The sequence below is a fragment of the Medicago sativa genome, chromosome 4, assembly GCF_051527215.1.
Source record: "Medicago sativa cultivar Bolivia chromosome 4, Bolivia_mono, whole genome shotgun sequence".
Classification (NCBI taxonomy): domain Eukaryota; kingdom Viridiplantae; phylum Streptophyta; class Magnoliopsida; order Fabales; family Fabaceae; genus Medicago; species Medicago sativa.
In genome coordinates, this window is record NC_140752.1 from 29,663,549 (window position 1) to 29,735,637 (window position 72,089).

The following is a 72,089-nucleotide window of genomic DNA, read 5'->3' on the forward strand; positions in this document are numbered from 1 at the left end:
ATGATTGCTTCCAATATTGCAAACAAGGTGTTAGAACTAGTTGGAAATAAAACTAATGAACTGAATAGAGACTACAATTCCCTGATACCTTTCAAATCATTTAGGATGGTTTCCCTGTCAGTCGTCATTTGTTTTACTTCTTCTGTTCTTCAACCAAATAAGGGATGGTTTTTACCTTAAGAAGTTTGAGGGTATCTCTAAGATGAAAAGCCTTAAAGGGAGCTTTTAGGAGTAGTAATATAATTTGTATTGAACCAGAATTCAGTCCAACTTAACCATTTGATCCACTGTTTTGATTTAGAACTAGTCGAACACCTTAAACAAGCTCCCGCATCAATTCAACACCTCTCTTTGACTATCAAAGTGTGGATGGTAAGCATTATTTAAGTTTCGTTCATTCTGAGCAGAATAATTCAGTCCGTTAGCAACTAAGAATTTTTTTATCCCTATCTGATATAGTGCTAGATGGAAAACCGTGCAATTCTACCATTTATTTCAAGAAAACTTTGGCTACATCTCGTGCTGTAAAAGGCTAGCCAAGGGAAATGAAATGAGCCTAGTTAATAAGTCAATCCCCTCCCTCTAGTACGGTATCATCCCAAACCTGAGCTGGATTCCGAGACCTAGCTACTAGAGACAGTTTGATCCTTGTCATGTTGACAGACTGTACAAGTTGTTACCAGTTGTTGAATATTTTTCCATATCCGTTGGATATACTAGGGATGCTATCAAGAATGGTCTCCTATTGTCGAAACGTGAAACGATCTGTGCATCATCTTCCCACTCGTCTAAATTTGAAAAATGCACTACTGAAATGGTTGTGAAAGTCATCCTTCTAGCTAGTGCATCATCATCAGGTTTACTGTCACACTGAGGTTTGTATTTGATTTCGAAATCCGTTCTCGTCAATTTAAAAGCCCATCTGAACTGCCTTCCCATCAAATAATGCCTTTTGCTATCAATTACTCATATTCTAATTTCCTACAATAGTTACAAAGGAGTTACTGCACATACGACAATTACTAATAGGAAAATGCTATGTTTCGCAAAAACTTTTCTCACGACAACATCACGATGGGTGTAAGTGTAACTGCAGCTTTGAGTTTTTCATTACCATCTACCCCGTTTATTCTAACAATTCAATGATCTAACGCTTATCTTTCACTCTTGCTAATAATTATATAAACTGCCTACAAAAACTTTAGCTTCTGCCCCCAAGCCTGATTGTATTTGTAAGCTTCTTTTCCTCAGATTTAGTTATGAGAAAATAATTAGATCAAAGAAATTAAATAGTCTAGGGGGTATTGATTTATGGTATACTCGTATTCCACCACACAATGCATGTAAAAAGAAGGGACAGGTAATAGTGAAGGCAAAGCGTGTTTCTGATTCAGAAAGCCACATAAAATAAACAAGGTGAAAGCTTGCACCTTTTCGTGATACATCTCAGTGAAATTGAAGTTGGCACATGGCAGATCCTCTTGGCAGATTAGAAATGAATTCCACCCACTCCTCCGGTTGCTGCAGCAGATAAATTCCACTAATAACCATCGTCTTCAAAAGAAGTCCATTTTGCAAAACATAGCGAATAAATTCCAGCTCGTGTCTCTTTCATTGAAAATCTTTATAGTGAATAAAGGTCAAGTGCGATGCAAGACACTTAGGCACACTATCAGGCTTAACCAGCCATTCAGAGAAAGGTGATTCGAGACACTTAGCAACAGTTTCAGGCTTCCACACCCATCCATATTTAGATGAATTATACAAGGCTGGTTCATCCTGTTGGAAAAAAGGGACAGCTCGCATTAGAACCAAACATAAAGGACAGCATGCACCAAAGCTTTAGTTGAACTGGACAAACCATGCATTGGAGAATTATGAAAGTTTGTAGCATGGGACATTTCTGAAGCATGTCGAACAGGAAAATCATGTTGAAACAGGGAAGACCAACATCTAGATGAAGCAGATAGCAAAATTCTGGAAACTCTAAATATGGGTCATCTAATAGCCTCTGCTTGTACACACAAAACAGCAAGTGATTATGTAATATTAGTAAACAGTACATATATAATTAAAACATAAAAATATAGAAAACTTTTCGGTCACCTCTATTAAGTATTGATCCAGCGTTAGATGTTTAATGCCAGAGAGAGTTCGGAAGAGATTGAATAAAGGGTAAACAGGTTGACTTTCAAGAGTGGGAAATTCAGCAAGATATGCTTCTTTCACATTGCACAGGTTCCCAAAAGCACTGGCATTGCTAAATTCGATTTTGGTCAGGCTTAGGTATTTGAGACCCGGCGTGTCTATCTCGACGCAACCTCCAGCCTCATTCTCAAAAGTGATTTCCAACCTCTTCAATAAGGAAGATTGCACCCGAAGCCTGGTGAAAGAACCGTGACAAAAGGAAAGTTCCAGATTTTCGAGAATGGGGCAGCCAGAGAGAAGGATATTCACAGAATTTGCATCCGATCCATTGGCAACAAATAGTTGCAGCACCTTCAATGACGGTAAGCTAACCTCCGAAGAGTCTTTCAATTGCAACAAAATGGAACCGCAAAGACTGAGGTACATTACATTATATGAATGTTATGTCATCATTATTGCAACAAAATGGAACCACAAAAACTAAAGGCATGTTACATGAATGTTATGTTATCATCATTGCAACCCATAGATTAAGGCATTGCATTACATTACATGAATGTTAGGTCATCATCATTGCATTACAAAAGATGTTTTTGATTTGGAAAAAAACGGACCGAACTTGACAACTTTTTTGGTACCCTGTTTTATGTCATGAGACCAGACTGGATAAACATAGGAATTCTTGTCTCTCACTAAACCTGAGACAACTTTTTGTCACAATATAGACTATCAAAAATACAAAAATACCATTTTCTTTTTTCAACATAAAAATTATGTCTCTCCGGCGTAATTCTATTTAGTACTGCACTGTTTTGTCGTGTATTGTTCCATCTAATACTTTCATGTATTTGGTCTATATTATAACGTAGATATGTTGCATACTAAATGAATATGAAAAATGAAGAGGTAATAGTCATTTTAGTCGAATGTGTAACAAGTACCCCCAGTAATCCCTAAACGTATCAGTATAGTCCCTAACTGTGACAATAAGATTGAAATGACAATAAGTATTTATAGGATTAATATGACTGTGTAAGTAAGTGTATTGAAGGACTGATACAACATTATTAACAGAACATTTTAACTCGTCTGAGACTCTTTTGACTAGCAGAGTGCATATCGACTATTTTTGAATTTCGATACAGCAAATATTATGAATACTGATTACACATTTAATTACACATTCGAGGTCCAAAACGACTATTACTCTAAAAAAAATGAATATTTTTTTACATAACCCTAAACAACAATAAGGGAAGGAAGTTTTACCGGAGAAAGACCAGGTTAGAGCAAGTGAGGAGTGCGAGTGGGAGGTTGAAGAGATCATCGAAATTTCGTAAATTCCGTAAAGTGAGATGCAATTCTTCAAGGTCTGGTCCAATGGCGGTACGTACCCATGTATCAATCGAAGACGTATAGAACACGTCTTTACGGACATGGCAACAAGAAAGTCGGAACTTACGAATGCATCGAGACTCACGTAGAGCGAGGACGGTGTTGACGAAGATGGAGAAGAACATGAAACGTTCGGTGTGCTTGTCTTCGGATTGGCCGTCGAAATCGAAGGTTTGGAGAGTCTTCCAGAGGTTGCGATAATGGCGGGAGATGAGGGGGTTTGTTTGGATGATGGTTTTTGTTGGGATGAAGGAAATGGCGTCGTCGTTGTTTTCTTCTTCAGCCATGATTGTTTCGTTTCTTGATCCTTCTTCTGGAAATCAAAGAGAAAACAAATAGAGAGTGTTTGAAAGGTTTAAGAGAAGCCTCTTTTAATGGTTTATGCACCAAAGGTGTAAAATATACATGTTTTTTTTTCCTTCTTAAAAGCACATGAAAAACAGATTTTTATGGTTAATTACCGTTCTATCTTTACTACCGTTCACACATATAAAACTTAAAAAAAAAAAAAAAAAACTCTAACGATAATTAACTACCTTAAAATAAATGAAATTGATTTTTTTCATGGACCACCTTGATGCACTATGTTCCAGTGTAGAGTTTCTCACTATGTTACTCTTTCTATACAGGTTTGAGTAAATGCTCGTGCCAGTTAACCAGTGAGGCTAAATGGTTTACAGTGTTTTATGTTTATAAAAAGAATCTAATTAAAGAATCTTATCAAAATCAAAGCACAATAAAAAGTTGGAGTGTAATTTACTGTTTTGATTTTTTATTTAATTTTATATTTTTCACGTGGAGGCGCCGATTATTATCTTCGGCGGAGAAGAAGGTGCAGAAGTGTAGTGATTTTTTAACTAATATTGTTTTACAACCTCATATTTCTTACAGGTGGATTTGGCACTTACATGTGACTAACAAATATAATGTCACAAGTGCTTATAATCATTTGATGTCAATAGTCAACAATAATGTTGTCGTTGTTCATGTAACCGAGTTTTGGAATAAAGAGGTGCCCCTCAAAGTCAGCCTCTTTGCTTGACGTCTGTTTCGAAACCAGTTACCAACAATTATTTTATTAAAAGATAGGTCCTTCAACCAAATGCTCAGCTTTACACAGGTGGTTGCAGCATGATGGAGGACGCAGAGCATCTATTCCTCTCTTGTGATTTTTTTGGGAAACTTTGGTACGGTACCTCTAACTGGCTTAGTTTCCACGTAGTGTTTCCAAAACATGTGTTGGACCAGACCATTTACATCAATTTGACACCTTAGACGGGTTTTCCAAAAGTATTCACTCAACTTTTAACCTCATATGACTTTGTTGTGTGTGAGTGATTTGGATCGAAAGAAACTCTCAGGTCTTTAACCAAAAGAAGGCCACTAAACAAAATTATACTTCAATCTTACTGGTGGCTAAAAGCGAATCGTCCTAACTTTGTTTTCTCTTATAATTTGTGGTGGTTGAATCCATTACCTTGTTTAGGCATTTATATGTAATGGGGTCTTGGCACTTGACCACTTTTTGTTTTATAACCTTTGATTATTCTGATGTACCTTGATACTTTTTTAGCTGGTTTTTTTGACATTTCTTGTGCTGATTTTTCAGGCTTTCAGTAATATATTCCATTTTAGCTTCTTCAATTTTTTATTTATTAAAATGACATAAATGAAAATGAAAAAAATTTGCATAAATTTAAAGAGACATGATACAAATTGTCAAGAATTGAACACGTTTTATTATTTAATCAATAATCCATAAATACATTTATATTAGACAAAATTACACAATTCGTCCCTTAACTCAATTTCTAGCAACACTTTCGTCCGTTATCTTTTTTTTTTCCCAATTTAATCCTTCATGTTACAATCAGATAACACTTTAGCACTTTATCTTTTTCTTTTCCCGGTTTAATCTTATATGTTATAAAATGTAAACATTGATATGATTTTTTACGAGATTTCTTCAATGAAATTTGTGTTTCTGTGTTTGTATGATGAAGATTTGAGTTAGTTTATGAGTTTGATGTAGTTTTTTTATTTTGTCTAGATAAAAAATGATAACAATGTTTACATTTTATAACATAAATAACTAAATCGGAAAATGAAAAGATAAAGACGAAAGTAGTACTAAATTATAGGCAAAATTATACTAATAGTCCCATAATTTAATTTCAAGTAACGCTTTGGTCCTTTATCTTATTTTTTTCCCATTTAAATCCTTTATCTTTTTAAATGTCAACACTATTATCCTTTTTTTACAAAAACCCAGCAAATTCATAACAAAAATCAATTTTTCAATAAGAAACTCATATCTTCTTAATAAAACCCAGAAACACATATCTTCATAAAATCCCCTTCACCATTTCTGTTTTTCTATATCAGATTTGTGCTGCAGAAAATGAATCACAATCCCAACCTCTTATACAACCTACACCAATTCAGTTCTTCCACACGTACCTCACCACCATCTATCAACCCACTTCTCTCAATTAAACAAACTCAAATTCTTATCGTCACTTTGTCTTACTGCCACTTTGCCTTTGTGGGAGAGAGAGATATCTGGATTACAAATTTGGAGCTTATTGTTGCTTTTGGGTTTTGAATGCCTAATGGTCTTGGAGTGTTGGAGTGTAATTTTGCCTAAATTATAACATAAAAAATAAAAGACGAAAGTGTTAAATGAAATTAAGTTAAAGGACAAATTTTGTAATTTAGCGTTTATATTAACATAATAATAATGCTTATTATAACAAAATGTTAGACACAACATAAAAACTAATTTAAAAAAAATACAAATTGAATGTACTCAATTTTATGCTAACGAATGGAAAAAATTGCTTACATAATATTTTCTTGATTGGTTTCTCATAGATTCTTCAAAAAAAAAAATCCTATTTAAAGCGTGTCGGATCATAGATATCTCTCCGATCTAGGGTTAGAACCTTTCTTACATAGCATTTTCTATCGTGACTTAAGTGAGAATAAAAAAAAATCATATTTAAAGCGTGCGGACCATAGATATCTCTCCGATCTAGGGTTAGAACCTTTCTTACATAGCATTTTCTATCGTGACTTAAGTGAGAATATACTCCTAATAAATAATGAAAAATAATTAGTTTTCAAATATTTATAAATTTGACTTTAATAAATATGATGTAAGGAGGTTTTTTTCTGGGTAGACAGTCAGCAACTTGTAACACAGATTGTTCATGTAAATAAAGTTTGGCCATTTTAACCGTTTGACTAATATTGTTGTGCATCAATTGTTTTGTTTTCCCATACACTTTACAAAATGAAATATTTTCTACAACAAAAAAAAAAATATTGAACTTCAAACTCTTCTAAACCCAATCAATCAACAACAATGTTTCAACCAGTAGCCAAGTATTTTGAGTCTTTCTACCTTTATAATCTCTTCTATGCTTCTAAAGTATCCTCTTTATCAGTCTGGCTCCCCATGTGTCTTCTTTTCTGCTGTTAAATTTTTAGCATGATTAATTAGAGACAATTTCAAAATCAAATTACTCATACATAGAAGGAAAAGCAACATTAGACAAAACATACTCATTCATATTAACAATGTATAGATTTAAAATTTGTCATATTGACTAATTTGAAATTGAACTTGCTTAGAGGTACTAGAATACAGCAAACTTGATTCTCAAAGAAAAAGATTGTATCCAGTCTTTGGTATGTCTTATGATCTTTTTAAGCATGCTATATAAAATTACCACATAACTCAGATATGTCTATTTCAGATGCATCAAGCTCATCAATATATTAGAAATGCATATATTAGAAATGCATATACAAATTTCTCAATTGCTGGCATAGTCACATAAATACTCGTCTTTATTTCTCAATTATTGAAGCTGATATTGCTTCGTGACAATACCAAGTTCTAGTACCTCTTACTGCAGTGACTACCAAAAAAAAACATACTGGCTGCCACTGCACTGCCACAGACTTGTTAACTTGCTGAGATGAAAATTATATATTGTGAACATGCATTTTTCTCCCACTATGTAAATCATTCAGAAATTGCTATTAATAGCCAATTACCAACAACAGAAGTTATAGATCAACAGTAACAGTGATTGATAACATGCAACAATTGAAAAAAAAAAAAAAAACAAATCATATGTGCTAGGCAATTAGCTGCTACTCATTATTCATATGGTAATCTTTTATAGGAATGTTAGGAAAATTATTGGAAGGCTAATCTTCAAATATGCATGGCCGCCTCCAATATTGCCAACATGGTGTTAGAACTAGATGGAAATAAAACTAATGTAAAGCCTTAAGAAGGGATGGTTGTTACCTTAAGAAGTTGAGGGTATCTCTAAGATGTAAAGCCTTAAAGGGGGCTTTGAATGCTGGTATAATTTGTATTGAACCAGAATTCAGTCCAACATAACCATTCGATCCACTGTTCCGATTTAGAACTAGTTAGAACTAGTTGAACACCCTTAAATAAGTTTCCGCATCGATTCACCACCTCTGTTTGACTAACAAAGTGAAGATCGTATGCAGAGCTAAATTAAGTTTCGTTCGGTTAAAAATAATTTAGTCCAGTAGTGTCTTAGAATTTTTTATCCCTATCTGATACAGTAACCACTTCTTTCAAGAAAGCTTTTGCTACATCTTGTGATGTAAAAGGCTAGCCAAGGAGAATGTACCGAGCATACTTAATAAGTCTATCCACTACCACTGTTATGGTACCATCCCAAACCTGAGTTGAAATCGGTAGTAGCTGGTGGAGGAGACCCACTAGAGACAAAGTTTGATCCTAATATACCAGGGATGCTATCCTTTTGTAAGTCTTAAAAAATCAAGAATAGCTTCCTATTGTCAAAATGTGAAACAAACTTTCTATTTTAAAAGAAAAATCCTCGATGTGAAATTGAGTCCTAGATCAGGTCATGAATAATCACTCGTAATTTACTATCACCCTGACCATCATCTTCTCACTCGTCTAAATTGGAAAAATGTACTGCTGAAATAGGTGTCTAAGTCATCCTTCTAGCTAGTGCATCATCATCAGCTTTACTATCACACCTTGGTTTGTATTTGATTTCAAAATCCATTCTCATAATATTTTTTTTAGGGTAAGAGTCTCATAAATTTAAAGCCCATTTGAACTTCTTTCCCATCAAATAATGCCTTCATTTTTGCGGTCAATTACTCATATTCTAACTTCCTACAACAGTTACATAGTTACTAAACATAAAACAATTGCTAATAGGGAAATGCTACGTGTCACGGAAACTTTTCTCATGATAGATGTAACTGCACCGTGATTATTTTTTTTTATTTCCAACTACCCAACGTACTCTAACAATTTCAAGATCCAACGCTTCTCTTTCATTCGCTATTCCTTGGTGAGGTGTTTTTTCAGGATAAATAGCATCACTACTGATAATTAAATAAACTGCCTACAAAAACTATATAGCTTCTACCCCCAAGGGGTAATATAGTTGAAAATGTGGTGGAATGCATGTAAAAAGAAGGGACATGTAATAGTGCATGCTAAGCATGTTTCTGATTCAGAAAGCTACATAGAATAAACAAGGTGAAAGCTCGCACCTTTTCGTGATACATCTCAGTGAAATTGAAGTTGACACGTGACAGATCCTCTTGGCAGATTAGAAATGAATTCCACCCACTCCTCCGGTCGGTCCAGCAGATAAATTCCATTAATAACCATCGTCTTCAAAAGAAGTCCATTTTGCAAAACATAGCGAATAAATTCCAGCTCGTGTCTATTTCCTTGAAAACCTTTATAGTGAATAAAGGTCAAGTGTGATGCAAGACACTTAGGAACACTATTAGGCTTAACCAGCCATTCATATAAAGGTGATTTGAGACACTTATAAACAGTTTTAAGCTTCGCCACCCATCCATATGAAATTGAATCATCAATGACTGGTTCTGGTTCCTGTTGGAAACAAGGGACAGCTCACATTAGAACCAAAGTTAAAGACAACATGAACCAAAGCTTTAGTTGAACTGGACAAACCTTGCATTGGAGAATTATGAAAGTTTGTAGCATGGGACATTTTCGAAGCATGTCGAACAGAAAAATCATGTTGAAACAGGGAAGACCAACATCTAGATGAAGCAGATAGCAAAATTCTGGAAACTCTAAATATGGGTCATCTAATAGCCTCTGCTTGTACACACAAAACAGCAAGTGATTATGTAATATTAGTAAACAGTACATATATAATTAAAACATAAAAATATAGAAAACTTTTCGGTCACCTCTATTAAGTATTGATCCAGCGTTAGATATTTAATTCCAGAGAGAGCTCGGAAGAGATTGAATAAAGGGTAAACAGATTGACTTTCAAGAATGGGAAATTCAGCAAGATATGCTTCTTTCACGTTGCACAGGTTTCCAAAAGCACTGGCATTGCTAAATTTGATTTTGGTCAGGCTTAGGTATTTGAGACCCGGCGTGTCTATCTCAACGCAACCTCCAGCCTCATTCTCAAAAGTGATTTCCAACCTCTTCAATAAGGAAGATTGCACCCGAAGCCTGGTGAAAGAATCATGACAAAAGGAAAGTTCCAGATTTTCGAGAATGGGGCAGCCAGAGAGAAGGAAATTCACAGAATTTGCATCCGATCCATTGGCCACAAATAGTTGCAGCACCTTCAATGACGGTAAGCTAACCTCCGAAGAGTCTTTCAATTGCAACAAAATGGAACCGCAAAGACTGGAATACATTACATTATATGAGTGTTCTGTCATCATCATTGCAACAAAATGGAACCACAAAAACTAAAGGCACGTTACATGAATGTTATGTTATCATCATTGCAACCCATAGATTAAGGCATTGCATTACATTACATGAATGTTAGGTCATCATCATTGCAACACAAAAGATGTTTTTGATTTGGAAAAAAACGGACCGAACTTGACAACTTTTTTGGTACCCTGTTTTATGTCATGAGACCAGACAGGATAAAAACATGAATTCTTGTCTCGCTAAACCTGAGACAACTTTTTGTCACAATATAGACTATAAAAAATACCAAAATACCATTTTCATTTTTCAACATTAAAAATTATGTCTCTCCAACGTAATTCTAATTGTTCTGTGGTGTATTGTTCCATCTAATACTTCCATGTATTTGGTCTATATTATAACTTAGATATGTTGGATACTAAATGAATATGAAAAATTAACAAGTAATAGTCATTTTAGTCGAATGTGTAACGAGTAGCCACGGTAATCCCTGAACATATCACTGTAGTCCCTAATTGTGACAATAAGATTGAAATGACAATAAGTATTTATAGGATTAATATGACTGTGTAAGTAAGTGTATTGAAGGACTGATACAACATTATTAACAGAACATTTTAACTCGTCTGAGACTCTTTTGACTAGCAGAGTGCATATCGACTATTTTTGAATTTCGATACAGCAAATATTATGAATACTGATTACACATTTAATTACACATTCGAGGTCCAAAACGACTATTACTCTAAAAAAAAAATGAATATTTTTTTACATAACCCTAAACAACAATAAGGGAAGGAAGTTTTACCGGAGAAAGACCAGGTTAGAGCAAGTGAGGAGTGCGAGTGGGAGGTTGAAGAGATCATCGAAATTTCGTAAATTCCGTAAAGTGAGATGCAATTCTTCAAGGTCTGGTCCAATGGCGGTATGTACCCATGTATCAATCGAAGATGTATAGAACACGTCTTTACGGACATGGCAACAAGAAAGTCGGAACTTACGAATGCATCGAGACTCACGTAGAGCGAGGACGGTGTTGACGAAGATGGAGAAGAACATGAAACGTTCGGTGTGCTTGTCTTCGGATTGGCCGTCGAAATCGAAGGTTTGGAGAGTCTTCCAGAGGTTGCGATAATGGCGGGAGATGAGGGAGGTTGTTTGGATGGTGGTTTTGGTAGGGAGGAAGGAGAGGATGTGGCGGAGTAAGGGGTTTGGTAGATTGCTTAGTCTGTCAATGGCGTCGTCGTTGTTTTCTTCTTCAGCCATGATTGTTTCGTTTCTTGATCCTCCTTCTTGAAATCGAAGAGAAAACAAATAGTGTGTTTGAACTTTAAAGGGAAGGTTTAAGAGAAGCCTCTTCTAATGGTTTATGCACTAAGGTGTAAAATGCAGCAAGGTGTAAAATATATGTGTTTTGTTTCTTCTTAAAAGCACGTGAAAAACACATTTTTATGGTTAATTACCTTTCTATCTTTACTACCGTTCACACGTATAAAACTTTAAAACAAAACTCTAACGATAATTTCTTATAATATGAATAAGTAGGGTGTCCGGGGTTCGAATCCCAGCCCCCTGCATATAATAATGTATTGTCCTAGCTAATGCTCATGGGACAAACTCTAATGATAATTAACTACCATAAAAATAAAAAATAAAAATTGATTTTTTTCATGGGCCACCATGATGCACTATGTTCCTGTGTAGAGTTTCTCGCTATTTGTTAATGGAGATGGAGAAAGTCTTGGATGGTTTACAGTGTTTTACCATCTTTTTTTTTTTTTTTTTGCTTTCTCTGTTGACGAAATTGTTTTGGGCTATTAAGAAGTTAGCATATTTGTTACTCTTTCTATACAGGTTTGAGTAAATGCTCGTGCCAGTTAGCATATTTGTTTTATGTTTATAAAAAGAATCTAATTAAAGAATCTTATCAAAATCAAAGCACAATAAAAAGTTGGAGTGTAATTTACTGTTTTGATTTTTTATTTAATTTTATATTTTTCACATGTGTACAGAGAATTGGAGCATCAAGGTGACTCCAATGTAATTAACTATCGTTAGAGTTATTTATTTTATTTTTTATGTTGTGTATGTTGAACGGTACGTAACTACTGCCAGAAAGATCGAACGGTAGTTAACTACTGTTGTAGGTACAAACGTATTTTTCATATTTTTTTTAAAAAAAAAAAGTGAGAAAAAACAATTTTCAAATATACCATCTTGGCTTGATTTGTAATCCCAAGTATTTGTGGTATAAAGTCTTAGCATCTATGGGGAGGTTGGAGGTATTATTGCCAAGGAGGGAAGGTTTAATTTTGTTTGGTGGAACAACTTGATAGATATTAAGAATGCGCCTGATATAAGAGGTGGTCGTTGGTTCGATGATAATATTGGACGGAAAGTAGGTGATGGTGTCCAAACTTTATTCTTGTGGGATCCTTAGATTGATGACATGGTTTTGAAGAATAGTTTTAGTCGCCTTTTTGATTTTGCTATTAACAAAATGGCAACGGTGGTTGAAATGTATTCGCTTGGGTGGGGGGAGGATGGTGAGGCTTGGAAAGTGGAGGCGCCGATTATTATCTTGGGAAGAGAAGAAGGTGCGGAAGTGTAGTGATTTTTTAACTAATATTGTTTTACAGCCTCATATTTCTTACAAGTGGATTTGGCACTTGATAAGTGCTCAAAAGTATTATTTTTCATGTGTTAAAAGAGGCATTTTGGTGACTTGTTATGCAAGTTATCCAAGGAAAAGCTACTAATTGTTGTGTTTTATACCATTTATCCTTTACTTGCCTCATTCTACCAAACTTATGCAGGAAATGACAAGCAAGGAACAAGAAAGAAGTTTTTGCACCAAAGGTAGGACGCTTAAGCGACCTCAGCTCGCTTAAGCGTCCAAAATGCCGAGAGCACCTTCTTGCACGCTTTTAGGACGTTGTTGGCACGCTTCCCAGATTCAGACAGCACGCTTAAGCGACCTCAGGACCCATTCTGCACGCTCTCAGGACCCATTCTATTTTAAGCGTACATGTTCCAGAGACAAACCGACGTTGCACGCTTTCTGCACGCTTTTAGCATGCTTAAGCGTGCTCATCTGCTTCAGCCAGAAGATATTTTCACAGCTTACGTGGAAGCATCCAATTGGTTCTTAAAAGATATTTTGGGCAGCACGCTTAAGCGTCCTCAGCACGCTTAAGCGTGCAACACGAATGCTGCCCCTTTAAATAGAATTTTTCCCTCTCTTTAGAACTATTCACTATTTTATTAAATATTTTCTGCATTTCTAGAGAGAGGTTAGAACTATTTCTTAAGAGAGAAACACAAAGCAAGTGGTTTAGGAGTAGATTCAACCCTAGATTCATTGAGACATCAAGGATCTTGGCATGGAATCTTCATCTTTCCTTCATCCTTTGCATAGTTTACATAGACATGTGTAACTATCATCTACTCTTGTAGTATTGAGGTAATCAAACAAGCTATTATGTAATCTTTTTGGTCTTTTAATACATGGTTCTAGCTTAATGATTCAATATTGTTGTTATTCTTGCTTTTAATGCTTTCAAAGAGATTCAAGATAATTTGGACATGAACTCTTGAATCTAGAACTAGAATAACAATCTATCTTATGTTATCACGCTTGACATGTTTGTTAATCTTTGATAATCGCTTTTAATCAAGAACTTAATGCTTTCGGACATTTAATCGGTTGGGAAATCGTCGATTAAGTTATCCGATCGACTTTGTTATCTTTTAAATGTTTGGACACGAATGTTTAAACGATACTTTAGAAATAACGATATCACTTTGGACACGAAGGATATTGTAGAAATGATTGTGATAATATTGGTTATAAAGCTAGAATCTGTTAATCGATCGAGAGATTGTTGCTGTTACGCTTGGTTGATATCTCTAACCGCAAGCGAAATAGTTCTATCTCTTCTCATTTTACTTTTATGTCGATTAGGAAAATAGTTTTACAAACAAACAATTTATACCCAAACCCTTAATGTGAACTATTGTGAAAACGCTTATGATTAAAGCAACTCACTGTGGAAACGATCCTATATTATACTCGCGTGTATATAGTTATATGACATGTAAAAATCTTACATCAGCACTTACATGTTACTAACAAATATAATGTCACAATTACTTATAATCATTTGTTGTCAATAGTCAACAATAATGTTGCCGTTGTTCATGTAACCGAATTTTAAAACAAAGAGGTGCCCCTCAAAGTCAGCCTCTTTGCTTGACGTCTGTTTCGGAACCAGTTACCAACAATTATTTAATTAAAAGACAGGTCCTTCAACCAAATGCTCAGCTTTGCACAAGTGGTTGCAGCATGATGGAGGACGCAGCGCATCTATTTCTCTCTTGTGATTTTTTTGGGAAACTTTGGTACGGTATCTCTAACTGGTTTAGTTTCCACGTAGTGTTTCCAGAACATGTGTTGGACCATTTACATCAATTTGACACCTTAGACGGGTTTTCCAAAAGTATTCACTCAGCTTTTAACCTCATATGACTTTCTTGTGTGTGGGTGATTTGGATCGAAAGAAACGCTTGGGTCTTTAACCAAAAGAATGCCACTCTTGATCAATTACTCAACAAAATTATGCTTCAATCTTACTGGTGGCTAAAAGCGAATCGTCCTAGCTTTGTTTTCTCTTATCATTTTTTGTGGTTGAAACCATTACCTTGTTTAGGCATTTATATGTAATGGGGGTCTTGGCACGTGACCACTTTTTGTTTTATAACCTTTTGAGTATTTATAAATTTAAAGAGACATGATACAAATTGTCAAGAATTGAACACATTTTATTATTTAATCAATGATCCATAAATACATTTATATTAGACAAAATTACACAATTTGACCCTTAACTCAATTTCAGGCAACACTTTCGTCCGTTATCTTTTTTTTTTCCCGATTTAATCCTTCATGTTACAATCAGATAACACTTTAGCACTTTATCTTTTTCTTTTCCCGATTTAATCCTATATGTTATAAAATGTAAACATTGATATGATTTTTTACGAGATTTCTTCAATGAAATTTGAGTTTCTATGTTTGTATGATGAAGATTTGAGTTATTTTATGAGTTTGATGAATTTTTTTATTTTGTCTAGATAAAAAATGATAACAATGTTTACATTTTATAACATAAATAACTAAATCGGAAAATGAAAAAGATAAAGACGAAAGTAGTACTAAATTATAACATAAAAAATAAAAGACGAAAGTGTTAAATGAAATTAAGTTAAAGGACAAATTTTGTAATTTTGCATTTAACCGTTTGACTAATATTGTTGTGTATTAATTGTTTTGTTTTCCCATACACTTTACAAAATGAAATATTTTCTACAACAAAAAAAATATTGAACTTCAAACTCTTAAACCCAATCAATCAACAACAAATGATTCAACCAGTAGCCAAGTATTTTGAGTCTTTCTACCTTTATAGCGTGCGTTTGTTTCAGCTTTAAAAAAAATTAAATTTTGTGGCAAAAGAATCTAAAGATTTTTTTTTTAGAGATTTTAAAAAAAAATCTAAAGTTATTTGTGTTTGCCTCCTATTCGTAAAAATCCATTTAAAAAAAAAAATGAGTTCTAACATGTACATGTGTTATCTCCTTGTTGAAAAAAATAGATTTTGAGAAAAGCTAATCCTAATAGCTTTTCATTTTAGGGTCAAAATAGATTTTTTTGATAAAATGATTTTTCTAAAAATCCTAAACAAACACTTAAAAATGAAAAAAGTAATTTTTTTAAGGGAAAAAATAGATTCTTTTTGGAAAAAATCTGGAACAAACGGACCCATAATCTCTTCTATGCTTCTTAAGTATCCTCTTTATCAGTCTGGCTCCCCATGTGTCTTCTTTTCTGCTGTTAAATTTTTAGCATGATTAATTAGAGACAATTTCAAAATCAAATTACTCATATATAGAAGGAAAAGCAACATTAGACAAAACATACTCACTCATTCATATTAACAATGTATAGATTTAAAATTTGTCATATTGACTAATTTGAAATTGAACTTGCTTAGAGGTACTAGACTGCAGCAAACTTGATAATCAAAGAAAAAGATTGTATCCAGTCTTTGGTATGTCTTATGATCTTTTTAAGCATGCTATATAAAATTACCACATAACTCAGATATGTCTATTTCAGATGCATCAAGCTCATCAATATATTAGAAATGCATATATTAGAAATGCATATACAAATTTCTCAATTGCTGGCATAGTCACATAAATACTCGTCTTTATTTCTCAATTATTGAAGCTGATATTGCTTCGTGACAATACCAAGTTCTAGTACCTCTTACTGCAGTGACTACCAAAAAAAAACATACTGGCTGCCACTGCACTGCCACAGACTTGTTAACTTGCTGAGATGAAAATTATATATTGTGAACATGCATTTTGCTCCCACTATGTAAATCATTCAGAAATTGCTATTAATAGCGAATTACCAACAACAGAAGTTATAGATCAACAGTAACAGTGATTGATAACATGCAACAATTGAAAAAAAAAAAAAAAACAAATCATATGTGCTAGGCAATTAGCTGCTACTCATTATTCATATGGTAATCTTTTATAGGAATGTTAGGAAAATTATTGGAAGGCTAATCTTCAAATATGCATGGCCGCCTCCAATATTGCCAACATGGTGTTAGAACTAGTTGGAAATAAAACTAATGTAAAGCCTTAAGAAGGGATGGTTGTTACCTTAAGAAGTTGAGGGTATCTCTAAGATGTAAAGCCATAAAGGGAGCTTTGAATGGTGGTATAATTTGTATTGAACCAGAATTCGGTCCAACATAACCATTTGACCCACTGTTCCGATTTAGAACTAGTTGAACACCCTTAAATAAGTTTTCGCATCGATTCACCACCTCTGTTTGACTATCAAAGTGCGGATCGTATGCAGAACCAAATTAAGTTTCGTTCCTACTGTTAAAAATAATTTAGTCCACTAGTGTCTCAGAATTTTTTATCCCTATCTGATACAGTAACCACTTCTTCCAAGAAAGCTTTTGCTACATCTTGTGATGTAAAAGGCTAGCCAAAGGGAATGAACCGAGCATACTTAATAAGTCTATCCACTACCACTGTTATGGTACCATCCCAAACCTGAATTGGAATCGGTAGTAGCTGGTGGAGGAGACCCACTAGAGACAAAGTTTGATCCTAATATACCAGGGATGCTATCCTTTTGTAAGTCTTAAAAAATCAAGAATAGCTTCCTATTGTCAAAATGTGAAACAAACTTTCTATTTTAAAAGAAAAATCCTCGATGTGAAATTGAGTCCTAGATCAGGTCATGAATAATCACTCGTAATTTACTATCACCCTGACCATCATCTTCTCACTCGTCTAAATTGGAAAAATGTACTGCTGAAATAGGTGTCTAAGTCATCCTTCTAGCTAGTGCATCATCATCAGCTTTACTATCACACCTTGGTTTGTATTTGATTTCAAAATCCATTCTCATAATATTTTTTTTAGGGTAAGAGTCCCATAAATTTAAAGCCCATTTGAACTTCTTTCCCATCAAATAATGCCTTCATTTTTGCGGTCAATTACGCATATTCTAACTTCCTACAACAGTTACATAGGAGTTACTGCACATAAAACAATTGCTAATAGGGAAATGCTACGTGTCACGGAAACTTTTCTCATGATAGATGTAACTGCAGCGGGATTTTTTTTTTATTTCCAACTACCCAACGTACTCTAACAATTTCAAGATCCAATGCTTCTCTTTCATTCGCTATTCCTTGGTGAGGTGTTTTTTCAGGATAAATAGCATCACTACTGATAATTAAATAAACTGCCTACAAAAACTATATAGCTTCTACCCCCAAAGGGGTAATATAGTTGAAAATGTGGTGGAATGCATGTAAAAAGAAGGGACATGTAATAGTGCATGCTAAGCATGTTTCTGATTCAGAAAGCTACATAGAATAAACAAGGTGAAAGCTCGCACCTTTTCGTGATACATCTCAGTGAAATTGAAGTTGACACGTGACAGATCCTCTTGGCAGATTAGAAATGAATTCCACCCACTCCTCCGGTCGGTCCAGCAGATAAATTCCATTAATAACCATCGTCTTCAAAAGAAGTCCATTTTGCAAAACATAGCGAATAAATTCCAGCTCGTATCTATTTCCTTGAAAACCTTTATAGTGAATAAAGGTCAAGTGTGATGCAAGACACTTAGGAACACTATTAGGCTTAACCAGCCATTCATATAAAGGTGATTTGAGACACTTAGCAACAGTTTTAAGCTTCGCCACCCATCCATATGAAATTGAATCATCAATGACTGGTTCTGGTTCCTGTTGGAAACAAGAGACAGCTCACATTAGAACCAAACTTAAAGGACAGCATACACCAAAGCTTTAGTTGAACTGGACAAACCATGCATTGGATAATTATGAGAGTTTGTAGCATGGGACATTTCTGAAGCATGTTGAACACAATAACCATGTTGAAAGAGGGAAGACCAATATCTAGATGAAGCAGATAGCAAAATTCTGGAAAATCTAAAAAAAGGGGCATCTAATAGCTTCTGCTTGTACACACACAACAGCAAGTGATTATGTAAAATTAGTCAACAGTACATATATATAATTAAAATATATAAATATAGAAAAAAATTCGGTCACCTCTGTTAAGTAATAATGCAGCATTAGATGTTTAATTCCAGAGAGAGCTCGGAGAAGATTGAGTAAACGGTAAACAGATTCACTTTCAGGAGTGGAAAACTCAGCAAGATATGCTTCTTTCACGTTGTGCAGGTTCCCAAAAGCAGTGCCATTAGACAGGCTTAGGTATTTAAGACCCGGCGCGTCTATCTCAACGCAACCTCCAGCCTCATACGCAAAAATGATTTCCAACCTCTTCAATAAGGAAGCTTGCACCCGAAGCTTGGCGAAAGAATAGTGACAAAAGGAAAGTTCCAGATCTTCGAGAATGGGGCAGCCAGAGAGAAGGATATTCACAGAATTTGCATCCGATCCATCGCCCACTATTAGTTGCAGCCCTTTCAATGACGGTAAGCAAACCTCCGAAGAGTCTTTCAATTGGAACAAAATGAAACCGCAAAGACTGAGGTACATTACATAGTATGAATGTTATGTCATCATCATTGCAACAAAATGAAACCACAAAAACTAAGGTACATTACATAAATACTATTTACGTAAATGTTTCGTTTTGAACAAGCACATTACATGAATGTTATGTTATCATCATTGCACCCAAACATTAAGGCATTACATTACATTACAAGAATGTCATATCATCATCATTGCAACACAAAAGGTGTGTTTGATTTGCAAAAAAACAGGGACCGAACTTGACAACTTTTTTGGTACCCTGTTTTATGTCATGAGACCAGACTCGATAAAAACAGGAATTCTTGTCTCTCACTAAACCTGGGACAACTTTTTGTCACAATATAGACTATCAAAAATACCAAAATACCATTTTCATTATTCAACATTAAAAATTATCTCTCTCCGGCGCAATTCTATTTAGTCGTGCACTGTTTTGTCATGTATTGTTCCATCTGATACTTACATGTATTTGGCCTTGAACAGGTAATAGTCAGTTTAGTCCCTGAATGTGTAACGAGGCCACAATAATCCCTCAATGTATCAAAATTTCAAAAGAGTCCCTAATTGTGACAACAAGATTGATACGACAACAATGGCCCGTTTGGATTAACTTTATTTTGAGCTTATGCAAATAATTAAGCTTTTATTTATTATTCACGAGCTTCTTAAGGTAGTCTATGAAAAAAACAACTTATGAAGATAAAGTTTTGGTTAGTGAGAACTTATGAATTCATATAAAATTTTATTTATTTGCATAAGCTATTTTTCATAAACTCAAGATAAGTTCATTCCAAACGGGGGGTAAGTATTAATAGGATTAACATGACCATAAGTTAGTAAGTATATTGAAGGACAGATACGATAATATTATCATATTGAAGTATATCGAAGGACTGATACAATAATATTAACAGAACAATTTAACATCAAGACTCTTTTGACTGTGCACAAGGACTATTATGATTACTCGTTACACATTCAATTACACACATTCGAGGTCCAAAACGACTATTACTCGAAAATAGAATATTTTACATAACCCTAAACAACAATAAGGGAAAGAATCTTTACCGGAGAAAGACGAGGTTAGAGCAAGAGAGGAGTGTGAGAGGGAGGTTGAAGCCATCATCGTAATTACATAAACTGATATAAAATTCTTCAAGGTATGGTCCAATGGCGGTACGTACCCACGTATCAATGGAGGAGGTGTAGAACACGTCCTCATGGAAATGACAGCAAGAAAGACGGAACTTACGAATGCGTCGAGACTCACGTTGAGCGAGGACGGCGTTAACGAAGATTGAGAAGAACATGAAATGCTCGGTGTTCTCGTCTTCAGTTTTGCCATTGAATTCATACTCGTCGTCGAAATCGAAGGTTTGGAGAGTTTTCCAGAGGTTGCGATAACGGCGGGAGATGAGAGGGGTTTTTTGGATGGTGGTTTTGGTTGGGAGGAAGGAGAGGATGTGGCAGAGTATGGAGTCTGGTAGATTGCTTAGTCTGTCAATGGCGTCGTTGTTGTTCTCTTCTTCCGCCGTGGTTGTTCGTTTCTTGAAGCTTCTTCTTCTTGAAATCAAAGAGAGAAAACAAAGAGAGTGTGTTTAAAATTTGAAGGGAAGAAGAGGGAGCGGTCTAAATCAATGTTTTTTTTGTGGAGTTTGATGGTTATGTTATACATTGACAGTGTAAAATTCTTTCACACCGACCGTGCAAGTTTGTCCAACTTTGTTAGTGTAAAACTATTTTCTCAATTCAACGTCCTGCTTAGGTAAAATCTGAATTTGGAAGATTTTTTTTAGGTAAAATATATATTTTCGTCTTTTAAGTTTGACAAAAATACTAGGTTAGTTCTTCAAGTTTTGTAAGTTTTTATGATTTAAATAGGTCTTTAAAAGAATATCGGTATATTAAATTAACAATTTAATATATCGGTATATTAAATTAACAATTTAAAAGAGCCATTTGAAACTTAAAAAACTTCTTCAAAAAAAGAAACTTAAAAAACTTAAATACAAACCCGATATTTTTATCGAACTTAATGGACCAAAATATTTGGTCTTTTTTTTTGTAATATATTTGGTCTTTTTTTTTCTCTTTAAGAAAAAAAAGAAGTATTTGGTCTTTTTTTTACTTTCTTTTGAGAATATTTTTTTCTACCCTCATCACTTTTCATTCGTCCTCCAAAATTTAAAAATACCGTCGTTCGTATTATATAACCTAAACTCAATTTTGGTATGTTTCATATTATAAAATTTGATTAATATTTAACAAGTATTTTCAAAACAATGACATAAACTATTAAAATGACATAACTGAAAATGACAAAAATGATCATAAATTAACTCGTTTTATTATCTAATCAATAACTCGTAATACATTTATATCAACATAGAGCTTATTATAGCAAAATGTTAGACACCTATGATAAATTTGCGGTGCATGAAGATGGAGGTGGAAGGAGAGAAAGATTTATCATCCCTTCTTTGGTACACACAACATTTTCTAAAAGAAAAGTTAATAAAAGAGGAAAGGAGGGTATATGTGTAAAAAGGGACTATGCAAATAGAAATAAATACCTTTAGTTATATTTAAAAATTGAACAAATGAAAAGCCCAAACCCAAAACACATTGTGATGTGATGTGATGTGATGTGATTAGTGTGATTTCCCTCATTGTTGCGTTTTGTGTGTGATTGTCGAAGAAGAAAAGAAAATCGAAACTCATGGAGGAACCAAGAGATCAACAACAACAAGCTCCAACATCTGAACGAAATCCTAATTCAATTCCAGATTCAAATCCCAATTCTGATTCAAATCCTAACCCTAACCCTAATCGTCCTCGAACAGTGAAAGGAAAATCGTGTAAGGGATGCGCTTATTACTCTTCTGTTCTTAAATCCAAATCTAAAAATCCAACTTGTTATGGTTTGTCAAGAACGCTTCAGGAAGGTATCTATCTATCTCTCTCTCTCTCTCTCTCTCTCTCTCTCTCTCTCTCTCTCTCTCTCTCTCTCTCTCTCTCTCTCTCTCTCTCTCTCTCTCTCTCTCTCTCTCTCTCAATTTCTGTTTTGCATTTTTTTATTGGGATTTGATTTGATTTGATTTTCATGTGGGTAGAATCTGAAAATGCGTGAAGTGAAATTTTGTTGATCAGAGCTTGAAAATTTGTGTTTTTTTATGTGTGTAATGTTTTTTTGAGCTAGGGAAAAAGAGTGTTGATTCATAATTTTTTTGTTTTAATTTTTTTTTTTAATTTGAGGGAACTAAAGTTAATAGAAAAATCAATTAGGGTGATGTAAATGGAATTGAAGAGCGTGAGTTTGAATTTGAACATGTTAGGATGCTGAACAATGAAAAATTTAGGTGCTTCAATGTTGATTTTTGGTATATACTCTTTGATTGATCTTTTCATATATTATTCTTTGGTCCCTATGTAGCTTATGCTTATTATTTCGTATGTTATGTCATTTTGGCATTTGTTATTTTGTTATAAAACAAGATATAAAGGCAGCCTATCACACCAGAGACGACAATGACACGTAGAACCTGTAGTGATTTGAGAAAATGGACGTGATTGAATGTAATCACGTATGATGGTGTCGGATACTACATACTACCTAGGCCTTATTTTAGGATAAGACTGCATACCTTGTGTTGATTCTATGGAAAGTGGGGGGTGGTTGCTTTCAATTGAATCTTAATCTATCTGGATTATAATTTTGGTGAGTCCTTGATAGTTTGTTAGCTTGTATTTGAAATCGTTTAAAAATGAGTACCAGGGTAGTCGCTCTCATAGTAATCATTTCCCTTGTGAGAATCATCAAGAATACTGTTGTGTAAGAAGGGGGGCTGGGAAATGGAAGAAGTGAGATTATCCCTCGCGAAGATAAAAAGAGGTTGAAATTTTTGTAGAAGCGTGAGAATGAGCAAAATGTGAAAAATGAAAGGGAAACATATGAGAGGAATAATTGATAAAGTTGACAAAACTATGGTAAAATAGTCCATTTTAAATAATTAAAACTTCAACAAAAATAAATCTAGTCAAATTTGAAAGTATGTCTAATGCATAACTTGCTTAGATGGATTTCCAAATAAAATCAATTTCCAATCCCATGTTATAATCTCCAAACAATGAATTTCATTTACAAAGTTATTCATTTTTGTTTAAGCATATGTTTGGTTTCAATTTTGTAGAGTCAAAATTGATTCTAGAGGTTGTAGAATTGATTTTATCATGTTTAAATGATTTAAAGAATATTTGATTTTGCTTGTAGAATTGATTCTACTCGAAGCTAGAATTTTAGTAGCTTTTGGCTTCTACACTTGATTTTAGCATTAAATTTATCGTCAAATTCACTTTTACACAAATACATCCAAACAAATCACTTTACATTCAACTCACTTATATTCATAATCAATTTTACAGAAACAATTCAGCATTGTTAGTTTGAAATTATTTACGCTTGATGTATGATGTTGGTCTCTGTAAGTATGCCAAACAAATTTTTGTTTTAAAAATTTTCTTACCAAAACGATAATATTTTAACAATCTTTGTAAATATTTTGAAACAAAATTGGGATCTAAGTAAATAGAGGCAACTTATAATTAAGTGTTGTTAAATGGCATCCGTGGCGTGGTGGATTTCTCGACAACTGCCATAGGCAATTTGTGAAGGGATGCCCGCCATGGCTGCGTCATAGGCTGTAATGGTATATTTATATGTTAGATTTTCGGCCTTCTGCTATCGCCAATACTGAATCAATTCCCAATCTCGTGTTATGTTACAACTCTCCAAGCAATGAATTTCATTTATGAAGTTCTTCATTCTTGTTTTAAAATTTCAAATGCCAAACAGACTGAAAATGCTTTTCAAATAATTCAAATTATTAGTCTAGAAAGATTTAGTCAGAGGTGATGGCCGATGGGGTGGTTTTTCTATCTTTAATATGTTTTTTAAGAAAATTTGTTGTCCCGTGTGATTAATAACTTTTTCACAAAGCTAACTTTATGCGATAACAGCACTTAGACAGGAAATTTGGATGTCGGTATTGGTGGTATTGTTAGTAGTGTTTCTGTTCTGGTGTGGCAGGTCTGGGTTTTAGCATTTGTCTGTCAGATGCTTTTCCAGCTGGGATTTTGGGCGTGTGTTTCAGGGTTTTGTGGCTGTTTGGGTCTGTTTGTTGGGTGTTTTTTTGGGTTGCTGCTGTGTTATGCCTTGCGCTCCCTTCGGGTGTTCCTCCTATATACGGAGCCCGTGTTGTGTTGCGTCTTTTTGGCCCTTTAGTTAGCTTGTGCGCCTTGTGCAGGCTTTGCTTAAATAAAATTTTCGCTGTTTCAAAAACAAAAAATCTTGAAAGTTATTGTTTGGAAGTTTGGATATCTGATGCTTAAGTAGTTTGTCATTGTAATACAGATACTTGTTTTTTTTTTTTAATAAATTTTTTTTTTTACCTTGTATCTTTACCATGTTTGATTTTGCTTTACTTTTGAATTTGTTAATTTTAGTCATCCACTTTACTAGTTACATCCATTCTCGTCCTCATGGTGATCATCCAAATTACATATCTATTTTATTAATATCACATTATTTTTCCTAACAGATATTGCTTACTAAAATTCTTGTTTCTTTTTTATTGGTTTTTGTTCTGTGATTTGCTTTATTTATGAGAATTTAGTCATTGTTTGTTTGCTTGTTTCATTATATGCCTTTAAAGTTTTGAATTTTGATATTTATGTTCTTATTCTTATAACCAGTTCCCCCATATGTCGTGGGAGAAAGTGAGTTGGAAGCTTCTAAAGAGGGCCGCAAACTTGCAAATTTCAAGTATGCTTGTATTGGGTACTCTATCTACTTAGACAACAAAGATTCTTCACCTGACTCACAGGACAAAACAGCAAAATTGCCCTTTTGCGTTGGACTTGAGGTTTCAAGGGTTTATGCTTATTTCTCAGCCTCCTTCCCTTTGTAGTTTATGCTTATAAAAAAAACCAAGTTTATCTTGTTTTGAGAGTTTTGTTGGGAGTTAGGACATATTTTGTGAACTTTATTGATTTATGTATCTGGAGCAAGCATCAATTTGTTATGCGGGTCAAATATTAATTTGAGGCTAAGGTCGATAAAATAAAATCATAATATGGAGGGTGAGGGGAGGTTTTGCAAAAGTAATAAATTCAATGTAGTCCATCAAAATATGGGCCAAGTTTCTGACAGTATTGCACATGTTTCAGGTAGTCTCGGAGGTGAATCCTTCTACTTCACCTGTTGGCCAAGTTCCTGCTCATGCTCGTCAAACTAACGGTATTAAATTTCTTGTTTTTTCTTTCGTTTATAGTCCCATATGTCATTTCCTTCTTTTCAATCATTACTCATTAACTTAGTAAAAGAATCAAGGTAGTTGATTTAAAAACCTCAGCATATTTGGATGACTATCCTGCGGTAACTTTTCCCAAGATGTGAATGTGTTAAGCTGAGAATTGTGCGTACCCAAGTCACAGAAGCAGTAGGCCATCTTATATGTTAAATGTTTTTTTAACATTCTCAACTTGTTGTTTATTGTATTTGCTAATGTTTATTATCAACATAGCAAGGAATTGCCAAATAAATATCTATATTTTTTTTCTTTCCCACGAGTATCGGTTAGCTTTTCAACCTTAAGAATTTCTCTTGATTGAATTATTTGTTTTTGGTAATTTGTATCAAAGATTTTCCATACCACTTACTTTTGAAGCAATTTTCTCTGCCTATACTATCAGTGGACTTTTCCGCACATGTAATGGGGCAACTGATGTCATCAGGAATGTATTATCAGTTTACTGCAAACACAACACTATCCTATTTATAACTGTGTAGTATAATTCTTTCTTCTGTATCTGTGCTGCTATGTATGCCTTCCTATGCCATCATCTATTTCACATGAAATAAGCCTACAGTAAACTCACTCACATTAAATAAATGAAGGATTATGCATGGATCTCTTTGCTGAACAATTGTTTTGCAATAAAAATGATTATATATACATGGTTTTCTGAACAACTATTTTATCAAGGCCGGTATTATGTATGAGACTTATTTTGTGGTTGAATCGGATTCTTTTCTTCTATTTTTTATTTGTACTTCTTTCTTTAAGTGGTTTGTTTTGTTGTGTTTTTTGTCATTGTTTGTTCAGACCGTGAACATCCAGCCCATCAACCACGTATCAGTAAACCTCCAATTACTTCAGCAGAAGAATTCTTAAACAGGCAAGCTCAAGTTTTCAGTTGGAGTAATTGTGTGCCTTTCATAAACACATTGTAGTAGAAGCTAATGATTCTAACACTTGAACGTTCTAAATGTGCAGGTTTCAAAAAAATGCTACCCTAGTGGCATACGGTGTTGTAAAAAACTTGAACAAAGTGGGTAACCGTATAAAAGAGTCGCTAGATGACATTCTATATCGGAGACCCAAGTAAAGCTGGTCATTGCAATTTCCTTGCAAGAAATAATTTAAATTTTACACATAAGCTATTTTGTTAATTTATTGTTTGTATTTTCAGTTTTTGGCACTTTACTAGTTTCTAGTGCTTTAAATGTATATTTTCTGAAAAATCATAATAATAATAAATCATAAAATTACTTGACCATCCCAAAATTTATAATGATTCTTTTTCATTTAAATGTTCATTTGTATGTTCTATAATCCCATTGTATGATCAAAGTTGACTGCTTAGTGGTATAAACCCTGATCTAACTCTATTTTCAGAATTCAGGTGTGTTAGGTTCTCCAGCCCTTATAAACGATGTTTAGTGAAAAATTTGAAGGTTGGCTGTGTGAACGTCTGAGAATAAGTAGGAGCAAGAAATTGTACACATAGGTTCTAGGACAGAATAGTACATTGTGTGTGAGGTGAACTAAACCCTACTACTGGTTGATTGACAACAGCACAAAAAGAGGGCGTTGTGGAGATGGCTGAGGGTAGTGTGATCATTTTTCTATAACCCACTATATCTTTTAATATTTGTAAGTGAGAAAAAGGTTAAATTGCAGTTTAACACTTGTATTTTGGCGTTAAAACTTTCCCTCAAAATATTTGGCTAAGAGAAACAACTTTTATAACAACTTTTAAAGTGGTCAACACATTTAACGTAATTTTTCCCTCAAAATATTTGGCTAAGAGAAACAACTTTTATAACAACTTTTAAAGTGGTCAACACATTTAACGTAATTTTTCCCTGCATTGATTTTCGTGCTAGGCTTTGAATTCTTCATTTGGTGATATGGTGTGCATAATGACAACCATTTTTGGTTGTCAAAATATCATAACTCTTTAATATGGTAGATAATTATGTTTTATTTTGTTGTCAAAATATCATAACTCTTTAACGTAGTAGATAATTATGTTTAGTAGGATTTTTTTTGTTTTGTTGATAAGCCCGGTAACTTCATTTACTACGTGAAGATTTGAACACTAAAAAATTTGTTAATCACATCCAAGTTTGTGGTTAAAGAATTTGCATAAGTGATTCACATCTTTTGACATCTGCATATATACTAACCATCTACTCAATAGAATGAGCTACAAATTTGAATCGTGTTTACCACTTAGATTTTTTTGTTGCAAAAGATGTTCAAATAACACAACTATTTTGCAAAGGTCATGGTAAGAACAAGCATGTGAAGGAAGGAAAATAGAACGTAAAAAACTTTGAAGCATTTTCTATAATACGGATGGTAAAACAAATATATTGTGATAATAGTAGAGAAGAAAATCATAGAGATTTTACTAGTTTACCACATGAAGAATTTTCAAGGAAGTTCTCTCTGAACACAACCAACTTAGTGTATTTCATTTATAATATTAGTACAAATACAAGATAAAATCTAAAAATGATTACAGAAACTAGCATGACACAGAGCCGCCCTTGCTAAACTATGAGCAATGTCATTGGTTTGTCTCCTAATGAACCTAACATAAGAGGTTATTAAATCAGAAGTTAACAGGTTTTTACAATCATTAATCACTGTACAGTAATTAGAAACACCACATCTACTAACATATAGACTATCCACCACAATTTTGGAATCAATCTCAAAGTCCATAATACCCAACTGAAGATCACGAACCCACCTGAGTGCCGATAACAAGCCTAAGGCCTCCCCCAAATCCACATCAAGGAGTGGAGCCAACCACTTTGTTTTAGCCAGCACAAAACTACCCTTTTCATCACGAATACACATGTCAAGTCACACTTTATTCAGCGCATGAGAAAAGGAAGCATCTACATTACATTTATACCTATCGGGGCTTGGTTTTTGCCAATGTAGCATACCCTGGATATTGGATTGTTTAGGAGCATGATTGTGCATGGTTTGTGCATTCGTCCTGCTAGTGAAGAGGGAACCTGCCTGTTTACAAATAGGTTGAGTTCATTCAATAATATTATTTCAGGCCTTATTGTTCCTATGCTTCCAAATACTCTAGAGGGTCACACCAAAGACTTGCTTCTGCTGCTGATTAAGATGTGGTAAAATAACAATCACGTTAGTCGAAAAACTAGCATCAAGATTGATAACAACCATCAAATCACTCAATAAACCAGCATGTTGCCAACAGAGCACACCTTTGCTGCACATAAAGAAAAGGTGAGCATTATCTTCAACCTAGTTGTCACATACCACACACTAATCTGGACACTGAACACCTTTTGTTTGTAACCGAACCCTTTTAGGCAAACAATTGCGGCAAGTTCTCCACAAAAAGTTATTTACCTTTGGCGGCAAATTTAACTTCCAAACACAACTCCAATTCCCCGGCACATTATGTTGTACAACTTCTAAATTATGGTTCATAATGTCTCTATATGCACTCTTAATCAAATAAACACCATCCTTCTCAAACTTCCAAGTAGGCATATCATGAAGTACCGAGGTCAAAAGCGGAGTATTAAATTTGCTTCTAGCTGTATTGTTATCAAAGAATCCATTGATGAGCTCCATGTTCCATTGTTGTTGATGTGTGACCAACAAGTCTGAAACATGAATATGTGTCCACTCCAAATGTTGATTAGTGGTTGGAAAAATACAATTAGCATTACAAAGCCTAGGATGGTTCCAAACATGTATGTTTTCTCTCGTGCCTATGTTCCATTGGAAACCTCTTTGAATCACATCTTTCACACTCCAGATCCTTCGCCAAACATAGTTGAGATTATGGCCTATAGCAGCTCCATAATAATCACCTCGATGATAATATTTAGCTTTGAATAATCGGGTAATTAGAGAATCTGGATTTGAAACTAGTTTCCAAGCCTGCTTAACAACAATAACCATGTTAAAAGCCTTAAAACTCTTAAAAACCCTACCATCAAAAACCTTAGGAGTGGAGAATCTTTCCCATGATAACTAGTGTAAACCTCACGAGTTCCCACTAGAAGGAGTTCAACATTTTCTCAATCTCATTAATAAGTGATCCCGAAAGAAGAAAAACACTCATCACATAGGAAGGAATAAACTGCAAGACTGATTTAATAATAATTTCATGACCTGCTTGAGATAGACACCTGCTACTCCAAGAACTCATTTTACTCCATATACGATCTGTAATAAACTTAAAGGTTGCATGATTACTTCTCCCTACCATAGACGGTAGCCCAAGATATTTATCAGTTCTTAACACTTGACGAACAACCAAAGTAGTGGCAATAGGATTCTTGAGATCATTTAAAGTGTTACGACAACAAAATAACTCTGATTTTTGTAAATTAATGGCTTGCCTCAAAGCCGCTTCATAGGTAACTAAAATGTTTTTCATAACACCTACCTATCTTTCATAGGCTCTAAAAAATATAAAACAATCATATGCAAAAAGGAGGTGAGAAATAACTGGTGCATCTATGCATATCATAGTACCTTTGATGTAATTACGACGCTCATCATCATGAATTAAGGAGGAAAGACCTTCAAAACAAATAATAAAAAGGTAAGGAGATAGAGGATAGCGCTGACGAAGGCCACGACCCGACACAATAGGACCTACAGGTGATCCATTAACCATAACCAAATAGTCTACCGTCTCATCACATAACATGATCCAACTAACCCAACGAGATGAAAATATCATTTGAACCATAATATCACGCAAATATTCCCAATCTAACCCCTCATATGTTTCACTAATATCCAGCTTAAGCGCAACATCTCCTTTCTTCCCTTTAGCTTTTTCCTTCATATAGTGAACAATCTCAATTGCCACCATTGCATTGTCAAGAATGGATCTACCTGGGATGAAAGCTAACTGATTAATAGATATACACCTATCCCTCACTTGTTTAAGTCTATTTACAAGAATCTTGACTACATTATTATACACAACATTACATAGAGAAATAGGTCGCCAATCCTTCATAGATACTTGTGCATCACCTTTAGGAATGAGTGTGATGTTAGTGGAATTAGCATGAGGCAGAAAAGCACCATTTTCCAACCGTTGACAACCTGCTCGATATACTTCATGGCCACGCGTATCCTAGAAATGTTGATGGAAATCCGGGTTGAAACCATCCGGTAGATGACACTTATCTGCTTGCATAGAAAAGACTGCATGTTTGAATTCCTCTATTGTGAATATATATATATATATATATATATTAAACTTAATCAATTAGTAAATTAAAATAAATACACGATAATTTTTACGTATATAAAATGAAACGGCAACAAAGAAAATAAAAACGAACAATAGTTATTTATAAAAGTTCAATATATATTTTTATGGTAGTTTCATATAAAAACTATCTAGTTATTCAAGATTTTTTTTCTTTTGTGATAGTCAATGATACCCCATTCTGACGAAACCCTTCGGCCTTGGCACGAAGATTCTCCCACCAAGTTAGCTTAAATGTAGAACAGGAAAGACTGCATATTCATATTATCCTCTAATATGAATTTCATGATCACACACATTTACAAAACCATTTTGTAGATAAGCTATTTGGCTTAGGATTAACTTTAACTGATTATACTTGGTGGTCTTCCATCTGAATTGTAATTAGGGAAGGTCTAGTCAAGAATTGGCTAAGGCTTTCTAATTTTTTAGTTTTTTGTTTAAGGGTTTGGTTTGATTCCCCTCTTTTAATATATGTTGGGTGTGGCCTGCAATAGGCACATCAATTTTTATTTTATTTTTAAAAAAAAGTTACAACTATTCCAAATTGAATAATTTGTTAAATTGAGTTGTTTTTATTATGTACCTTCTAAATAATAATAATAATAATAATAATAATAATAATAATAATAATAATAATAATAATAATAATAATAATAATAATAATCTATAACTATTATAAAGGTAAAACATGAGTTTGGTGTAGCTTTTTTTCATTCCAAAATTACCCTCTAACTTCTAACATTATGTAACTTTCCTGCATGACTCAAAAAAGCATTTCAAAGCGCCATTTTAATAAAATATAAAAAGCAGTAGTGACAAAAATGTCGAAATTGTTAGGACAAACGTCATGACCTGGGTTCGAACCCCGGTACCTCCACTTTGTATGCGTGAGTTTATGATGGCTTTGCCATCTCTTCTATCTACCAAAAAAAAAGTGTAAAACCAATCTCTTTATGTGTGTGTTCAAACAGTATTTATTTGGTCTTGTGACCATAGAAGAATACCTCACTATATGTTATTTCAGGGACCTATTTATATATGGGAAATGCTAACTGGTGCCCCCGGGGCATTGGTTAAGGATATGAAAAAGGAAATTATATAGTAGTTAATGCATTAAAATTGTGTAATTAATTTATAATAAAGTCAAAAACAGTTTCCTTTTATGATAATAATTCCCTTTTATGGTATGCTTAACTAGTGCCCCAAGGGCACCGGTTAGCAGGACCCTATATTATATGGTATGTCACATCAACGATGACTAACACTCATTTAATCAATATCTTCAATATTGAGTTAAACTTTTAAGTACTGTTCACACTTTCCTCCAAGGCTTCTTAGAGTCTTCCATTTAATGCGACGTGATGTTTTCTACTCCCATACACTGTTCATCCAACCAAATGGGACGTTTTTGTCCTCTAGCATTTAATGAATTTCATTTAACAAGGACAAGGGCAAGGATGATGCCTGAAATATGCTAGCATTCTAATGACTGCACATTTTTTATTTAATTTTTTCAAAGAGAAGTTTTTAATAGGCAGTGGCCCAGTTAATTTGGTTAGGTCGTAGATGATTTCAGCCTAATAGGATAATGATTTTAATACATGTTAGTTGTCTAAATTCGATGCATCTTAGGTCATCTTAAGAGACTTTTTGTCTTATTTGATTTTATATCAATATCAATCAATAATAAATAATCTTTACATGGTGTTTTGGTGAAAGGATTTTGGCGCCCATATTTGAATTGGAAATTAGTTGCAAGTTCCAAGGAGAATGGCAGTGCAGTTGTGTCAGTAACAGTGCCAGAAAAATGCAGTGTCATGGCTGTGTCAGGGGCATAATGTAACCTTCCCCGTATAAAACCTATCAGATTTTAATTATTTATTCATACAAGTAGTATTTATATACAGCTTTGTTGCTAGCATTCCACCCTTCCGCTTAGTTTGTCATGCTTTGCCAGATCTTACTTACTCCTCTCATAACCTCATTGTGTTGGTTTAATAGTCAACATATGTTCCTTTGGACTTCTTAGGTGTTTTCTTTCATCCTCTCTCCCTGCAGAATATAGTGAAGAAAAATGAGGGGGATTATTATAAAAGTTATTACAAGAGAAAAAATATGATTAAGGAGACAACAAATGTGAAGGAATATGAGGGATTGTTTGCTACTACCAACCACACTACTTAACCTCTTCATTTTTAACTTTCCAATATGCAAAAGGTAATTCATCATTTTATGGTTTTCATTTAATTATACATGAAGCTGGATATTTTTTTCTCGCTAAATCATAAAAAATACAAAACTTATACTGAAGTTCAAACTCAGGAAATAAAGTTTAAAGCTAGATTTTTTATACAAATCACTGAATCATCCAAAAGTTAATAGTTAAAACTCAAACTCAAGAAATTTGCATGCAAAACTGAATTTTTTTCCGCTAAATCATAAAAATAAAAAAAAAAAGTATTCAGATTTAAGACACAAATATAAACAACCAAATTTTGCCAAGCTCTGGCTTCCTATAATGTTGTCGAATATACGCTAATTACTCCAAACTGCAACACGACAAACACACATAACTAAAGCTAAAAACAACAATTGATGTTTACCTCAACCTATCATTTGATGGTATTCATTCAATTTCTATCACCCTCTCTCATTTTTGAAGTTTGCAGCCCTCATTATGAAAGCAAATTATATATCCTCTCTAAATTGAGAAGTTATAACATCTTAATGAAGAGGCAAGTGTAGGCTTTTTTAAAAATGGAATAGTTTTATTAGAAGTTCTTTTTGTATTCACAATTTGTATGGAAAGAAGACTTCATTAGGAAAATCTATAACCCCTATGCATTCTTTAAACATATTCATCCAAAAAAGTTATCACTTTTGATGTTAGGACCTAGACTCATCAAAGATGAAATTTGAAACAAAGCACTATTTCAATGTATAAAAAAAATGGTATTATGGCTTTTCAAAATAATGAGACGAAATACACGTTCAAGATAGCAATGGGGGATTTGTGATTTATACATAAATTGGTCCAAAAATCAAATCAAACCATAAAATAAATCTAACTCATAGGTAAATTATACGATCAAATTCAAGTTTTGAAGTAAAAAAGATATGGGTTACCGACAAATTAGGACTTTAGGTTTTTCAGTAACTATGAGACTAGAGCTTTAGCCTTAATGGATGTAGAAAGTCAGTAAAAAACAAAAATTTGACATCACTACTTTTTCTTGCTAATAATAATAAAGTCACCTATTTTCCTTTCTACTATATATTACAGTGTTGCATAACCCAATCATACTCATAGATTGATTAAGGAATTTAAATGTTTTAGATTGAAAGACATGATTTAGTGTAGTCTATTCTCATACATGAGAGAGAGAGAGAGAGAGAGAGAAAGAGAGAGAGAGAGAGAGAGAGAGATAGATAGATAGATAGATAGATAGATAGATAGATAGATAGATAGATAGATAGATAGATAGATAGATAGATAGATAGGGAGAGAGAGAGAGAGAGAGCTTACAAAGCCAAGAAATTCTTACCCTTAGCTCAAGTAGTGTAGTTGAAATTTGTGTTCCAGCTCATTCTACCACCAACCTTGGAGTTGAGACCATTGGTAACTTTAGAAGAACAACAAAACCAATAAACAGAAACACCATTGTTGGTGAAACTGTTGAAGCAAACACTCTTCTTTGTTCCTTCCATTGTTTCTGAAAATGCACAATTCACCGTTTATCAAACTCTGGATTACACTTTGCTAATCGTTTGTCTTCTTTTTTGGATATTTGAAAGGTAGTTTCTTTGTTGCTTATTAGATCTACCGTTGAATGTTTATTGAAGGCAGTCCTTATATTTTTAATGAACAGCCAATAATGGAAAAATCTTTCAAACTATGTTAGAGGAAAAAATATTAACATACATTAGTGTTTATACTCTCTTTTTTTAAATGCTACAAGAAAAAATTGAAGATACATGTTTAGGACCTTTTTTAGACCCAGATTAGAGTATCATCTTACCATTATTTCCATTAGAATTATTTAAAGCAAAACAAATTCAAATTTATTTGAAAAGATTAGTTTTACAAACAAATCATGAGCAAAGGTGAAAAACACCTGCCTTTTCATTTTAATGGCAATATGATAGAGTGTAAAAGAAAAGTTGAAGCTTTTAATTTTGAAGCAATATGTCCAATGTGCCATTGTTAAAAAAAAAAAGATAAGACATAATTGGAAGCCTCTTTGTTGCATTATATTATATATTGAAAACACTCAAACAGTTTGCAATGGCAGACGATATAGAAGTGGACAAAGGGGCAACATATGGTATGTTGGATGAGTATGATTACCTTGATTTTCTAAGTGGTAATTTCCAAAATAAGTAAATTTAGGAGGTGATTTTTCTTTCTTTCACTGTATTATTTGTCCTGAAAAGTAAAACCAATTGAAGTGGGGAAAAAGCAAGACAAAAACAAACCAAACAATTTTTATCTATATGGCAATATTTTTTACCAAGGTTTGTTATCTGATTCCAGCTGCAGAGTGGAAGATGCTAATTAGCTACCAAGGTTTTTCATATTACACCCTTTTGAGATTCCTGCACACAATAATTAAGTTTATTAGCAGTGAATTTAAGTTATAGGTTGACGTTGACCATGTACAGTGAAATTTGTACTATAAATAATAGGTAGCCTTTGATTTTATAATTCAATATCAATAACTTTCTTTTGCATAAATATTTCGTCTTTCTTAAGTTTATTCTAAAGGTCAGTGAAAAATGGACAATGTTTTTGGGAAACACAACCAAAAAACAGACGAAGAAATGGAGTAAGGAGGCAAATCTGATGCAAATGTTGCACAACACAAAAAACCTACACAAACATATTGGATGCTGCAAATGTAAGTCATACATCTCAAAGTTGTTATAAATTTATAAATTCCATGTAAAGATGTATTATTTTTTTTTCACTGAATCATACAAGTTAAAATTCCCAAGATATTATGCAAAGTTGTTTTTTTTTTTCAAATAATCACTAAATCACCAAATCATAATTAAGTAATCCATATTCAAGAAGTTCATAAATTACCATTCAAATCAGTTAGAAATAGAGCATGTAATTGTTTAGAATTCGACAAACATTAGTGTAGAGTTTAGTTCATTTGTGACCTAAAAATAGTGAGTGGAACAAACATTAGTGTAAGGTTCAGTAATTTATTCTTATATTCTTATATTATTATGACTTACTCAATTGTTGCAACCTGACTCTATTATGAAGCTTGATATTAAGTGAAAGGAAAATATGAGGAGGACAAAAGGTAAATGAAAGGAAAATATGAGAAATCCAAAAGGCATTTGATTTATTTAAGGTTGGTGTATACGTGTTTGTGCACAATTTCATTCCTAGATCAATTTAGATTTGTATTTGTCTATTTGCAAGACCTGGATATCCATACAGTTCAGGAATTTGAATACAACCATAATGTAAAATGTGATGAAAAAGTTATACCAATTAATGAAGGCGGTGAGCACGGAAGAATCCCTTAGTGTGCATTATATGCCAATATATATGCTGCTTCTCTAGCGATAGAGTTCAGATGATAAGTGTTGGCCACCATCTTCTCTTGCAAAATCCAGATGAGATATAGTTTAAGATAAGCTACAATTACTTCTGTATTAAATACTTTTTTTATTGACACTTGAGGAAGGAGGAATATACCAGTTCAGATTGTACTTTTGCAAGCCTTTTATACTCAAATGCATAGGAACCTTTGCTGCCTGAAATTAAGCACAAATAAGAAAATCATGACTCAAAATCATGAAAGAATAACTTTTCAACACACATGATATTCTATTTTAAATTGACCGACAATCCCAAAGAAACCAAAAGTATTGTCTTCCACTTAATCAAGTAACAATATATATAATTCAACCAATACTAATTTACTTCAATCCTCTATTCCTTATCTTTTTTCTTCCTCTAAACAAAATTCAAAATTAAATATAAAGCATTACAAGACTTTGAAAAACAAATTTACTGAGAGATCTACAATATGATTCAAAACAAATTGCTAAAAACTGAAAGAAGGAAAAAGTAACAGAAATTATATTCGTAATTTTCAACATGAAATCAAATAAAAACACAACTTTCAACATAAAATCAAATAACTGAACCCTGAAACAACAAATAAAATAAAACACAAAAAGAAATCGTTACTGCATTCATTACCATTCAACATATAAGTAAACACATCAACTTTTTCTTCATAATAACACTTAGTAGAAAGCTTAAAATTAACTTCATAACTCAAAATAGAACAAGAATAATACGAGGAATGTCATGAAAGATCATACCCACGGAGACGAATTCCGACGTGGTGGAATGGTGACGTGCCCGGATCTGAAAATAAACCAACCAATCCGACGGTTTTTAGTGATGAGGATTATAGATCCAGTACTTAATGGATGATCGGAGGTTGTCGGAACTGAAAAATGAGATAACACGATGGTATCGGAGGCCATGAAGGAGTGTATCGGCTAGGGTTTGAAGGAGAGAGTTTGTGTTTTTTCTTTTGAGGAGAGAAAAATTAAAACAGAAAATGGTAAGAAACGTTGACATTGGTCATTTATTTATTTTCTTACTAATAGTAAAATTGGTGAATTTTTATTAGAGAAAGGCCACTCACGTATTTTTTTGAAAGAAGGCCACTCACGTTAGAAGTCTCTAGATTTTGCTTTTTAATTTTTTTTTTTTTTTGCTGCAAATTGCTTTGTCTATATCATCATAAGTGAAATAATTTATAAAAAATAAGATAGGATTTGATATTGATTAAAAATATATATATTAATTAGTCTATTAATTAATGAGTAAACTATCAAATTGATCATTTTCTTTGTACCAATTTTCAATTTGGTCCCTGACTCTATTAATAACTCAAAATGGTTCATGTCTTTGTCAAATGTTTCTCAGATTGGTTCCTGACTCTATTAATTGTTTTGTATTTTGAGTGTTAATGACTCAATGTCTTTTGGATATTATTTAGTGATTAATGGAATAATGTCTTTTGGATCTTATTTGGTACGTTAATGGCTTAAAATGCAAAACAACTAATCGAGTCACGGACCAATTTGAGAAACGTTTGACAAAGACATGGACCATTTTGAGTTATAAATAGAGTCAAAGATCAATTTAAAAATTTGGTACAAATACAGAGACCAATTTGGTGGTTTACTAATTAATTAATATATATAATATATTTAAATGTTCACGTGAGTTGTCCACGTGTCCAAAATTGTAAGGTCAGACGTTATTATTGAGGTTAGAACTCCAATCGCTCCATTTGTGTGCATGATTTCTAAGATTATTTTTCTTTTTATCTATCTATATTAATTGGAATTGGAATTCGAACCTCCGACATCTTACCTATTCATAAACTACTTGGCAAAAATCAAAATAATTTATTTTTAAATGGAAAAAGTATAATTTATTTTCAACAAAATTAGTGCCAAATAATTTTTCTAAAAAAATAATTAAATAATCTTCACAATAAACTAATCAAAGAGATGATATTTACACCCCACCGATTGTTATTTATTTTCATAAGAATCGGGAATAGAAATTATTAGAAAAGTTTATAATTTTCATATATTTAAGAGAATGTAATTGTTCCAAAAGAATTACTCAAGAAATTTATTGAAGAAAATTATAACTATTGTAGTTTTAGTTTTTGTTCCTGTGTTGTGGTGGTGTCGTGTCGTGTGTGGCCGACTGTAATTCCACTCGTGCGTCGTGTAATCAATGACCGATTGTAATTCCATTCACCTGTCTGTGGCCGACTGTAATTCTACATGTTCGTCATGATGTCATCGTGTAATTTGTGACCGATTGTAATTTCACCTGCCCGTTTGTAACCAACGTTAATTCTACCCGTGCATCGCACGGGCAACACACTAGTGGAAGGACATAATTGAAAGAGAAAAAAAATAGTTTAAGAACTTGATTACAACTATTTTTAGTTTAGGGACTTTTTAAAATGTCATAAATAGTTTAGGGACCTACAGATTAATTAAACCTTTAATATTAATTAAACATTTGATATAAAAAATTCATGCACGTGTTACATTTTTTTATGAAGATAAACTAGCCAACCAAGAAAAAAATAAATTAGTTTAAGAACTTGATTACAACTATTTTTAGTTTTTGGACCTTTTAAAAAATTCATAAATAGTTTAGGGACCTACAAGTTAATTAAACCTTTAATATAAAAAAAAACCCATGCACATGTTATATTTTTTTAAGAAGATAAACTAACCAACCAAGAAAAAATTAAAATAGTTTAAGGACTTGATTACAACTATTTTTAGTTTAGGGACCTTTTAAAAAATTCATAAATATTGTAGGGACCTACAAATTAATTAAACCATTAATATTAATTAAACCTTTAATATTAAAAGTTCATGCACATGTTACATTTTTTTTTAAAATAAGCTAAACTAGCCAACCGAAATTGACATTGGGGAGAATCGAACCTAATACCTTAAAAAAGGAGCACACTCTAAAGTTTCAAGCAAACATCATCAAGTCAATTCAAGTGGGTTTCACATGTTACATATTTAATATTTATAAATTTATATAAAAATACAAATATTTGTCAATAAGATGTACAAAACAGGGATGACAAAATGGGTTGTACCCATCCAGTTGGCCCGTTTAACCCACCTTTCTTAGTGGGGTAGGTTGAGATTTCAAACCTGCCATGAATAGGGTACCCGTCTCCCCTAACTCGCTGAAAAATGGGCGATGACGGATGGGGCAGGTTGGCTAGTAGAGTTGAAATAATAAAAAAAAAAACTCTCATTTTCACTTCTTTTTATTTATAAGTTACAATTAAATTTCTAATTTTCTCCTCCATATATAGTAAAGAAAAAAATTATTTAATTGTAACACTTTTTTTTTCATGATTTTAGCCTCATATTTTTAGCAGTTTAGTCAATTGGTAACTCGTGAAGTTTTTATTTTGGATGTCGTATTGATTTATTTTAAACCTTTCTATGATGTAATTTATATGTTTGAATGATAATTTTCATATTTTTTGTTGAGTCATTAGTTATATATTTAGATTTCCTTTCTTCAAAAAAAATATATTTTGTCACGACCCAAAAACAATCATCGTGACCGGCGCACGAACTAGATCATTCTAGCCCGGCAAGCCTATTAATCAAACTTGACAATTATAATAAATAAATAAAAATTCCAATTTGAATTTCATTTCAAAGAAATATTCATTGAAATTTCGACAGAGTTTCCTCTGTATTTTCAACATTTCCAAGATGTAAATCCTGTTTTAAAAAAATCTGTTCTATCAGCTAGAATCTCCAAATAACATCTTTATTTTTCATACTACTTGTACAACTCAAAATAAAACGTCATATCAGATAAATACTTCTGATACAAAATTACTATCATATACATCATATATATGTATAAAGTATGACATTAATCTATAATCATTTCCTATGTCATCAATATGCGTCAATATTAACGTTAATCAATTCAATAATATAAACTAATGGCAATATCCATATAATAGAATGAAACCTCATGAATTCCATTAACAATGGCAAGGATAAAGTGAGTCCTTCCTCCCTATAGCATCAGAGGAAGCAATGCTCCGCTCGGCACCAATCCTAAAATTTATTTCAGCGACAATAAACAAATCATATAACAAATATAATCATAATCACCACAATCATATCAATCACAATCATATATCCAATATATCGTATTTTGATATAACTTATACTTTGACATTCTTATCTGAGTATGTCTCTGATCCTTTTCCGATACTAACTAATTTCGGCTAACTAAGCCGGAGTTCCATAGCTAACATTCCTCATTTCCAACTATTGATAAAATACCCATGAAACATTACTCCGTAGCTAATTCATTCTAAACATAACTTTCATGTTAAAATGTGTATGCTATGTTAGTATTCATGTTGGAGGGTTCTTAGAATTTTCCTTGGTTCCATAGTTCTATTTTTGTTCTCTTTCAAATATTATTCCAATAATTTTAGACTTAAAATTTCATATCATTTATTATACATTTCATTCGTTACTATGAGCCGTACCTCATAGGCTACATTATCTCTCGTTGTAGCAAACGGATTACTATGACCCGTACGTCATAGGCTACATTATCTCTCGTTGTAGCAAACGGTTTACTATGACCCGTACGTCATAGGCTACATTATCTCTCGTTGTAGCAAACGGTTTACTATGACCCGTACGTCATATGCTACATTATCTCTCGTTGTAGCAAACGGTTTACTATGACCCGTACGTCATAGGCTACATTATCTCTCGTTGTAGCAAACGGAGTTTTTATCAATATTCTCATTTCTTTCTTTTTTTCTTTCTTTCTTTTTCTATGAGCATGTTACTCATAGGTTGCATTTCAAATTTTCTTTCAAATCTTCACTATAATAACATCAATTGTCCAAAACATGCAATTGAAAGGCAAGACATGGAAACTCAACATAATCATGCTAATTCACACTAAAGCATATACATTCTCTTTAATTAAAAATCATCCAAGCAACATGAAATTCATAGGATTAAATTATCAAACACCTAGAGTGCATGTAAGACCTACTAAGCTCAAAAATCATTAAACATTCACTTCTGCATCTTTCCGCTATGCGAGGCTTCATGCTCGCTCGGTGAACTAACACAATTGAACCCATATTCTGCACAAATTCTATATCAGACCCCATACTTTAAAATTTTCTCCAGACCTCAATACTGAACCGAAATTAATAAAACTGGTACTAAAACGTCCGTAATTTTGCTAGCTAACCATAGCATTAAAAATCACATGATTCCAGATTACAGAGAGAAAATTATTAATGTTTTAGTGGAGCCCTGTCCCAGAACCCGTAAGTATATTTTCTGCAGAATTTTATCAACTTCAGATGCACTTTCCGAGTTCATTGCTAAACGGAATCACATGAAATTTATATCCGATTTGAAGGAAATTGAATGAAGAATCTAAAAATTCAACAATCACTTAACTCCAAGTTACACAGCAAGAGACACGAATCAAAACCAGACCTGCACTTCTTAATTTTCATGAAATTCAGCCATAATCCCTACAATTCCAAACATGCTTTTCATCTATAATCCTACTCATGAACAATTTACAAACTCAAGTCCTAAATTCACACATCATTGCTTCTAGCTTTCTATCATTCTTCATATCATGTTTCTAAACACCATTACTACACATAATCATCTTCAAAAACACATACAACACACACCAAGCTTGAATTGAATAAATTTTCATGAAAAGTGATTATGCTATTTACCTTGTGATTAATCCATTCTTTGGTGCTCTAATACAAACTCATAAGCTAATTCCCATGAGGCTTGAAAGAAAATGAAGGTTATGAAAATCATGAGGAGGGGGTGGATTTGAGAGTAATGAGGAAAAGAATGATTTTTGAACTTAGTTCTTGCTTACTCCACCACTAGAAGCTCATATACATGCTTTCTTGTATGACTCCATGATGATTTGGGTGAAAAATTGTGAGGGTTATGGTGGTGAATGTGGAGACCGAACTTGAGAGGGAAGGAGAAGAGAAAAATGTTCTAGAGTGGTGTAGAAACATGAGGAAAAGTGGTAGAAAATTTGACCTTTAGCCTATTTTTTTAAAAAATCTTGAGTGGCAAGATTACCAAAATACCCTTCAAGTTAAAAAGACATAATTATCCTCCGTTAATTCGTACCATTTAATTTCTCAAGCCCGTTGGAATAATATTACGAGATACTTACAAAATATCGTCGATTTCTCAATAAATAATTAATCCTTTGAAAATTATTTCCGTTCTGACATGTAACTGATACGACAATTTATTTAAAATTATGCGGGACATTACAATCTACCCCCCTTAAAGAAATTTCGTCCTCGAAATTTAAGGATTTACTTACTAATAAGCACAAATAATTCCTCCAACTTTCAACTTTAGATTCCATTAACCCAAGGCACGATCTGAATCGACCTGCTCTGATACCAACTTTGTCACGACCCAAAAACAATCATCGTGACCGGCGCACGAACTAGATCATTCTAGCCCGGCAAGCCTATTAATCAAACTTGACAATTATAATAAATAAATAAAAATTCCAATTTGAATTTCATTTCAAAGAAATATTCATTGAAATTTCGACAGAGTTTCCTCTGTATTTTCAACATTTCCAAGATGTAAATCCTGTTTTAAAAAAATCTGTTCTATCAGCTAGAATCTCCAAATAACATCTTTATTTTTCATACTACTTGTACAACTCAAAATAAAACGTCATATCAGATAAATACTTCTGATACAAAATTACTATCATATACATCATATATATGTATAAAGTATGACATTAATCTATAATCATTTCCTATGTCATCAATATGCGTCAATATTAACGTTAATCAATTCAATAATATAAACTAATGGCAATATCCATATAATAGAATGGAACCTCATGAATTCCATTAACAATGGCAAGGATAAAGTGAGTCCTTCCTCCCTATAGCATCAGAGGAAGCAATGCTCCGCTCGGCACCAATCCTAAAATTTATTTCAGCGACAATAAACAAATCATATAACAAATATAATCATAATCACCACAATCATATCAATCACAATCATATATCCAATATATCGTATTTTGATATAACTTATACTTTGACATTCTTATCTGAGTATGTCTCTGATCCTTTTCCGATACTAACTAATTTCGGCTAACTAAGCCGGAGTTCCATAGCTAACATTCCTCATTTCCAACTATTGATAAAATACCCATGAAACATTACTCCGTAGCTAATTCATTCTAAACATAACTTTCATGTTAAAATGTGTATGCTATGTTAGTATTCATGTTGGAGGGTTCTTAGAATTTTCCTTGGTTCCATAGTTCTATTTTTGTTCTCTTTCAAATATTATTCCAATAATTTTAGACTTAAAATTTCATATCATTTATTATACATTTCATTCGTTACTATGAGCCGTACCTCATAGGCTACATTATCTCTCGTTGTAGCAAACGGATTACTATGACCCGTACGTCATAGGCTACATTATCTCTCGTTGTAGCAAACGGTTTACTATGACCCGTACGTCATAGGCTACATTATCTCTCGTTGTAGCAAACGGTTTACTATGACCCGTACGTCATATGCTACATTATCTCTCGTTGTAGCAAACGGTTTACTATGACCCGTACGTCATAGGCTACATTATCTCTCGTTGTAGCAAACGGAGTTTTTATCAATATTCTCATTTCTTTCTTTTTTTCTTTCTTTCTTTTTCTATGAGCATGTTACTCATAGGTTGCATTTCAAATTTTCTTTCAAATCTTCACTATAATAACATCAATTGTCCAAAACATGCAATTGAAAGGCAAGACATGGAAACTCAACATAATCATGCTAATTCACACTAAAGCATATACATTCTCTTTAATTAAAAATCATCCAAGCAACATGAAATTCATAGGATTAAATTATCAAACACCTAGAGTGCATGTAAGACCTACTAAGCTCAAAAATCATTAAACATTCACTTCTGCATCTTTCCGCTATGCGAGGCTTCATGCTCGCTCGGTGAACTAACACAATTGAACCCATATTCTGCACAAATTCTATATCAGACCCCATACTTTAAAATTTTCTCCAGACCTCAATACTGAACCGAAATTAATAAAACTGGTACTAAAACGTCCGTAATTTTGCTAGCTAACCATAGCATTAAAAATCACATGATTCCAGATTACAGAGAGAAAATTATTAATGTTTTAGTGGAGCCCTGTCCCAGAACCCGTAAGTATATTTTCTGCAGAATTTTATCAACTTCAGATGCACTTTCCGAGTTCATTGCTAAACGGAATCACATGAAATTTATATCCGATTTGAAGGAAATTGAATGAAGAATCTAAAAATTCAACAATCACTTAACTCCAAGTTACACAGCAAGAGACACGAATCAAAACCAGACCTGCACTTCTTAATTTTCATGAAATTCAGCCATAATCCCTACAATTCCAAACATGCTTTTCATCTATAATCCTACTCATGAACAATTTACAAACTCAAGTCCTAAATTCACACATCATTGCTTCTAGCTTTCTATCATTCTTCATATCATGTTTCTAAACACCATTACTACACATAATCATCTTCAAAAACACATACAACACACACCAAGCTTGAATTGAATAAATTTTCATGAAAAGTGATTATGCTATTTACCTTGTGATTAATCCATTCTTTGGTGCTCTAATACAAACTCATAAGCTAATTCCCATGAGGCTTGAAAGAAAATGAAGGTTATGAAAATCATGAGGAGGGGGTGGATTTGAGAGTAATGAGGAAAAGAATGATTTTTGAACTTAGTTCTTGCTTACTCCACCACTAGAAGCTCATATACATGCTTTCTTGTATGACTCCATGATGATTTGGGTGAAAAATTGTGAGGGTTATGGTGGTGAATGTGGAGACCGAACTTGAGAGGGAAGGAGAAGAGAAAAATGTTCTAGAGTGGTGTAGAAACATGAGGAAAAGTGGTAGAAAATTTGACCTTTAGCCTATTTTTTTAAAAAATCTTGAGTGGCAAGATTACCAAAATACCCTTCAAGTTAAAAAGACATAATTATCCTCCGTTAATTCGTACCATTTAATTTCTCAAGCCCGTTGGAATAATATTACGAGATACTTACAAAATATCGTCGATTTCTCAATAAATAATTAATCCTTTGAAAATTATTTCCGTTCTGACATGTAACTGATACGACAATTTATTTAAAATTATGCGGGACATTACAATCTACCCCCCTTAAAGAAATTTCGTCCTCGAAATTTAAGGATTTACTTACTAATAAGCACAAATAATTCCTCCAACTTTCAACTTTAGATTCCATTAACCCAAGGCACGATCTGAATCGACCTGCTCTGATACCAACTTTGTCACGACCCAAAAACAATCATCGTGACCGGCGCACGAACTAGATCATTCTAGCCCGGCAAGCCTAGTAATCAAACTTGACAATTATAATAAATAAATAAAAATTCCAATTTGAATTTCATTTCAAAGAAATATTCATTGAAATTTCGACAGAGTTTCCTCTGTATTTTCAACATTTCCAAGATGTAAATCCTGTTTTAAAAAAATCTGTTCTATCAGCTAGAATCTCCAAATAACATCTTTATTTTTCATACTACTTGTACAACTCAAAATAAAACGTCATATCAGATAAATACTTCTGATACAAAATTACTATCATATACATCATATATATGTATAAAGTATGACATTAATCTATAATCATTTCCTATGTCATCAATATGCGTCAATATTAACGTTAATCAATTCAATAATATAAACTAATGGCAATATCCATATAATAGAATGGAACCTCATGAATTCCATTAACAATGGCAAGGATAAAGCGAGTCCTTCCTCCCTATAGCATCAGAGGAAGCAATGCTCCGCTCGGCACCAATCCTAAAATTTATTTCAGCGACAATAAACAAATCATATAACAAATATAATCATAATCACCACAATCATATCAATCACAATCATATATCCAATATATCGTATTTTGATATAACTTATACTTTGACATTCTTATCTGAGTATGTCTCTGATCCTTTTCCGATACTAACTAATTTCGGCTAACTAAGCCGGAGTTCCATAGCTAACATTCCTCATTTCCAACTATTGATAAAATACCCATGAAACATTACTCCGTAGCTAATTCATTCTAAACATAACTTTCATGTTAAAATGTGTATGCTATGTTAGTATTCATGTTGGAGGGTTCTTAGAATTTTCCTTGGTTCCATAGTTCTATTTTTGTTCTCTTTCAAATATTATTCCAATAATTTTAGACTTAAAATTTCATATCATTTATTATACATTTCATTCGTTACTATGAGCCGTACCTCATAGGCTACATTATCTCTCGTTGTAGCAAACGGATTACTATGACCCGTACGTCATAGGCTACATTATCTCTCGTTGTAGCAAACGGTTTACTATGACCCGTACGTCATAGGCTACATTATCTCTCGTTGTAGCAAACGGTTTACTATGACCCGTACGTCATATGCTACATTATCTCTCGTTGTAGCAAACGGTTTACTATGACCCGTACGTCATAGGCTACATTATCTCTCGTTGTAGCAAACGGAGTTTTTATCAATATTCTCATTTCTTTCTTTTTTTCTTTCTTTCTTTTTCTATGAGCATGTTACTCATAGGTTGCATTTCAAATTTTCTTTCAAATCTTCACTATAATAACATCAATTGTCCAAAACATGCAATTGAAAGGCAAGACATGGAAACTCAACATAATCATGCTAATTCACACTAAAGCATATACATTCTCTTTAATTAAAAATCATCCAAGCAACATGAAATTCATAGGATTAAATTATCAAACACCTAGAGTGCATGTAAGACCTACTAAGCTCAAAAATCATTAAACATTCACTTCTGCATCTTTCCGCTATGCGAGGCTTCATGCTCGCTCGGTGAACTAACACAATTGAACCCATATTCTGCACAAATTCTATATCAGACCCCATACTTTAAAATTTTCTCCAGACCTCAATACTGAACCGAAATTAATAAAACTGGTACTAAAACGTCCGTAATTTTGCTAGCTAACCATAGCATTAAAAATCACATGATTCCAGATTACAGAGAGAAAATTATTAATGTTTTAGTGGAGCCCTGTCCCAGAACCCGTAAGTATATTTTCTGCAGAATTTTATCAACTTCAGATGCACTTTCCGAGTTCATTGCTAAACGGAATCACATGAAATTTATATCCGATTTGAAGGAAATTGAATGAAGAATCTAAAAATTCAACAATCACTTAACTCCAAGTTACACAGCAAGAGACACGAATCAAAACCAGACCTGCACTTCTTAATTTTCATGAAATTCAGCCATAATCCCTACAATTCCAAACATGCTTTTCATCTATAATCCTACTCATGAACAATTTACAAACTCAAGTCCTAAATTCACACATCATTGCTTCTAGCTTTCTATCATTCTTCATATCATGTTTCTAAACACCATTACTACACATAATCATCTTCAAAAACACATACAACACACACCAAGCTTGAATTGAATAAATTTTCATGAAAAGTGATTATGCTATTTACCTTGTGATTAATCCATTCTTTGGTGCTCTAATACAAACTCATAAGCTAATTCCCATGAGGCTTGAAAGAAAATGAAGGTTATGAAAATCATGAGGAGGGGGTGGATTTGAGAGTAATGAGGAAAAGAATGATTTTTGAACTTAGTTCTTGCTTACTCCACCACTAGAAGCTCATATACATGCTTTCTTGTATGACTCCATGATGATTTGGGTGAAAAATTGTGAGGGTTATGGTGGTGAATGTGGAGACCGAACTTGAGAGGGAAGGAGAAGAGAAAAATGTTCTAGAGTGGTGTAGAAACATGAGGAAAAGTGGTAGAAAATTTGACCTTTAGCCTATTTTTTTAAAAAATCTTGAGTGGCAAGATTACCAAAATACCCTTCAAGTTAAAAAGACATAATTATCCTCCGTTAATTCGTACCATTTAATTTCTCAAGCCCGTTGGAATAATATTACGAGATACTTACAAAATATCGTCGATTTCTCAATAAATAATTAATCCTTTGAAAATTATTTCCGTTCTGACATGTAACTGATACGACAATTTATTTAAAATTATGCGGGACATTACAATCTACCCCCCTTAAAGAAATTTCGTCCTCGAAATTTAAGGATTTACTTACTAATAAGCACAAATAATTCCTCCAACTTTCAACTTTAGATTCCATTAACCCAAGGCACGATCTGAATCGACCTGCTCTGATACCAACTTTGTCACGACCCAAAAACAATCATCGTGACCGGCGCACGAACTAGATCATTCTAGCCCGGCAAGCCTATTAATCAAACTTGACAATTATAATAAATAAATAAAAATTCCAATTTGAATTTCATTTCAAAGAAATATTCATTGAAATTTCGACAGAGTTTCCTCTGTATTTTCAACATTTCCAAGATGTAAATCCTGTTTTAAAAAAATCTGTTCTATCAGCTAGAATCTCCAAATAACATCTTTATTTTTCATACTACTTGTACAACTCAAAATAAAACGTCATATCAGATAAATACTTCTGATACAAAATTACTATCATATACATCATATATATGTATAAAGTATGACATTAATCTATAATCATTTCCTATGTCATCAATATGCGTCAATATTAACGTTAATCAATTCAATAATATAAACTAATGGCAATATCCATATAATAGAATGGAACCTCATGAATTCCATTAACAATGGCAAGGATAAAGTGAGTCCTTCCTCCCTATAGCATCAGAGGAAGCAATGCTCCGCTCGGCACCAATCCTAAAATTTATTTCAGCGACAATAAACAAATCATATAACAAATATAATCATAATCACCACAATCATATCAATCACAATCATATATCCAATATATCGTATTTTGATATAACTTATACTTTGACATTCTTATCTGAGTATGTCTCTGATCCTTTTCCGATACTAACTAATTTCGGCTAACTAAGCCGGAGTTCCATAGCTAACATTCCTCATTTCCAACTATTGATAAAATACCCATGAAACATTACTCCGTAGCTAATTCATTCTAAACATAACTTTCATGTTAAAATGTGTATGCTATGTTAGTATTCATGTTGGAGGGTTCTTAGAATTTTCCTTGGTTCCATAGTTCTATTTTTGTTCTCTTTCAAATATTATTCCAATAATTTTAGACTTAAAATTTCATATCATTTATTATACATTTCATTCGTTACTATGAGCCGTACCTCATAGGCTACATTATCTCTCGTTGTAGCAAACGGATTACTATGACCCGTACGTCATAGGCTACATTATCTCTCGTTGTAGCAAACGGTTTACTATGACCCGTACGTCATAGGCTACATTATCTCTCGTTGTAGCAAACGGTTTACTATGACCCGTACGTCATATGCTACATTATCTCTCGTTGTAGCAAACGGTTTACTATGACCCGTACGTCATAGGCTACATTATCTCTCGTTGTAGCAAACGGAGTTTTTATCAATATTCTCATTTCTTTCTTTTTTTCTTTCTTTCTTTTTCTATGAGCATGTTACTCATAGGTTGCATTTCAAATTTTCTTTCAAATCTTCACTATAATAACATCAATTGTCCAAAACATGCAATTGAAAGGCAAGACATGGAAACTCAACATAATCATGCTAATTCACACTAAAGCATATACATTCTCTTTAATTAAAAATCATCCAAGCAACATGAAATTCATAGGATTAAATTATCAAACACCTAGAGTGCATGTAAGACCTACTAAGCTCAAAAATCATTAAACATTCACTTCTGCATCTTTCCGCTATGCGAGGCTTCATGCTCGCTCGGTGAACTAACACAATTGAACCCATATTCTGCACAAATTCTATATCAGACCCCATACTTTAAAATTTTCTCCAGACCTCAATACTGAACCGAAATTAATAAAACTGGTACTAAAACGTCCGTAATTTTGCTAGCTAACCATAGCATTAAAAATCACATGATTCCAGATTACAGAGAGAAAATTATTAATGTTTTAGTGGAGCCCTGTCCCAGAACCCGTAAGTATATTTTCTGCAGAATTTTATCAACTTCAGATGCACTTTCCGAGTTCATTGCTAAACGGAATCACATGAAATTTATATCCGATTTGAAGGAAATTGAATGAAGAATCTAAAAATTCAACAATCACTTAACTCCAAGTTACACAGCAAGAGACACGAATCAAAACCAGACCTGCACTTCTTAATTTTCATGAAATTCAGCCATAATCCCTACAATTCCAAACATGCTTTTCATCTATAATCCTACTCATGAACAATTTACAAACTCAAGTCCTAAATTCACACATCATTGCTTCTAGCTTTCTATCATTCTTCATATCATGTTTCTAAACACCATTACTACACATAATCATCTTCAAAAACACATACAACACACACCAAGCTTGAATTGAATAAATTTTCATGAAAAGTGATTATGCTATTTACCTTGTGATTAATCCATTCTTTGGTGCTCTAATACAAACTCATAAGCTAATTCCCATGAGGCTTGAAAGAAAATGAAGGTTATGAAAATCATGAGGAGGGGGTGGATTTGAGAGTAATGAGGAAAAGAATGATTTTTGAACTTAGTTCTTGCTTACTCCACCACTAGAAGCTCATATACATGCTTTCTTGTATGACTCCATGATGATTTGGGTGAAAAATTGTGAGGGTTATGGTGGTGAATGTGGAGACCGAACTTGAGAGGGAAGGAGAAGAGAAAAATGTTCTAGAGTGGTGTAGAAACATGAGGAAAAGTGGTAGAAAATTTGACCTTTAGCCTATTTTTTTAAAAAATCTTGAGTGGCAAGATTACCAAAATACCCTTCAAGTTAAAAAGACATAATTATCCTCCGTTAATTCGTACCATTTAATTTCTCAAGCCCGTTGGAATAATATTACGAGATACTTACAAAATATCGTCGATTTCTCAATAAATAATTAATCCTTTGAAAATTATTTCCGTTCTGACATGTAACTGATACGACAATTTATTTAAAATTATGCGGGACATTACATATTTAGATTTCCTTAAATTGGCTTCAAATTTATATATTTTTACATTGTTTTTGTGAATTTGTTGATTAATATTTTTTTAAAAAAACATTGACGGGTACCTGCCAACTTGCTGGTCCGCCATAGAATGAGGTTGGGCGAGATTTTCAACCATATATCTCTTGTTGGTTGTTTTGCTCTGCTCTTTTTTAGACGGGTTATTGGTGGGACGGGACAGTTTAACCCATTTTGTCATCTTAATAAAAAACACTAGACTCATCATTAACGCTTTCTTTATCATTAATTAGATCTGCATTATTTGTAATATTTTTAGTCTACCATTTTATAATATTTAATAACAACTATTTCAATCCTATTAAAAAAAACAATTATTTTAAAGTTTTTGTCAATAACTCATCTTTACCCTTAATTTTTTCTTGTTTCTCAATGCAAATTCGATTTGAAGCATAACTTGTGCATCAACGTTTAGCCGGTTTGGAGCACGAGATCCATTCTTAGCACGAGTCTATTGTTAATTCAATTTTTTTTTTGAAGGAATTGTTAATTCAATTAGTAATAAGTGCATATATTTTTTGGTGAGTAATAAATGCATATTTATAATTTACAATAATAATAATAATAAATATTTTAAATGCACAATGAGAAAATGATTAATGGGCGTGTACAATATTCTGAAAACCATCTAAGAGTATCTCACATTCGTTTGATGGTCAGGATAGGAGAGAGACAGGATATGATATAAAGCTGGATAGAGATAGGATATGATAAAGACATGATAAACATTAATCCTATCATGTGTTTGATGCGCACATGATAACAAACAGGATATCATTGTAATTAAATGAAAAAATTGCTCTCATAATTAATTAAATATTGTAAAAATGGCATGTTATTAATTATAATAGAAAATACATGCTATCATTATTTTTTTAAAATGACAATATTTTAAAAATGGAAGAATATCAAGGTAATAAATAAGGGATGATCTTCTAATCCCATCAAGATAATTTTTAACCCAGCTTATACTGATAGAAATTACAAAGGAGAGTCAGGATAGTATAGGAAAATGATTTATTTTATCATATCCTTTTGGTGCATCAAACATGAGATTTAAGCAGGATATGATTAATGTATCATATCCTGTCTCCCTATCCTGACCATCAAACGGATAAAAAAACTAATTAATACGAATTTGAATCTCAAATTAACATTAATTTGTGAAGAAAAAAAAAGTGGAATAACCAATATGACTTAAGCATATTTAAAAAAAAAAAATGACTCAAGCATAATTTTTTCGCCTCTCACTTCTTATTTTTTTATTTCGGTCCCCAATTGATTTTCATATTGATGTATGCATTAGTTTTTTTTTTTTTTGAGGGAGATGTATGCATTAGTTAGCTTTATAAATAGTAGTCATATATATGCGTTTACAAAAGTATTTTAATTTTCTGTAAAAAAAAGTATTTTAATTTTAATTTAATTTTAATATCCTTATTTATTAATTTTGTTACGTCTGCAGCAACTTAACCTAATTTTTCCCGCTCATTTGCTTTATTAGGTTTGCAATTATTTAACCTAACAAATTCCATCTAAAAAAATGCATTGCACACCAATTTCATTCCTATCCGCTTGACTTTTTTTTTAAGAAAATATTTTCTACCATATCAATGATCTTACGGGTTAAAGATTATTTATTGGTCTCTATTATAGTCGAGAAAACCCGTGCAACGCACGGGTCAAAAGTCTAGTAATATATAATGAGTGAAGACTCACTTTGGGTGGTTAGCCCCTTTTTATAGAAAAAAAGTGAAGACTCATTTTTGTCCCTAATAAAAATTGCAGAGGCCAAATTAGTCTTTGACAAAAACAAAATATTTAATCTGTTACAAAATTAAGCCGATACAATTTAGTCTTTACGCTATATTTTTTTTCCAACCTGACAGGCAATCAGGCATCAAGAGGGGCCTATGGCCTAGCCAATGACAGGTCAGGTCAGGCCATACTTTTTTCTTAAATAGAGAAGGCCTGAACTTTTTTAGAAGCCTATTTAGCTTAAAAGGTCAGGTCACGAGCCATTCAAAAAGCCTCATAGGCCTATTAGGCCAGCCTATTTAAGTAAATATGAATAATATTATATATTATTATATTATATTTTGTACTATGAATACATTAATTTTTTACGTATTTAAATGTATTATTATAAACTTGAATTGAAATATGGTACAATATATAGTCAATTTCCCTAAAAACTCATGTTGATTATCAAAAGAGAGTTTAATCTAATTGATATATTAGTTCGCTAGTCTATTTAAACTTAGATCACATTGCTTATTTAAAGATGTTCATATGTAATAGGCTTTTAAACATGCTAGCCGGCCATATCAGGCTTTCAGAAAGTCAGGGTCAGGTCTAAAAAGTGAGCCTATGACAGGCCGCAGTCCAGGCTTAGGCCTTCACAAAATTTGGCAGGTCAGGCTCAGACCTTGCAAAGCCTAGCTCGACCTAGCCTATTCCCACCCTTAACAGGCATCAAGAGGCACCATCGACATCCCAACTAGGTTGGCACCCCGAGAAACCTCCATTCTATGCCGCCAAACTCAAATGACATTATTAAAAAAAAGGGGGAAAATATTTACAAAAGGAGGAGGGACTAGACCGAAACCCTCAAAAAGATCAGAAAAGAAAATAAACAGAAAGAAACAGAGGAAACAACAAAAAAAAACAGTCTAAAAAACAGATTAAGGAAATCTGTAGATAGGAAGTTTACAAAATATTCCTATTTTTGAATAGTGACTTGGCAGATGTAGCTGTCCAATTGTCTTATTGATTGTCACGAGCATTGTTTACAAAATATGTGACCTAATAGGAAAAATATGGGACATTTAGATCCATACTAAAAAAAATTGGAACAAGATGATCCCCGTAAAAAAATAAAAGCAAAATTTGTCATTATTTTTCATTTTCTTCATAACAAAAAACAAATAATAATTGCAGTTTCTTAAATTTTAAAAGACCAAATGGAAACTTTTGTTTTTTGTCAATCATCTTCTTCGATCGAAACAAACAGCTACCGTCGTTGATACTTGCTTGAAGCGAAAGGGTGTTTGGAGAAAATGGATGAAGGAAATAAGATGCAACAGACTGAAACAGAAGGATGTGTGTTTAGAGTTTTTTAATTTCTTGAATCATTATTTGTTTTTGGGTCAAAAAAATCATTATGTGTTTTTACATCAAACGGTTTATTCATTCTCTTTCTGCGTTGAACATACCATTCTGAACTGTTCAATTTATTTAAGTTAAATAAGTTTCCCCTCACTTAAAATAAATCAACTTTTGATTTTAGTCAATAAAAAATAAAACGTGATATTTTGTCCTCCCAAAATTTTCCCTTTTGTTTTTGGTTCCTAATGAGCAATTTATGTTCATCTTAATTTATTTTTCGCTTGGTCGACCTACTCTTTTGTGAAGATTTACTGGGTTAGGTTTTCGCACAAATGATTAGAGTCTAATTGGGACACCTTCTATTCTCTTTAATATCACTGGGCTCTTAATTTAGTAAAAACAAAAATAAAAATGTTCATCTTAATGTCAATGTTATGATCCTGTTATATTCGTGGTATGTCCAATTTATAATGATAGTAGTAATTTTGATAAGAATATTCTAAATACACAATGAAAAAAATGATTAATGACATATACAAATATTTTAAAAATGTTAGGGTGTTTTGTTTCAAGTTTACCAAATTTATTCTTAGAAATAAGATTCTTTGGAATAGATGAGATTTTTGTTTCAAGGTATTTAGAAAAAAAGATATTTGTCATAATATTCTCAGGAACCATAAAAATAAGGATTATAATATGTAGTTACATATATATTTATTCTCATATTCATGAGAACTTTATTCACACCCTTTTCTTTGGGAAATTTTTCCTATTCACAGGAATATTTTATACCCAGGAATAACATATATTTAGTAAACTTGTAAGAAACATATGCATATATATTTCTATTATTTTATTCCCAAAAATCTACGAATATAACTTGAAACAAACATACCCTAATCGAGAGGTTATTGATCAAATAAAAACGAGAGAGAAGGTATGTGTCATTTAACTAAAACTTAAGGAAGGTGGATGTAATTATGCCAAAATTTTATTGAAATTCACATTAAATATTTATAAACATTAATTAATACGAATTTGAATTTCAAATTAACATAAAGTGGAATAAGGGAGATGACTCAAGCATAATTTTTTGGGCCTGTCACTTCATTATTTTTTTTTGTCAAAAAACTTCATATTTTTTTTAGTCTATTATGGCCAAATTGATTTTCATATTAATTAAGTAATTGATCTCAAGTATTAACGAGCTCTATTAAAAAATGAATTGTATATGAGAGTTGGGTAATTGATTCATCTGTGGAAAATATTTTTTTTACCAACATTACTTACTTATCGGTCGTTGAACTCCAGATTGTCTCCGTGAGCTTAGTTCAGTTGGTAAGGACAATGCATAATATATACAAGGTTCAGGGTTAATTTTTTTTTTTTACCAACATTATTTACTTATCGGTTGTTGAACTCCAGATTGTCCCGCGAACTTAACTCAGTTGGTAAGAAAAATGCATAATATATGCAAGGTTCGGGGTTCGAACCCTGAACATCAAAAAAAAAAAAAAGAACTCCAGATTAGTAGAGCTGTCTTCCTATAGGAACATGAGGGTTAAAAAAAGCTGTTTTCCTATAGGAACCTGAGGGTTAAAAAAAAAAAAAACTTGATTTCCATATTAATGTATGCATTAATTAAATCTATAAATAGTATTCATATATGCATTTACAAATCTCAAAATTGGTTTAGTTTTAAAAAATTAAATATAATAATATAATATCCTAATGTACGGCATTATTATAGCCTGCGAAATTGTAGCAGTGCTTCTATAATTTTCGTTAGCCACAAAATCACTTGGTCTAATTTCTAAGATATTATCAATTTCAAAAGTAATTAAATAATTTCTAAGATATTATCAATTTCAAAAGTAATTAAATTAAACTATAATAAAGGAAGAAATACAAATGACATAATTTTTTTCCTTCAAAAAAATGACATAATTTTTTTAAATTTACCGAAAAAACTAAGACGGGTTTTTAGTATGTGCTTGACACAAATGGCTATACTAATTTCTTACATTTTAACATCCTTTTTCAAAATTATCAACAAAAAAAATACTTCCCTTTTCAAATTGTTGCATGTAAGTATTATGGTTCACTAAAACACATGTAAGTATTACGGTTCACTAAAACGCTTAAATCATGCACTCAATCGCATAGATAAAGGTCCTCGTGAGCTTAGCTCAGTTTGTATGAACAATGCATAAAATATGCAAGGTCGAGGTTCGAACCTCGACCACCACAAAAAAAAAATCGCATAGATGAAAAAACAATTTATCACCAAAAAAAAAAACTTCCCTTTTCAAATTGTTGCATATAAGTATTATGGTTCACTAAAACGCTGAAATCATGCAATCATGCACTCAATCGCATAGATAGAGAAACAATTTCATTTGTTCTTTAAATACATCCCAACAATGAATTTGAGCATTAAAAAAAAAACATATATAAAGAAATAATTTTCACTTTAAGAAAATTTGTTTGCTACACATTAACAAAAACTACAATGATTATGGACATTAACTCCTATAAATAAACCAACTCTCATAATCACTTTTTCACAACATCCCACAACACCAACATCAACTCTCATTTCTCTCTTTCAAGATTACATTGTCTTACAAAGAAAAATGACCAAAATTCTAGCATTGTTGTTACTCTTACTCCAATTAACATTTTTCACTACAATTGCTGAAGAGCTTATTGCTGAAGAACTTGAAACAACTCTTCAGGAACTTGATGCCTTTAAGCCTTCTGTCCCTGTTAAGCCTACCCCTGTTAAGCCTGTCCCTGTTAAGCCTGTCCCTGTTAAGTCTCCTGCCCCCGTTAAGCCTGCCCCTACTAATCCCACGAAGCCTCCTGTCCCTGTTACGCCTCCAACCCCTGTTAAGCATCCTTCCCCTCGTACCCCTATTAAATCTCCTGCCCCTGTTACCCCTCCTACCCCTGTTAAGCCTCGTGTCCCTGTTACCCCTCCTACCCCTGCTAAACCTCCTGTCTCTGTTACTCCTCCTACCCCCGTTAAGCCTCGTGTCCCTATTACTCCTCCTGCACCTGTCAAGCCTCCTGTCCCAGTTACGCCTGCCCCTGTTAAGCCTCCTTCCCCTGTTACGCCTGCACCTGTTAAACCTCCTTCCCCTGTTACGCCTGCACCTGTTACGCCTCCTGCACCTGTTAAGCCTAGTGTCCCTGTTAAGCCTACTCCTGTTAAGCCTAGCCCTTTTGTGCCTAATCCGATTTCTGTCCATTTCCCTGCTATGCCTACACCTATTATTCCTGTCCCTATTACGCCTGCTGGCCCTGTTACGCCTGCCCCAGTTGACCCTCATGTCCCTTTTACGCATGCCCCTGCTGAATCTCCTTCCCATGTTAGTCTTGCCCCTGCCGAGCCTCCGATTGTTTCCACAAACCCCCCATTGCACCCCCCTGCTCCGGCTTACTCACCATTGCCATTGCGTCTCACTCACATCTCTAGAAGGCTTATGGTTGTTTAAGGTGTTGTGTCCGCTCACCCACCTGCCTTTTAGTGTTTAAGTCTTGGTTTTCATTTTCTCGTGAAAATATGGTGTTGATAGCTTGAACTATCAAGTTTAACCAAAAAAGAAAAATAAGGTTGAATTATCAATAATAATTTAAGAGTGACATTACCTGTAATTGATGGTTCTTGTAAGATATCAGTGTTTAAATAAATAATATTTATCGCTTTTGTTTAATTTGTTTGTTAAAAAATGATTAATTTGTTTGATCTAGTATTGTTTTTTTGCGTGAATATAATATGTCCATTTGTATTATGGATGCTACATATGGTATATACTAAAAATAAAATAATTGAAACCCATACGTTTTAATATTAATGTATAAATTTCTTTCAAATGCTCATCTAGAATAATTTATGTAAATATCCATCAATATAATATGTTTCAATTTCTAATGTTCTCAAAATTTATCCTTATTTGCATAAAAAAAACAATTTCGATAATTAGAATTAAAAGAAAGATCATACGCGTACTAATATAGAAAAATGAACTTGATCTAAGAGGTAAGATGATACATGTCCACTTTGGATACGATGCACACTATTAAGTTGGGATTAATTAACACTTTCAATATGTTTTAACAATTATAATCATAATTTTGTACTGCACCTGATTGACACATATATAATACTTCTACTTTCATATCGTCTTCCAATCACTTTTACCCTTTTATTCCTCACCATGTGCTTATTTTCTTGTTATTTGCACATTCTCTTGAAAATTCCAAGTATCTAATGTCTTCTTTCTCAAATTTGCTTTGATTCAAGAAAACTGCAATCTTTGGGTTAATGAAATTAAAAACATTTAATACATCCAAGCAAGAAGAAGAAAATTGGAGGTATCAAAATAATTATAAGACCTCGATAATTATTGTCTTATTGATTATTATCCAAAATAACGATAACCAAACATCTATTTTTTTTTTCTCAAATTATTCAACTTTTTTTCAACGAACATATTATTCAACTTATCACACAACAACGGAAAATCAAAGAATTGTGCAATATATGTCATGTCACTCATTTCTTATCATGCAAATACATGAAAATATATTCAAAAATATTAGCAAACATACGAAGTAATAAGACAACAACATAGATCTTGAGGTTGTCCCTTTGGGGACATCCGATAACATACATCTTGAGGTTAATTTGAGACAAACATCTTGAGGTTAATTAAATTCATATTGGTTATCTTTTTGGAGATAAAATGAAATTAAAAAATTAACACATACATCTTGTTAAAAAAAATAAAATTAACTAACACATACACATTAATTAAATTCATGAAATTACAATCCCATATGATTTTTTGTTGAAGAAAACCTATATACCTATTGAGGTTAATTTGAGACAAACATCGCATAAGTGGTGGCTATATTTTTTGAGATAAAATTAAATGGCCAAGCATGTCCAGTTCGGAATTTTATAGGAAATTTATAACTTCCTAGCTTCAATTTGTTTTTCTTCTTAATTTTGTGACCGCCATTAACCGCCGCGGTGAGTGTGCTCTCTCTTCGTCATGAGTTTTTTGTTTCCCTTGTATCTCTTCCAACTAGATCTTCTACCCGTGCTGTCGCACGGGCCATATACATCTACCAATATAATTGAATATATATATGCAATATACGTAATTGAAGTTGTATACTCTAAGAATGAATTAAGTCTAATCTATTATACGCTAAGGACATATGAGTAATGTCATGTACAAAAAACATTAAACCTAAATTTTTAAGATGGAGTAAGCAATAATAGTTAACAACCATTAGCATTCCTCTCAAAAAAAAAACCATTAGCATTCTCAATTGCTACATATCAGCCACAAAAACATTGAACAAAAATTGAAGATGGTTTAAGCAATAGTAGTTATCAGCATTCTCAATTGGTACATACAAATGAAATGCAGCAAGAATAAAATAGGGCATCTTCTTAATATAATCCTTGCCAACATCGATAATGTATACAGAATTGCCTTCCAATGAACCTAAAAATAATAATAAAAAAAAGGCATACACGTTCAGATATCATATTGTGTGTAAGAACAATCAGAACACTATTGAAATGAAACCTCAACAATACAGTTGAACATACCTTCTGCCTTCATACCATTTGTAATATCAGCAAACGGCAACCTTGGCTGATGAACTTTGCGCCTCTTGTTGGAATCCATTTGCTAGAATTTGAACTGCAGTAGTGAATGGCAGAAGGTTCCCTTTGAAACAAATCTGGAGTGTTTGATGGACATGCTTTTATGTTTTCAGATGTGTTTTTAAGGTTGTGCAGTTCCACGCCTCTTTGTATGCCTGATATATACAGTGCAACCTACTCTATTTAAAAAAAATAATAAGAATATTATAGTAGGTGCATGCAATAAATTAGTGGGCTTCCCATACTCTTATAAAAAAAACGTGATTTGTGGAGCACTATGTATTGCTGCATGCATATCAAATACCCTTATAAACTAAGAATAACAAAAAAAAAAAAAATTAAAGATATACAAAAGACCAATGAAATCAAACATAAAGCATAACATGGTAACTCATGGCAGTACTTTCCTTGAGATATGTAAAAACAACATCACATGCTAGATGATTAGGGCATAGAAATACTCGTTGTTATATATAATGCATAGGTGATTCAGCTTTAGAAATCATACACGAAAGCACACATGAATTTGGTAATTTTATATTAAGTTCAAAGATAAATAACTATATTTTAAACTTTAAACAAAAGAACAGAGAAATTTGAATAATATGACGTGTGTTTCTAGCATCTAATATCTTTAAATTTGAATCATATAGCAGTATTGCATACAGATTCAGATCCTTTCCATTACATATGCACTTGCTATCATGAAGAATTAAACCATGAGAGATGAAAGCATACAAACTTAATAAATCACAAATAAACCACATACAAATTTAGCCTTAAATCTTCATCATACTCTAATGTACACAATTTAATGCCCTTCTCATATTTATTTATTTCCTCTCATGAAAACAGTCAAATTTTCAGTTTGAACTTACTAAAGCAAATATACAAACTTAGCCTTTCTATAAAACAACGGCTACAGAGGCTGCAATGTAAACAAAAAGGCAGCAACAAAAACAAAAACAAAAAAGGCTCAAGAGGAGACCAAACCTAAAGACTAAAGACTGATTTTAATACCAGAAAGAGTCATGTTAGCCGGCCTCCAAACACCACCGCTGAACTGGAAGAAAAAAAAAACTACAGCAGCAAGACCACTCCATGACAGAACCTGCATAACTATGTTTTAAGTGATGTTCTCCTTGTCATGCTCATAGGACCTAATAGTAAAGACTTTGTTTGCATCCGTGGTGCAGCATACTTATACAACTGTGATCAAATCACCTATTTTTAATTCAAATGTAAACTAATAGTAAGAAAAAAATCTCACAAGTGAAATGTAATAAATCTCAATAGATCAAAGAAGAGGAAACTTTGAAAGAATTAAAGCAATGAATAGAAACAGAACATAAAAAGAGTAACATTGGCGCCTTCCAATGTCATAGAAAAAAACAAAGAAAAAATGCATAAAAGCTAAAGCTTAACTTCAACAACATTATGTAGACTAACTTACTTTTTGGTAATTATGCATGAAATCTGATGGTAAGATCCTTCTGCAGGTATTACCACAAAAACTAATCCAAGTGAATTCAGAAGCCACTGAAAAATGACATTTGGTATATTTTTTTATGATTCATGTTCAAGAAAAATGACATTTTCAAAAACAATAGTAGGTGCATGCAATAAATTAGTGGGCTTCCCATACTCTACTAAAAAAACGTGAAAGAATCTATATACAAAGAATACTAATAAATGACATGTTCAAAAACAATAGTAGGTGCATGCAATAAATTAGTGGGCTTCCCATACTCTTATAAAAAAAGGTGATTTGTGGAGCACTATGTATTGCTGCATGCATATCAAAGAACATGAGATATGCATATCCAAGAATAAGAAGAAAAAGAGGGGAAAGACAACTTTATTATTGTCTTAATAAATGTTCTGTCAGTTTTAGCTAGCAGTATCTACCTCATAGGCAATCACTTTTACACATAGAAAGTCACCAAATTGACAAACAAATGGATTTAGCATGAACATTAGTATTACAGAGGCTGCAATGTAAACAAAAAGGCAGCAGCAAAAAGACACCATTTTAGTAGTGATTCACAAAGAAAGAATAGCTTAGCCTCTGAAAGTTATTGGCAAAGAAAACACTTTCCTCTCATTATGCAGGGAAAGGGTGTTAAGATTAGTATTCAGTGCAAATGAGAGAATGAATGGTATGAATAAAACATTAGTGAAAGGAAAGCAAAATAAATATGTTTGTGATCCATTCAATGGATGTGGAACAACTACATATCATGCTTATAAGAAGCAGACATTATCCTTCACAGACTTGACAACAAAAGTATACTCCATTTCTCATGGAGTATAAGAATAAACATTATAGGTAAAGAATCAGTCAAAAGAGTAAATTCTAGTCACTTTATCAACATAACAAAGCAAAAGTTATTAACAATACGAAATAAATCTAATGATCACAGAGTTAATAATGAATATAAACTTGCTAGTGTACTGTCCTATATGCTAAAAATCCAAATAACTTATTCAGATGATGACTCATAAGAGCATAATTGTGCTAAAAATTTCAATAGCGATCATGTCATGCAAAAATCACATAGAAACTACTAATAATTTTACCTTCCAAATCATTATCTTTAACTACCTATCTTAGACCATATTTTGCAACAGAGATGCCTGTTATCTACCCCACCAGCAGGTCTCAAACTCAGCAATGTTTGATCTCTTTGCTCCAACAAAAGTGTATATCCAAAGCCTCACAATCAAATTTAAGGCTTGCAATTGTACACAATAAGCATTTGCGAATTATCAAATCTCTTGTATCAGCCAACAATCTAATGGAAAACTCAACAATAAGAACACAAACTTTAGAAGAAGAAATCCAACTATTCTATTTTCTTCGATAGAAAATTAGATAAGAAAGGAACAAATAGAGGTGGAAGAAGAAATTTTACCAGAAGAATAAATTTCCCCTAAAAGCAATTATCAAAAGTTCTTGACACAACAAAAGTCAAACATTACTTGCGCTTTCCTTTTCAACTTTCAGTTCACAGACTCACCGATAATCGAACTTCCCGTGCCGGAACCACACTCTCTCTCCACCAAAACAACCTCTTCATGCACGTCGGAACCTCCGTTTGGCCTTGCTCCCTCGTCCTCGTCAAATTCATCGACCACTGGATCCACACTCCACCCAACACCACCAACCCCTACACTCACCTCGTCAACTTCCAATCCAAACGCGCCATCGAACTCAGATGCGGTTGCGGCGGCGTCGGCATGGGTCTCTACCTTCTCGGACTCATCGACATAATCCTCACCAATATCGCAAAGCAAATCAACTTGTTTTGAAGAAGAAACTGAAATACTTAAATTTGTATTGGAATAATAATGATCAGATTAATGCTGTGAATCCTCCGATTGACACAACATCATAAAGGTGGAAGAAGAAAATTTACCAGACGAAATTTTGTAAATCAAAGCCCCACCATCATGAATGAGTGTACACAAAGGAGAGGCACGTGATATCGGAATTAAGAGAGGAATGCAGAGAAAGAATCAGTGAATGAAGGTTTTGATTGAGAGAGAGAGAGAGAGAGAGTCATGGGTATTAGAATTTAATATATGTGCATTGGAATAGTAAAAATATGACGCTGATTTTTAGCGGCTCAGTGAACAATTAGAGTTTCAATGGGGAAAATTCAAATTTGAATTGAAGGTTGTGATGTGTGCAGATCAGATTGTTTGAAGATCAACGGCTGACATGAATTGGAGCCAAAATTTAGTAGGGTTAGGGTTGTGCAATTAGGCTTACAGTGTATGTTAGGATTAGAGAATACTAGTTCATCTACCCGTGCTATCGCACGAGTCATATACATTGAAAAAAAAATTACTTAAATGTATTATCATTGCAATCACCATCTTTACCATTTAAAAAAAGAATCAAACAATTTTTTGGTGTAACTCTTGATAGTGCATCGTATATCATTTTACAATCTCCAAGGATAGAGAATATTTAAGACTATCTAACCCCAAAGAAAATAATCTAATCATACTTTTTAGCATGAAATGAAGTCGAATAATTTATCAACTAAGACTAAAATTAAACTGACATATATTAGATAAAATCAAGACAATTATGCCCCACAAACCTCGTCTCTTTTAAGAGCTTACGCATTAGGATGATATGAATGATTCAAATAACTTTGTAAGGGAACAAATGCAGTACCTATAACCAAAAAAAGGTTTTAAAAACTGAAAATTTGATAATTCAATATATTCGACTATGATATAATTTAAAACTTTTTTTTTTTAACAAATTGAAATGAGATATATTATAAACAGATATAATGTAAAACTTTAAAACCAAGTATTTGATGAAAGTTCACATTACCATTAAACCAAACATTTGGGGGATGCAAAATTAAATAGAAACAAAACACTAATAAACATTAGGTGATTTGGATCAATTAGTGGAATTCCATGAATCGCAATTTGCTTGAAAATATTCATATTCATAAGCAAGAGTCTTACTTGCAAAATGAAATAATGAAGATGTGAATTAGACAAAGACCATTTGGAATTTCACTAAAATTTCCATTAAGAATCCCAAAAGTCGAAGTACTTACATTTGAATGAGAAAATATAATTTTTTTGAATACATTAAGTTATTGTAAATTTTTTATAGATATTCATTAACAATTTTTTATGGTAAATGTTATTACAAATTCTTTTACAACTTGTTCTACATGATATTGTTCTTCCAGAAATACATTCCTCATTGATTTTTCTAAGATTGGAAAAAAGATAAAAAAAAAAAAAAAAAAATCAACTGTGCCTTCTCATTTATTCAACATGTTTAGTCTCCAAACAATCCAAAGACTACTCTATATTGTAGAATTGTGACAAACAAATTAAAGCGAAATTAATAAAGAGCAATGCTATTTATCAAGAAAGATTTTATCAAGAAATTGTCCCGAAATTAATGTTAGCCAATAAAATCTCAGTCTGGCCGGAAATCATGGGGTGGTGGGTGTTATGTATTTTTTTTTTTGAAACTTTAATAAATAAGATTAAAATCTAAGGGTGATTATTTTGCCATGTCATTCTTGAATTCATCAAGAAAATCCATTCTTGATATCTAGCATTTTCCTTGTGATATTTGTCTACCATAAATTAGTAGTAATAACAGTAATTGTTTCATAAAACATGCAATACTGTTTACATAAAAGATTATGCAGCAGGAGCAAGCTTATGCATAATCTTCTATGCGTCATCAAGAGACCCTTCTTTTCACAATTACGTGTTATACACTGTTTACTGCAACATAGCCTTAACAAACCATTACCAATCCATTAATGATATTTGAGGCAAAGCTTCACTACTCCTATAACATGCCTTTCAACCCTTGCCATAAGCCCATAATGAGCTAATTTCTGCAATTGAATCAGCCCCATGACAACGTAAAAAAGCGGCACAAAACTTTAAAAAGTCCTTTAAATAGTAAAGTAGCATCCTGACCAACTCTCTTGCTGCATAATTTTACAGATATGAGATGTGATATTTTGTCTTCAATCCAAAATTACTCCAAGAAGACCAAGCTACCCGTAACAGAGCGTGAAGACAATTTCAAAAAAAAAAAAAAGGACATAAACTATACCAATTTAAGCTCAAACCAATTTGATAGCAATATATTTTACCGGATTCCATTCAACCTCTATAAGGACAAAAATGAAAGCAATAACCGTGCATCCTATGTAACTAAAATTGTTAATTGCATGTTACACATTTATTTTAGAAAAGGAGAACAGAACCCGATTCCAATCAACCTATATATCTACATTTCAACATTTCAAAAGACCAAATAGGTTAACATGAAATTATTGATTTTCTCAACACATCTACACAATACGAAGCAAATTTTTTTGAAAGTACATGAAGAACTCAAAACAACTAAAATCCATTGAACAAAAAAACAAAACATTGGAGATGTACAACTTACCCAAAATAAGAAAGGCACGATGACATCAGAAGTCTCAAGCATCTTAACTTTGCTTTGCTTTGCTCTCTATATTAAACTTTGGAGGTGAGCAGTTCTCATATTCTTATGCACCATATTCAAGCAAACTTGAATGTCATTAGATTAGACTCATGGCAACATCGTAGATTAAATCAACAAATTAAAGAACGTAATTAGCAACCACTGAGACTAAATCCAAACTCTCTGTTCTCACTGACAACAGCCATCATGCACAACGCCTCAGATGCTCTAATATTCAGAGAAACAATTTTAAAACATGTTGAACATAGGAAAATATGTAAACAAAAGATAAACAAATAAGAACATATGTGAATAAGAAGAAGAAATTAATAGAAAAGGAAATGGAGAAAGAAAGATTTAAGAGTAGACAGAAGGTAGGGGTTGTGGTGTGAAACACAAAAAATAGGATAGGAGATTGTAAATGAAGAGCAAATGTGAGAAGATGAAGAGAACAGCTAGCAACCATAAATGAAGAAATTTTAAAAATATGAGAACTATAAATTGCAATTTTGTTATAATTGAACAAAAATTTATGTTGTAGCCATCGGGAGAACCCATGATTGAACAAAACAAAGCCTAATCAAAGTTATATATATATATATATATATATATATATATATATATATATATATATATATATATATATATATATATATATATAACTTTGATACACACTTTCCTTTAAACAAAGAAGAAGCAATTTTTTTTTTTTGGTTTTTATGGAAGAAAGACCAATCGAACCTAAGAAAAAATATATAGATGAGAGGTGTTCCTGTTTTGGAGAATTGGACATAAAAAATTTTCCTTCAAAATTGTCTTTTTGTTCTATACTCTTTCTCGTTTCTGAAGCAGAAGAGTTTTTTTTCTTTCCTTTTTCGAAGGGAAACAAAAATGATTTAGAAGAGTTGGACATCAAATTCATATCAGAAAAAAATAGAACACCACCACAGAGCTTGGATTTGGACAACAAAGAGAGGTGTTCATCTTTTGCAGAAAAAAATAAGAAATCCTCGGTGATCATTGAATTGATCCAAAACATGTCATAAATTTCGTTGTTGATGAAGGTTGATGAAGGATTCTGGCGGAGAACATGCAGCTATGGTGATGGTGTTGAAGAGTTGGATGGATACTGTGTTGTTGAACCAAGGGAAAGAGAGCACTGTGATTCCTAAAGTTGACATGGGAAGAAGAGCTAGAATAAAAAGAGTTATGATGGATGCTGGTTTAGTGTGTGAACATGCGTGGGAAATAGATCAGTTGCATGTTTTCCATATAGTACACCAAGGTACATTATTAATTGTGGTAAGAAAGCAACGTCTGAAGGTCTATATGAGCCATGGAGAATATAAATGGTTTTTGGATGGATTGAGTGTTTACTGACTGATGGTTAGTAGCATCCATATATAGGCATAAAGTGCAGGCAAATCGTGTACCTAGGTGCATGGAAAACATACCGAAATAAATTCTGAGTGGGAAGGCTTAGAGTTCTGTCATTCCAAGACACTTCATTCAATTAATTAAGGAGGGAAGAGCTAATTTCGAAATTCAAATTATTTGGAGCCATTTTGTTGGATTAGGGTTTTGGAATTAGGGTAAGCATGTTTGCTAGGATTAGATATAAAGGATATAGACGCTGATTTAATATATGTGCATTGGAATAGTAAAAATATGACGCTGATTTTTAGCGGCTCAGTGAACAATTAGAGTTTCAATGGGGAAAATTCAAATTTGAATTGAAGGTTGTGATGTGTGCAGATCAGATTGTTTGAAGATCAACGGCTGACATGAATTGGAGCCAAAATTTAGTAGGGTTAGGGTTGTGCAATTAGGCTTACAGTGTATGTTAGGATTAGAGAATATATAGATAAGAACTATCAATGCGCAGTTATCACATGGACTTAAATCTTTATCTTTATTATATATATTTGCCTTACTTCAAAATGAAAAGTACACGTGGCAGGATGTCTAGCTTGCTATCATTAATTGCTTAAAAATGGTCATTTGAAAATTTGCATTATAGAGCATAGTAACACGTTCTTATTACTTCAAAAAGCATTTTTTTTATGATTTAATTTGAACATCAATACAATTAAAATCATTTGATTCTTTTCCAATTTGAAAACTAAATATGGTCAAACATATTTAAACAGGCAAAACAGATCTCACTAACCATCTCTAGAATCTTTCCAGGTACACTAGCATATTCAAAAGACAATTATTTCATAACCCACTAATTTTGTATTGCATTCAAATTTTAACAAATTACAATTGCATTTCTTATGGTATATTTTTCTATATATACTAATTTCGTTTTAGCCATTTCTTCACTCATAATTTTTTTTTTTATTCATGTCATCATAGGAGGATATTGTGAGTTGTGACTAAAATGAGTTGGATTATGATTGGTTAGTCATACCAATTGGAGAGTCATGTCATTATCATTTTAGTTTCTAACACAAATTTACTAATAATATCAATTCCATTTTCTTTTGCATATTCAAATACAAAGTTACATTGTTTAGTCTCTGTATATAGAAGCAATGAACGCATTTGATGTTGTTTTTGTTGGAGGGATTAAAACTATTGTGGTTGTTGTGCCTTTAGCCCAAAGTTAAAATCTTTCAAGCTATTTTTTTGGTATATATTTTGTTTGATCAATTATTTTAGATCCACATTTCCAACACATATTTCTATTTTTAAGATTCAATTTTTTAATTCTTTTTTTTTTTTGCTGTAGTTTTGGATCCATTTTTCGATCATCTGCAAGATTTATTGAATAATTGTATTATTTGGATCAACTTTCTTAATACATATTTTCATACCCAGTAATTTTGTTTAATACTTTTATAGGAAATTTTTTAGGTGAGTTGGCTCCCATGCTCACGATGATAATCATTAAGGTTCAAAAAACTTTTACAGAGTTCATTATAGTTCATCCATGTAAGAGATCTTAACGTCGGCATAGTTGAACCCACGTCTTGTGTGACATATGGATCGATCTCTTCGCCAACTTAATTAACATTTGTTGTGTATTTTTATTTCTATTTTCATTTATATTACCAAAGAATTTTTTTACGGTAATGTTATAAAAGGAATCTAATACTTATGTGATTTATACAATAAGGAATGGTTGTAAACCAATATTATTATTACTTATTGTGATTGATCCTTGCTTGACTCCTCATTTAATACGTTTCTATTACGCGTTTTCATTTTTTTTTATTATATTGCCTAAATTTCTTTAATTCATTATATTATATGAAAAACCCAGATTACTATGGTTTTTTTTTTGACCGAACTATGGGTTGTTAACACAAAAACTTCACTAATACACGTGGACTCATTCATATATATAATTTTTTTTATAAGTTTCAACACATATTAAAACGCATGCATGATCCTACCTCCGTCCTTAAAAATAGGAGCCTTTTGTAAAAATTATGGAGATTAAGAAAGTTGGTTGTAGTATTAAATTTGTACTAGATTTTTGACCTGTGCTCCGCTCGGGTTTATTGTAAAGGGATGGACATACGAATACGAATAATAAAATGCAATATATAATAGGTAACGGTGAAAAAATAACACATGATAATCCATATATAATAGGTAACGGTGAAAAAATAACACATGATAATCCATAGTAGACAAAATAAAACACTTAATAAAATTTATGACATCTGAAAATATTATAAAAGAAAATTCGGTAATCCTATCAATAATTCAGATAAAACCAAGTTTACATGGAAATTAGGGTAGCCGAAAAAAAAGTATAAGATAGAAGGCAACAAACGTGATCATTGATATGCTCATAGTTTCTAGAACAAACGTACAACATCAAATAAGTGTAGAAAATATTTTCTTCAAAAAAAAAAAAAAAGCAAGAGGATAGGAATGAAATTGGTGCGATGCATTTTTTTAGATGGAATTTGTTAGGTTAAATAATTGCAAACCTAATAAAGCAAATGAGCGGGAAAAAATTAGGTTAAATTGCTGCAGACGTAACGAAATTAATAAATAAGGATATAATTACTATTGTTTTTACAATTTTATCCTTAAGAGAGAGAACTAATTTATGTTTTCAACATAATATTTATCGTTATTGTCAAAAAAACATAATATTTATCATTGATTGAAGAAAAAGATGCAAAATAAATAAGGGTATGTTGGTAAAGAAATAATTAATGTTCTTGGAAATACCAAAATGGTCTTATAAAAAAGGACAAATTTTTTCTCAAAAGGGTCTTATAATTAGAGACGGATAGTACATATTTAAATTTTTCATTTATTCTGATTGATTTATAGTGAAAATTAGTCAAAAAAGTTTAACTTACAATGTGCAAATTAGCCAAATCTTATTTTTAATTGCCAATAAATGCATTAGTTTTCTAAAAAAAAGCATTACTTTTCAATTCATGTAAGCGATCAGGAAAAGTAACTATTTAACCATTAATAAGTGACTAATTAACCATTAATTTTATCAGTTTCCCTCACTTTTTCTATTCTACGATCCACAAACCATGCGCATTTGCTTGTGTGCTTTTTAATAAGTCGTAGGTAATTTTTTTGACAAGACCATAATCATTTATAATTACTGAATTCCTTTGATTATATCATTTTGTCGGTGATTTTTTTTTTTAAAGATTGTTGATGAGGTTATAAAGAATGAAATCGATAATCATAATTTTATGGATGTGTTAGAGATTTTTGGTTAATTAATTTATTAAAAAGTTAGACTCCATTAAATAATGTAACAATATATAAAAATTTCGAATTAAAACAAATTTTGTTAACTCAAAATATAACACATCAACATTTTCTATAGTTAAATTCCACCAAATACCAAAAACGATGGAATTTAAAATAATAGAGATTGATTAAAAAAAGGAAAGTTCTATGGTGAAGTCATGAAAATGACTTTTTCGACATATGACCAATCATTGAGCATTGTGTATTTAATTCATTCCAAATCAAATTATATGGTGTATTGCACATTTATGTGTCATTATATCTTTACTTATTGCATAATCTTAAATGAATCAAATTTAATTTGAAATCTATGACGGTGGAAGACGAACATTTGAGATCGGAAGATGGATACCAAGAACACTGTTATTTGAGATCGGAAGATGGATACCAAGAACACGGTTAAATGAATAGGAAGATGAATTGACGTCGGAATTTGAGGAAGATGAATTGAGGTCGAAAAATCACCAACACAGATCAGTACCTTAAATGAATACCAATAATACCGTTATTTGATGTCGGAAAATGAATATGGGTTAGTGATTTTTCGTTCGGCATATATATGAATTGGAAGGTATGAAGAACACGAACGAAAGCGAACACGAACGAAACTGAATAAGCAAAAGTTATACTATTGGCTAAAGTTATACTATTGGCTAAAATATTTACAAAAAAGTTAGTTTCC

General features: G+C 32.7%; 4 protein-coding genes, 3 long non-coding RNA genes and 1 pseudogene across 15 annotated transcripts; 1 reads left to right on the forward strand and 7 right to left on the reverse strand.

The window, feature by feature from the left end:
• Positions 1-1,430: 1,430 nt before the first annotated feature.
• LOC146927630 (F-box/FBD/LRR-repeat protein At4g26340-like) lies at positions 1,431-3,894 on the reverse strand. Its single transcript, XM_085700895.1, has 4 exons — positions 3,418-3,894; positions 2,107-2,563; positions 1,862-2,011; positions 1,431-1,779 (listed from the first exon to the last, which is right to left on the reverse strand). Exons 1-4 carry the CDS (start codon positions 3,828-3,830, stop codon positions 1,612-1,614), a joined length of 1,188 nt encoding a protein of 395 aa, XP_085557021.1. The 5' UTR covers positions 3,831-3,894; the 3' UTR covers positions 1,431-1,611.
• A 5,238-nt stretch (positions 3,895-9,132) lies between these two features.
• On the reverse strand, positions 9,133-11,634 carry LOC146927631 (putative FBD-associated F-box protein At5g53635). The gene is made up of 4 exons (XM_085700896.1): positions 11,112-11,634; positions 9,811-10,267; positions 9,566-9,715; positions 9,133-9,484 (listed from the first exon to the last, which is right to left on the reverse strand). The coding sequence occupies exons 1-4, from the start codon at positions 11,567-11,569 to the stop codon at positions 9,149-9,151; spliced, it is 1,401 nt and encodes a 466-aa protein (XP_085557022.1). The 5' UTR covers positions 11,570-11,634; the 3' UTR covers positions 9,133-9,148.
• A 4,490-nt stretch (positions 11,635-16,124) lies between these two features.
• LOC146927632 (F-box/FBD/LRR-repeat protein At4g26340-like) lies at positions 16,125-21,029 on the reverse strand (annotated as a pseudogene). The gene is made up of 5 exons (XR_015007953.1): positions 20,512-21,029; positions 18,988-19,429; positions 18,740-18,890; positions 18,306-18,657; positions 16,125-16,193 (listed from the first exon to the last, which is right to left on the reverse strand). The product of XR_015007953.1 is annotated as an F-box/FBD/LRR-repeat protein At4g26340-like (transcript).
• A 1,095-nt stretch (positions 21,030-22,124) lies between these two features.
• On the forward strand, positions 22,125-27,068 carry LOC146927633 (altered inheritance of mitochondria protein). 2 transcript variants are annotated; one of them, XM_085700893.1, is made up of 5 exons: positions 22,125-22,388; positions 25,195-25,373; positions 25,669-25,738; positions 26,607-26,679; positions 26,778-27,068. In XM_085700893.1, the coding sequence occupies exons 1-5, from the start codon at positions 22,163-22,165 to the stop codon at positions 26,887-26,889; spliced, it is 660 nt and encodes a 219-aa protein (XP_085557019.1). In that variant the 5' UTR covers positions 22,125-22,162; the 3' UTR covers positions 26,890-27,068. The 2 variants fall into 2 exon arrangements, with proteins under 2 accessions (XP_085557019.1, XP_085557020.1); XM_085700894.1 differs by having other exon boundaries at positions 25,195-25,364.
• A 1,230-nt stretch (positions 27,069-28,298) lies between these two features.
• Positions 28,299-30,822, reverse strand: LOC146927634 (uncharacterized). Its single transcript, XM_085707100.1, has 6 exons — positions 30,327-30,822; positions 30,055-30,212; positions 29,187-29,726; positions 28,917-29,078; positions 28,748-28,819; positions 28,299-28,634 (listed from the first exon to the last, which is right to left on the reverse strand). The coding sequence occupies exons 1-6, from the start codon at positions 30,820-30,822 to the stop codon at positions 28,299-28,301; spliced, it is 1,764 nt and encodes a 587-aa protein (XP_085563226.1).
• Positions 30,823-32,901: 2,079 nt separating this feature from the next.
• Positions 32,902-37,735, reverse strand: LOC146927635 (uncharacterized). Of its 2 annotated transcripts, XR_015005759.1 has the most exons (7): positions 37,435-37,684; positions 36,800-36,858; positions 36,590-36,698; positions 35,595-35,679; positions 35,432-35,509; positions 34,629-34,796; positions 32,902-33,135 (listed from the first exon to the last, which is right to left on the reverse strand). It is a non-coding gene; the product is annotated as an uncharacterized LOC146927635 (long non-coding RNA). The 2 variants fall into 2 exon arrangements; XR_015005760.1 differs by lacking the exon at positions 35,432-35,509 and having other exon boundaries at positions 37,435-37,735.
• Positions 37,736-40,321: 2,586 nt separating this feature from the next.
• Positions 40,322-51,805, reverse strand: LOC146927636 (uncharacterized). The gene is made up of 5 exons (XR_015005761.1): positions 51,240-51,805; positions 48,309-49,560; positions 45,378-46,629; positions 42,447-43,698; positions 40,322-40,767 (listed from the first exon to the last, which is right to left on the reverse strand). It is a non-coding gene; the product is annotated as an uncharacterized LOC146927636 (long non-coding RNA).
• Positions 51,806-60,266: 8,461 nt separating this feature from the next.
• LOC146927637 (uncharacterized) lies at positions 60,267-64,433 on the reverse strand. 6 transcript variants are annotated; one of them, XR_015005764.1, is made up of 7 exons: positions 64,080-64,433; positions 63,576-63,980; positions 63,241-63,455; positions 62,114-62,199; positions 61,681-61,771; positions 60,604-60,839; positions 60,267-60,496 (listed from the first exon to the last, which is right to left on the reverse strand). It is a non-coding gene; the product is annotated as an uncharacterized LOC146927637 (long non-coding RNA). The 6 variants fall into 6 exon arrangements; XR_015005763.1 differs by lacking the exon at positions 62,114-62,199 and having other exon boundaries at positions 60,604-60,815; positions 61,681-61,884; XR_015005767.1 differs by lacking the exons at positions 62,114-62,199; positions 64,080-64,433 and having other exon boundaries at positions 60,604-60,834; positions 63,576-63,852.
• Between the last annotated feature and the right edge of the window lie 7,656 nt (positions 64,434-72,089).

Bases quoted from the DNA above. Each gene is read 5' to 3' on its own strand.
- LOC146927630 (XM_085700895.1), bottom strand. From the start codon at position 3,830: ATGGCTGAAGAAGAAAACAACGACGACGCCATTTCCTTCATCCCAACA. The intron at 2,564-3,417 runs GTAAAACTTCCT...AATGTACCTCAG, and splicing joins TCTAACCTGGTCTTTCTCCG to TCTTTGCGGTTCCATTTTGT. The intron at 1,780-1,861 runs GTTTGTCCAGTT...TTTTTCCAACAG, and splicing joins TCATAATTCTCCAATGCATG to GATGAACCAGCCTTGTATAA.
- LOC146927631 (XM_085700896.1), bottom strand. From the start codon at position 11,569: ATGGCTGAAGAAGAAAACAACGACGACGCCATTGACAGACTAAGCAAT. The intron at 10,268-11,111 runs GTAAAACTTCCT...AATGTATTCCAG, and splicing joins TCTAACCTGGTCTTTCTCCG to TCTTTGCGGTTCCATTTTGT. The intron at 9,485-9,565 runs GTTTGTCCAGTT...TGTTTCCAACAG, and splicing joins TCATAATTCTCCAATGCAAG to GAACCAGAACCAGTCATTGA.
- LOC146927633 (XM_085700893.1), top strand. From the start codon at position 22,163: ATGGAGGAACCAAGAGATCAACAACAACAAGCTCCAACATCTGAACGA. The intron at 22,389-25,194 runs GTATCTATCTAT...TCTTATAACCAG, and splicing joins GTCAAGAACGCTTCAGGAAG to TTCCCCCATATGTCGTGGGA. The intron at 25,374-25,668 runs GTTTATGCTTAT...CACATGTTTCAG, and splicing joins TTGGACTTGAGGTTTCAAGG to GTAGTCTCGGAGGTGAATCC.
- LOC146927634 (XM_085707100.1), bottom strand. From the start codon at position 30,822: ATGAAGGATTGGCGACCTATTTCTCTATGTAATGTTGTGTATAATAAT. The intron at 28,820-28,916 runs GTCTTTGGTGTG...GTAAACAGGCAG, and splicing joins TTAATCAGCAGCAGAAGCAA to GTTCCCTCTTCACTAGCAGG. The intron at 28,635-28,747 runs GTATGCTACATT...CGTGATGAAAAG, and splicing joins TAAACAATCCAATATCCAGG to GGTAGTTTTGTGCTGGCTAA.